The sequence below is a fragment of the Aplidium turbinatum genome, chromosome 8, assembly GCF_918807975.1.
Source record: "Aplidium turbinatum chromosome 8, kaAplTurb1.1, whole genome shotgun sequence".
Classification (NCBI taxonomy): Eukaryota; Metazoa; Chordata; class Ascidiacea; order Aplousobranchia; family Polyclinidae; genus Aplidium; species Aplidium turbinatum.
The window spans coordinates 17,737,750-17,809,838 of NC_137479.1; the positions used below are offsets into that span (position 1 = coordinate 17,737,750).

General features: G+C 38.1%; 4 protein-coding genes across 4 annotated transcripts; 2 read left to right on the forward strand and 2 right to left on the reverse strand.

Moving 5' to 3' along the window:
* Window positions 1-5,477: 5,477 nt before the first annotated feature.
* LOC145776110 (corticotropin-releasing factor receptor 2-like) lies at window positions 5,478-20,827 on the forward strand. The gene is made up of 9 exons (XM_082587514.1): window positions 5,478-5,600; window positions 5,783-5,887; window positions 7,412-7,563; window positions 10,075-10,195; window positions 13,794-13,947; window positions 14,672-14,805; window positions 14,972-15,196; window positions 16,523-16,643; window positions 20,336-20,827. The coding sequence occupies exons 1-9, from the start codon at window positions 5,478-5,480 to the stop codon at window positions 20,611-20,613; spliced, it is 1,413 nt and encodes a 470-aa protein (XP_082443640.1). The 3' UTR covers window positions 20,614-20,827.
* Window positions 20,828-22,505: 1,678 nt separating this feature from the next.
* On the reverse strand, window positions 22,506-38,771 carry LOC145775108 (isocitrate dehydrogenase [NADP] cytoplasmic-like). The gene is made up of 9 exons (XM_082586309.1): window positions 38,592-38,771; window positions 36,739-36,915; window positions 31,362-31,476; window positions 30,966-31,068; window positions 28,590-28,767; window positions 25,193-25,344; window positions 24,814-24,954; window positions 24,030-24,192; window positions 22,506-23,574 (listed from the first exon to the last, which is right to left on the reverse strand). The coding sequence occupies exons 1-9, from the start codon at window positions 38,708-38,710 to the stop codon at window positions 23,478-23,480; spliced, it is 1,245 nt and encodes a 414-aa protein (XP_082442435.1). The 5' UTR covers window positions 38,711-38,771; the 3' UTR covers window positions 22,506-23,477.
* Window positions 38,772-52,297: 13,526 nt separating this feature from the next.
* Window positions 52,298-53,848, forward strand: LOC145776354 (uncharacterized). The gene is made up of 4 exons (XM_082587750.1): window positions 52,298-52,322; window positions 52,633-52,756; window positions 52,890-53,037; window positions 53,342-53,848. Exons 2-4 carry the CDS (start codon window positions 52,644-52,646, stop codon window positions 53,654-53,656), a joined length of 576 nt encoding a protein of 191 aa, XP_082443876.1. The 5' UTR covers window positions 52,298-52,322; window positions 52,633-52,643; the 3' UTR covers window positions 53,657-53,848.
* A 9,263-nt stretch (window positions 53,849-63,111) lies between these two features.
* On the reverse strand, window positions 63,112-69,364 carry LOC145775458 (uncharacterized). The gene is made up of 5 exons (XM_082586756.1): window positions 68,680-69,364; window positions 64,764-65,048; window positions 64,146-64,356; window positions 63,495-63,657; window positions 63,112-63,339 (listed from the first exon to the last, which is right to left on the reverse strand). Exons 1-3 carry the CDS (start codon window positions 68,690-68,692, stop codon window positions 64,286-64,288), a joined length of 369 nt encoding a protein of 122 aa, XP_082442882.1. The 5' UTR covers window positions 68,693-69,364; the 3' UTR covers window positions 63,112-63,339; window positions 63,495-63,657; window positions 64,146-64,285.
* Window positions 69,365-72,089: the final 2,725 nt, after the last annotated feature.

Sequence of the window (72,089 nt, forward strand, 5' to 3'; positions counted from 1 at the left end):
AAACATACTTAGGACCAAATTAAACCGGACATAAACTTAGAAGCTAGAATCATCAAGCAAAAACGTTCATGTTTTGGCCACATAAAGAGATGCACGTCACTGGAAAGATACATCATGCTTGGTTTGGTGAGCGGAGGAAGAGGAAAGGGCGTCCCAAAACGAGATGGCTCAATGCAGTGAGGAATGACAACAGGATGGGCATTGGAAAACTGAAGGAGGTTGTGAGGAATCGAGATCTGTGGAAGGAGATGATTTGTAGAATGACCGAGAGTCAAAATCGACTGAACGGATGATGATGACAGTAAAATTAAATTTTGTTGCAAAACACAACGCTGTACTATTGTGCTTTACACTCAAACAGGTGTTAAATCAATAGGCTGTTAGCAAAGTTTTGAGAGTGAAACTAAAACATTTATTATGCGTAGATGATCGGTTTCTGTTCCAAGGAAGCGTGAATCATTTTCGTTTCACATTTAATAATATCGTGTGTTAACAAAAAGAGAACACAGATGGTTTATTCTAACGTGCTGACTGCAGGCTGCAAGGTGAAGGTAAAGAGTGAAGAGAAGAGCACAAACAGAAAACACGACGCCGAACAATTATGACGCTGTTCAAGTCTGACTCTGATGCTTTAAGTTCAGTTCAACAGTCAATATCCTTTCTTCGTGAGAAAAGTGAGCTACATTTTAAATTTGAACGAGGTGTAGCCTACAAGCAATACAATAGTACAAGAAACGCATCATCAATAGCGTACATAGTGAGAAAATCTTTCAGCGTAGGTGGTTTTCGGTTTAATTTTCTTCTTGTTGTTCAAGCTGTTGTAGCTTGCAAGACCTTTTATTTTGACTAGTTTCTGTTAGCAGTTTATAACAATACGACTAAGATTCATGAAACGTTTCATCGCAATAATTAGGGCACACATGAACTCTAATTCGTTTATAAGTAACACCATCACTTGGTATAATCAAATAGATAGGCGATGAAATATTTGTTTCATTACATTTCCGTTGAACCAGCCAGGATTATCCGTGCTTTGAGAGTACACAGACCGGTTAAAATATAAAACATTTGAATCTTTGGCATTTTTATCATAAGACTGCTCCACCCGCTTTTGACGGTTCATCCTTTTCGAAGGATCATAATTACAGTGAGTAGAATTAACATTGGGAATGATACTAGAGCGAGTTGCTCGACCTAACAAAAATTCAGTGGGTGACAATTTGTGCTTTGTTGAGGAGTAGCCTATTTCTAATATCCCAAACAGCAAAATCCGTTACTTTTACGTTGACTTAACGTCTGCAGAAGTTCCTGTCTGAGTTCAAGATATGCCAATTAACGGTTACAATTGTCGCAAATACACTATATTTGATCAAGTTTTTTACAATTTTCACAAACACTTCAGCTCTCCCATGTCTTTGTTGGTGTCCTGGAGAAGAGATGTTATGTGTGCTATACTAAGGTTACCATATGGCATATGTACCATCATCCTCGAAAAAGAGGGATAGCCATCATCATCATCTCTTTTTGAAGGATTTGCCTTCTTTTCTCTAGAAAAATAAATTTGTCCTCCGAGGACGCTCAAAAATGCCTAAATGTTTTCTTTTTTGCGTTTTGAATTCTCTTGCTTACACTTTCATCAGGATTTTGCTTTCATGTGTTTTTACAGCAACGGCTTGTGTTTGATTTGCAAAACATTACTGCTCGAATGTCACATGCTAATTCCTAGATTCTCCAAGAAATTAGTGTATAAGGCTGCCTTGTTGAGGCTATTTGTTTAGACTAGCCAGCCATATAACTTATCTATATCCCTAAGATAGCATTTGAACTTATATTCTTTGGATAAGAGAGATTCTGGTTCTTTGGAGCCGGAATTAATGAGGTCTGACTGTATGTTTAAACCATCGCAACCGGGTCCGGAAAATACTTTCATTTAGTTATTCTACTGATTTATTTAAAAAATATATAAATAAAAACATCGCAAGACAATACATAATTTTGGAAGACAATTGGAAAACAAAGCGAAAAAACAAAAGAATAACTATCATATTTTCCAACTTTCTGTTGACAGGGTTAACAGTATGGCATATTATTACGTTACACAGGAGGTCGATGCAAAGCGTTTATTGATCCACTTGGCACTTGTTTTCTTGAGACTGAGTACAATGAAACTGCCTACAACACCTGTCCAGAATATTTGGAAGACATCCCTTATTATCCAGGTAGGTCAGCAACAGCATATTGAAAAAATTGTAATATTATTAAACACTCTAGCCTAGTTGCTAGGACTAGGTGATCTCCTAATGGATCAAGCCTGGATATTTTTTTCTTTCGACGTAGATAGCCTAATGCAAACCGTTTCAGTGCACTTTCTCAATTTTTTTCTTTGATGTTGAGTTTGTGTTAGAAACAAAGGCCTCCTTGATTAGGTTGTTATCATGTCTTTACTGAATATTAAACATCCTTTTTCGGACTCAATGTCTGGCACTCTGTATTCATTTGCCTGAATCAGGATAAACTGTGGGCCGCGTCTCCACGTGATGTGACTTAAAAGCGTGCTACGGTCATTAGTAGCATTATGTTTAAACATATGCTACTTGTTACGGTGTCTCACTGTGATGACTGCAAAATTACTGTAGTACTAAAATACGTCAGGCACTGTCTTTCCCCGAAATGTAAATCAAGATAAAGCTTTTTTTTACTACAATCCTAAGCAGGATGAATTTAAACACATAGAAATCCAACCGCTGTTTTCATCGGTTGTTTGATATACGCTTTATGGAGTCTACGGAGAAACGTCAGAAGATATGTTTTGTAAAGTTGTCCGAGTTATTAACCTTGTTATGCTAAATAAGAATACAATTTGGGTAGAGAGGTAACTCTTTTAAACCATAAACAGACATATTAGCAGTTTTTGATTGAATTATCACGTCTTGTGCTGCTCGCATTTACTTTGTTTTGTGCCACTATCTCTTGTGCTCTGTCCTTCTTGCGTAATCTGTCTGAGTCCTTGTCTGAACAATCAATTAATTTTACCTCTGAAATACTTGACCCGTTGTGCTGTGTAATTTTCAGTTATCATCTTGTGTGAGCGAGGCAGTTTCTCAAATGTTTAGATTTGACCATATTTTTGCTGTGATACTATATGATTCAGTGGCGCCGGCAGAGGGGGGCAGGCGAGGCAGCTGCCCCCCAATGTTTTGGGCATCATCTTTTTAATTTTTTTTAGATTCTTACATATTGTTTTTTTTTAATATTTGGATCCCAACCTGAAGTTAACTCAAGTTGCAAGGGGGGGGGGGGGGGGGGGGGGTAAAAGCTTTCTTTTTTATTTTAAACTTACTCTTCTTGCTGCTGTTATTATTACAATTTTGTGATTCGATTCACGTATACTTTGCCTGCTGCCTGTCACGTAACAATTGTTACCGGCTGTTTAGCAGATTGGCTCTTGCTTGGTTCTTGAGTGGTGGCAGTGCATACAGCAGTGGGTCATTCCATGTTTCCAGGATATAATGTAGATTGAACTCAACGAAGTCTACTAAAGTAATACAGTGAGTAACCAGTGGTTTGATGACTATCTCTGGCTGGAGTATTCAGAAGCTAAGGATGCCACATTTTGCTTTCCCTGTCGAGTTTTCAACATAGTCCTGTTAATATTAGTTAAAGTTTATTCTATTAAACTGCAATTTTGCTCCACCGGTGTTAAATGATTTTTTATTCTTAATGTTTTTTTATCCTATCCACGAAGATTTCATGCGCAATACAATGACGATAAAGTTTAAACCACACAATGAGCGAACAATTATATTATATACGTATGAAGACGCAAAAAATGCAGTATGACGAAATAATGCAACGAAAGTCAACATGTTCCTACGTTTATTAGACGTTAAAATACGTTTCACTTGTAGTAAAATTCTTTTCTCATTCTTTTATTTCTGAGGATATTGCTTTGCTTATTACCTTTAAATTGGAAGACTTGCGTCCTCGCGTGCAACCTTGTGCATCTTTTACATCGATTCAACGCCCTACAACGTTGAATCGATGTAAAATCAACAGATTTGGCTGGCTGAGGTTGGCGTTTTAATTGATTATTTTTACTTTCAGTGAAGCATTTGTAAAAATGGTTTTTCAATCTGGAAAAAAGCAACGCAGAATTTCGCTAGCCATGGCAGTTGCAAGTCCCATACGGAATCCAACTGTGATTTATTTTGAATTTTATTTTTTTCAACAGATCAAACATGTCAAACATGTGGGACTTTTGGTAGGCTATATTGCAATAGACAATAGCAGTAAAAAACAAGAGAAATTAAATAATATATCACTGTCTTGCACCAGTGGCGTAGCCAGGGGAGGGGGGTTTGGGGGTTTCAACCTTTTAAATTGAATTTACGGATGTTAATACATTGTTTGCAAGAAAAGCTTCAGCCTATGATGTAATTTCACGTCAAACTGTGCAAGGATGCAAGCCATCTGTAACTGCTGAGATCGCTTGTTCGATCTAGATTAACGTCTAAACAGCTATTCCTTATACAAAACTTGAATATATCAGAAATAAAGTAACTTCATTGTCTCAAAATTTTTTGTTTGACACTCATCAAGATGTATGACCTCTATGACGTTACATTTTCTAAACTTCGGGTTGACTTTAAAGCATAAAAGTTAGTGACTTACAAGAATAAGATCGCTTTTTGGATCAACCTAGGAAAAAATTGATAAATAATAAAATTGTAATAATCTCGCAAAAAAAAGCAATCAACCTATGTCTCTACAACAAAGTTTGCCTAATTTTAAACGAAACTGCATTAAAAGAGCGAGTTTTGCCAATACCAAACATTCAAATATCTCAGCCTGGAATTAGCAACAAGAAAACATAGAGACTTAGCTTTATTTCCGAAAAATGCCTAAGAAAACATGATCTTATCCTTTTGCTATGCCACCGGACAGCACCATTTTACAGGAATATTCATACCCACATTTTTGTTGAAAATGCTCTCAAAATGCACTAAACTGAAAGTAATTTTTCAAAATTTTCTGGGGGAGGCCCCCCAGACCCCCCGCCGCTAAGTGTCGCCTTCGGCGAACACGCCATCGGGCTTCGCCCGCCGGCTGTCAACTACGCTTCTGTCTTGCACTGCCAATACTTTGCCCCCCATTGTTGAAGGTCTAGCGGCGCCACTGATATGATTCTTTAGCATTTCTTTTAAAAATGTATTTTTCTTATAGGCTTGATAAGGGCTATATGACTAGCCGAAAACGTTCGCTTATTGTTTTTTTGTTTTTATAAATAAGAATATTTTCAGAATTTTTACACAATTTTATGACAAAAAACTTTTGCTTAAGAAAAAGTAAACATTTTCCTGCCAAAAAGCCAAGTCAGGAAAGGTTTATGGTAAGTGTCGAAACGCCACTTTCACCGGATATTGATAAACTCACAGAGCGGTCAGAATCAATCTTTGCAAGGCCAAGAATTCGCAATAATGACTGTTAAAAGCTACTTATTGCAAATCCTGGTCGTGCGATATGCAGTAGTTGCATGGAAACAAAAGCAGTACGACGTCCTTTCTGAGCTAAAGCCGTTCTTTTCCATCATTTTTGGAGATGTGGGTGGAAGACACCACAACTGAGCACCTTACTATGGTGACACCCTAACGTTCACGAACAAAAAGATGGGTTATTGATTTTTTTGCAATTAATTATCCTCAACTATAACTTACTTTGCGCTGCAAATGTTAAAACGATTATACAAAAATACTGACGGAAGGTAACCTATCAGCCGACATAGATCAACCGTCGAAATATTGCAGATAACGTCACAAGAAAGTGCCGGTCCAGTGGAACCTGGGAAGCAAAAACCGATTATTCGGCCTGCCGTCCTATCTTAGACGAGGTAAAAACCTCTGCAGCCGGTTAAAACTTCAAAAAAATGATTGATGTATATTTTTTTAAACAAAATTGCGATTCACCTCTTAACCTTAAGCGAAAGAAATGTTATTTATTTTACTTGTCTTGTTTCATCGAAAAAGTATAAAATATTTATTTTTTAGGTATTACGAAAATTTACTTGTCATGCAGTGAGAAATTTGATATCAATATGCATGTTTTTCAAATGCACAATGTTTAATAGCCACTACTGTAGTAGTTCGTAGCGTGTGTGCATTGATGCTTGTATTTAGGGCATGATATGCAACAAGTTAAAAGCATACTTCGAATCTGGAGACAGGAATCTTGTTGAAGAGGTAAATTATGGTTGAAAGGCTTTAACAAATATCCTTTCGGTTGTGGTTTTACTTGAATAATTAATTGAGTTGACTCTTTACCCCTATCTCTTAGGAATAAATTAAAACGCCAATTTTTTCTCGAGAGACCGGGATTTTGATAAAATTTTCTAGCAGGCTATTGCAAGCTTGCTATCTTTTGCAATCTAATCTAGGCTACTACGACATTAATTATAATATTATGCTGCGGTTCATTAAACGTATATCTGTTGCCATTCTAACAAATCGGAGATTAAGCAGGTTAATATCAACAGGGGTTCATAATTATTTGATTTTTTTATATTTTGCATCAATTGCGACAACGCACAATACACTGCGAATTAAAGATTTCACACAACAGCCAGTTGAAAACAGTGAAGGGGCATACGTAGTAGGCATGCGTCAGCTGCTGCTCCAAATTATTAGGCATGCCATTACATATCATACCGAGACATATTCGTTTGTGGTGAAGCGGTGTCGAACCAACTTCCTTTCGAGCGCAGCCGCTCTCATCGCTGGACCACGAAGCTGAATTTCAACTTGGAAAATTATTTTTAAACTCGAAACAATTTTGTTCTGTGATACTCAATTAGACGTAAACTGTAAAGGCTGAGCTGGAAAACATCACACTTTGCTTATGAAATTCAACACTATAAAAAATTCTTGCAGGCAAAATCAAAAAATGGGCAACTCAACCTGAAAATGAACTTGATACAACTCTGTAAAATTGAACTCAACCCAAACCAACTTAGACTAAGTTAGTCCATTGAAACTGCATCAAATGCATATTACGCTCAACATTTCTTTCAAGTAATTGCAACACGTTTTAGGAATTTCGGTTTTGCACTGACAATTTTATAGTAGCCTAATTTAGTTGAATGCCAGCTTGATTATGTGAAATAGTTCTTGCATGTGTACTATGTAGTTCTTCAACACTACAGCTTGTATGTATTTTACAAAAATCGAGTAGTAGTCGTTTATTTGCTGTAAGACCGTAATATTTTAACTCTAGAAGTGTGAAGAGTCGAAAACAAAATCATTTTTAGGCTACGTTGCTATTTTACTAATGCGCTTGATGTTTATTGCAAGTGAATTTGTGTAGCCGATTTGTAGTAGCAACATGCAGTTCAAAGAATACTTCTCAATTTTTACTATAGACTGCTTTTGTATATACCGAAATTGTACTTTCCCAACCACAGGAAGTCTCCTGCGAGAATTATCTTGGTGCTCTGCAAATGATATCTTACATTGGAAGGGCTGTCTCTTTGGCGTCTTTAACAGTGACTTTTGTTATTTTTTGGAAATTAAGGTAGGCGTTGTATTGTATTAGAGAAGGCAAAACTATTTGTTAATTTTGTCGCCTATGCATGATATAATTTCATTTCACTTGAGTTGACTGTAAAATACACCCCATGATTGTGAACAGCCGACTTTTGTTGAGGAAAACTGTTTGTTCATTTAAAACTCAAGAATAGTTTATTGCATTGTTCACAATTATTTAGTGCCAAAACGAGAAGGATGGGAATATATAATTATCGTTGTTTACTATGCATAAATTTCAGGTGATAATACCATCAATGCTGGCTTAACATGCCGTGGGTAAACGGAAGAAATCTACATTTTTAAAAAGGAAACGCAACTTGCAAAGAAGGGCTTCATGAAAAATGCAACATACAACAGCAATTGGTTTCCAGCTTTGCTTAATTGGTGACAAGCATATGCTATAAAATGAAACATCAAACGATACTTTAAAATAGTCATAAATCGCCCAATTTTGTGATCTTGCTTCGCACCAAAGGTGGCGCCGTTGAGGTTTCAATTAATATGTCAATGTAAGCCTTTCCAACATTTCTTGGTTCACGACACTTTAGTTAAAAAGCTAAACAGATAAATTTATAAAGCATCACTAGAAAAACACACAAAAAATACTAAAATAGGTCATGGTATTGAGCCCACCAAAGCATAGGAGAAAACAATACAGTAGCTTAAGGTAGTTAACGAAGGCAGCAAAGTTTGGAAAAGGAAAAGAGCAAATTCATACTGATCAAATCCTTTTTTTCTGTAGGCTATAGCAGATTTTTTTTTTTCAGACAGAGGGTCAACTTAACTTGTAAGCTATTTAGATATACATGTAGCCTATGCCTCTTGCTGTGTTTTGGATTTATATGGTGTTTTTATGAAAATAACTTCGATCTAAATTTTCAATCACTAAACAATCAAGCTAAAATTCAGCATAAAATGAAAGCATCCTAACTAAGTGACACAATAAAAAATGCAAAATTAGTAGCCTAGATGGCAAAAACTAAGTTGTTTTTGCACTGCTGCAGTCTTCAATTTAACATAGGCTACCGTACATCAATATTTGACTCACAGGGGAAACAGCCTTAGCCCTGTTAGAAGTACTGCTGTAACCTACAGAAGCAGTAGCGTTGATAAGAGGGTCCAGAGGTAAGCTACGATCTGGGCTTGACATATTTTGGGATCTGCAAAACTTGTTTGAAGATTTCAGATGCCGTTTAGCCTAGTGGTACACATAAATACAAGGTATCTCGAAAGCAGGGAATTTTTGAGATGTTAGGTGTCTCTGTCATAGAGAAGCTAACTGATCTTCGAAAAGACCTTTTTTTTGGAGATACCTTGTTACTTTTTCAGAAGGTGTCCAAATGTACGCTTGGTGGTATCAAGGGTCGACTTGTCTTTTCAACGGTCCTGCATAGATTGGTTCAACTGGAAATTTTGGAAACATTCTTAAAATTAACAACATTAAATTAAAATAGGTTTTCCTAAACTCTTTGCATCTTAGTAGAAAGCAGGAATAGAAAGATGAGAAGATGGCAATCTCGCTACAATCTCCAAGCGATGTAGCCTACCGCAGTCTTAGACCTATGAAGTGGTTTCAAATAGCTGCTTTATACTTTCAGCATCATGATATTTAATCCAGTTTTAAAATATTTTGGCATCGGTAAGCTATGTTATAACTATCAGAGGTACCATGAGCTTTGACGTAATGCCAGGGTTGGGTCAATCTTAGTCTAGGAACTCATCTGTAGTCAAATCGCATATGGAACGTCTACGAACTTGTTTTCTTGGTTGATTCCTCGGTGCTTGCAACCCTCCACACGTCGACAATGTGTTGACCCAGGTCGTAAAATGCAGCTTTATAATTTCAAACTTGTGAGCCTGGAACAAAGATTTACTTAAACCACTAAAGGCTATTACAACTACAATAGGCTAAGCTATATTTCAACCGTGGTGAATTATTTTGTGGCTTAAGTGTTTCAAGTTCCCCAAAGCAGAACTTTGGTTTGGTTTTGAATTTTTATCCTCCGACTGACAAAGCCTTGATCATGGACTTCTAAATAGTAGCACCTGGACTGGAAACTCAGTGGGCAACATGACCAAACAGTTGGTACAACAGTTGACCAAAAGTGGGCCAACAGCCAAGTAACTAACCCTGTTGGCCCACTGTTGGCCAACTGTTGTACCAACTGTTTGGCCTCATGTTGCCCACTGAGTTTCTAGTCCAGATGCTACTATTTAGAAGTCCATGCCTTGATAGTATAAACTAAAGTTTAAAGGCTAAAGTCCAAAGGCTTTTTACTCGGGGCCGGTTACCGAGATTGGCAAAATGAAGTTTTTCCGATTGTTGAAATATTGTTGATGGAGAGTTAGTCTATCCATTAGGTACCTCTGAATGGAGAGCAGACCTTCGAATGCCTTTCTCAAGCGCACACCCCGAGAGTCAAACCAGCTCTGCTTCTTATAATAATCTACCATTACTTACGCATAAAAAAGCAATAAGAGTAAATGATATTTTTAGAAGCATTCGATGTTGGCGGAACATCATTCATTGGAATCTCGTCGCATCTTTTATAATACGGAATGTGATGTGGATTGTTTTGAACTGCACGATCGACTATAAATCAAGGCGAATGAACACGGTAAGCGTATTCCAAAAACAATTATAGCAATATTTGGTATAATAATTCGAAAAAGGGCGATGCACTATATTAGATTCACTGCAACCTAACACTCAACTCTGTAAAATGAAATGGACTCCAACAAAACAATTTTCAGGAAAAAATAAAAGCAAAAAAAAAATTATTATGCGTTGCATGTTCGCTTCAATTGCATTTAGCATACTTTCCTCGGCGTGACATTGAATTTCTTTCAACATTCAATTTTAACAACGTATTGATAGGGAAAAACTTCTTTCGATAACATCTTCATAATTTACTCAACTAAACCCTAGTTGCAATAGGAATACCATTGTTGCTAAGTATGGAGCACAAAAGGTATTTGGTCTAGCAAAAATTGTATACGCATAATGGCCAAGGTCAGTAGTTCTTTACAGTAGCGTTGACAGAGAGGTCAGAGGTCTTCCGACGTACACCGCGTATTCTGTGGACATTGTGCGTTTTTCTTAGAAGTGTCTTCATTTGGAGCCCGAGGATCTGATTGGTACCACGCCCGAAATATTCTCTCAACGACCCTGGCTCTTGACCTTTAACACTGCCGGACTATTAAAAATAAAAAAAAATTTGCGCACCGGTAACCACAGTAAGGAAGGCACGACTAGGCTATTTTAGAACAGGTGCAAGGAAATAAAAAGACAACTTATGCAAAACTATATTCAAATGCTTAGTGTGGCCAAGGCAAATATGTCAGTGTGTGCTGAGGCTAAATTTATTTAAAAATTGCTGGTATAAAATAGGTTATATAAATATCTATAAATGTTGCAGAAAATAGTCTACTATTGAGATTGAAATACAAAGTTCTGGTTTGTACGCAATAGCGGATTCAGAAAAAAAACAAACATGACAGGCTCTACAATTTAAATGACATAAAAATTTCTAGCGAAAGAAACAATGTAAATTTTGAGAACCAAAATTTTGCCTTGTTTTGTCCGCTTTCTTGTGTAGCCTATATGTAGCATACTACTCCAACATTCTGTCTTTTCGCCTAAGACTCACACTTCGTATTCGACTTATAATGCATCCAATTAAAATCCAGATTTCTATCGAAGCTGGAGCCCCAAAGTTTGCTGATTGAAATTAAGTTTCAAATCAAGTTTTTTCATTGCACATGATTTTAATAGCACACCATTGACGAAGAATATGCCTATAGTCTTGTATAATTTTTCAGGGAAGTTTTGTATATCCGTTGCAGTGTTCCCACCTTATCATAATTTAGTAGATTGGCGTACACATGGCGCATATTATTTCATACTTTTATAAACACTGAAATAAGCTAAATAAATTGTTAAATACTATACTTCGTTGAGGAATGTGTTTTACTTTGACTTTTGTAGGCTATTACTATTTCAGTTTTTGAGCGGCACAAAAGTTCACACCTTTTATATCTAGGTTACTGCTGAAAACACGCAATGTCGCTGGTTAGGTCAATGAAATGATTGAGTGAGCAAAGCGAGCGAGAAATTTTGTAAGAAAAATAACATGTTATTGCCTCGATTTTGGGTAGGAGCGTATGGCACGTGATCAAGTGTCCTCCTTAGATCCGCTACCGTTTGTATGATTAGTTGAACAACACTACTGCTAGAAATAAGATTGAAATACTTTATAAGTCTAGCTTCACAGATGAACATTACAGTAGAAATAGCATAAAATTATGCTTACATGAAGAAAATGCCGAAACAACGAGGCGAAAAGTGATTCATTGAGCAAATTGAACTAAAGCCAGCTTTTTGTTGGCGGAACCACTGGTCTAGGCTATAAGCAGTGATGTACGCGCATACAAAAAATATTGACGCCGTCAGCGTAAACGCAAACGTTCGAAAAACCATACGCCGTATGCGTCAAGGTAACTTGTAAAAAAAAGTTGGCGGCGTCAGCGCATACACTAGCGTAAACTAATTTTGTTTGCTAGGTGCCAAACATTCACACGGTATGAACCACTTGAAACAAACAAGTTTTATTTTCAATTTCCACGAAAAAACACAAGCATCTGAAAGTATTCATCTGACATTTTGCTGCGTTTTGGTTTCAATATGTCTTTGCCCATTGAAAACATTCTTTCAACTGCAGCGCTGGAAGGTATTGGCGTGTTGTAGCGAAAAAAAGACTTTAAAAAGTATGCGTTGACGCTATACGCTAAAAAACCGCGAAAACTTTCCGCCTTAGCCTCAAGCGACAACTATCCAAAAAAATGTGGCTGTAAGCTCTAGCGTAAACAAAAAGTCTACGCCGCAAGTCTACGGCGTAGAATTTGCGGCGTAAACGTACATCTCTGGCTATAAGCAACGAAAATAGCTCAACAATAAAGCATGCATGGAATTCATTGATTTGTGAACCTTTTGCAATGCAAAGTTACGGATCATAGCATCCAATAATAAAGATTTTGCAACGTTTTATTGATGCACAACATGCATAGGCTGTTCAATCGGTTTTGAGTCATGATGGAGCGCAAACGTTTTTTTCAAGTTTTAGTGTGCTAAAACCACGCTCTCCATTAGCACTTGTTTCATTTATTTTTATTGTTATAAAATTGGTGCATTTTTATTTTAGTAGTCTAGTAAAAATGGTTTCCTTTCAAAAGTGAAAACACAAAAACTATTCGTTTTTCCTTGACAATGTTATGCTAGGGGGTGAAGTTGCTCGACGTCCCCTCCTTCTCGGAGCTCCTCGAAATGAACAGAATTGTCAGAACACATCAAAACTGTATCAACTTAGACAACAGTGAAACCACAAAGGTCTATCTGCCAATGCTTGTGTGTGTCTTATTCTACAAGCATCGTACATATTTAGAAATACGAACTAAAAATAAAGACTTCGTAGATAAAATTCATAAATATTTAATTTTTTAATTGCTAAAAATATATAGAATCGTTGAATATATCAACGTGTTAAAAGAAATCTGGTTAAAATCTTGCTTGTATGCACTGTAAGCTGCATCAAGAAGCATTTAACCAAAATCTTCAACTTCGTAAAACTGAATAAAACGTGATGACTTCGGTGGTACAGAAAAGATGGCGAAAAGAAGTTCGTTCATTGCTAGTGTTTTTTGTTGATTCTCTTTCGAAATTTGTCTTCAGAACGAAGTTAACGAGAAGAGAGTCAGCGAAAAGTACTCGAGCAATGAACTACCTTGTTTTCGCCATTTTGAGTAGCTTAAAACTGGTGTCGAAAATAAAACTAGGTTAATTTGAAAAAAAAAAATAATAATAATACACTCTTCTACATTTAGCATAGCTTATTGTAGACCTACTTACAATAGCGTGGCTAGAGCTGGGAGTGTAATATTTAAAACTTTTTTTTCAGACGTATATGAGATAGTGATAATAAACAGTTCTACCTTTCATTATTGTTGATCCACTCATCTTGACGTCAAGTAAGTGTTAAGAGGGAGGTTTAAGGTTTTTAACCCTTCTCTGGCAACGCTACTGCTTATCTCTACCTCATCCTCTCCCCTGTTTATTGCAAATTAATAGAAACCATGATCAGAGAAATATTCAAACAATAACTGGGCAGCTATATGCCTATAATACTCAAAAGTAAATCTCTCTAAACCACATGTTTTTAGGTTCTTTGCAGAATTCTGGTGACCATATTCAATTATAGTCAAATGACTAATTACTTTTGGATGTTGGTCGAAGGCTTGTATCTTCATATAATGGTGGTATTAGCATATTCTTCTAAAAAAATCAAGCTCAGATATTATTTCCTGGCTGGATGGGGTGAGTCGCAGCAATGATCTGCTTTGAGCAAGCGATTCTTTTTTAGTGCATGAGTGCAGACTGTGGAGGCTACTCTATAGAATTAATAGTGTTAACAATACAAAATAAAAATAAAGCTATTAGATAATAATACAGACTTGCCAGCTAAGACCATTGTGGATCTTGGGGAACAGTAAGATAGTTAGGCCTATTGTCTAAGCTAAAAGCCGCGCTTCACTTAATACAAAAAAAAGGAAAGATGTTTCAACTTTATTGGGTGTTACAATAAGATTGTATGTTTGAAATGTTCAAAATAAGTGTGTTCGTAGCATATTGCATTTGGGTAAAATAAAGCTAAGCTTCATTTGTTAGAACACCCTTTGAAACGAAACTTTTAGTAAAAAATTAATTCGAAATAAAGGAATTTTGCCTGCAACGAAACTTTGTATCAAAAGACTCTTGTTTTGACTACTCCGAGCAAAACTTTTTTTTAGCACCTTAGAAAGCCTTATCTTAAACTTGGCCTATCTACAGTTTACAGACTCTACAGTAGCCTATGACATTTTTCAGGACAAATAGGAAATAGCTTGCAGTAGGCTATTTGCTGTAGACTGTAGCTTATATCATTTCGACGATTTTGCATGTAAGCTTAGGCTTCAGTGATCGTAAACCAATGGAAATAGCATAATATTAAATAACCAAACATTTTAATACTATAAAATTTACAATTGCGCTATTGGAATAGGTTTTCCTTTTCCATTTATGATCACTTGGGTTGTCCTAAAGGCTGTATATGAAGACACAACCTGTTGGATGCGTAGCAGTAACAAAGAAGTGGCCGATTACAGCTGGCAAATTCCAATTCTTATCATATTAGTGGTAAGAACAGTTTGGCTGAAGAAATATATTTATCATGACCGTAAAGTGCATTGTAGACTAAACCAAGTTGTTTGAAAAATCAAACTATCGACCATTGAAAAGAAATATTGATGCTCCACGTAATAATAACCACTCTGAGTTTCACAGTCAACTTTTACATCTGCAGATAAACGCGATGATTTTAGCCAATATCGTGCGGATTTTGATTACGAAGCTCCGCTCTCAGAGAATGGGGGAGGATCGACAGAGGTTCAAGAAAGCAGTTAAAGCAGCGTTTTTTCTGTTTCCACTACTTGGTGTAACTTACGTGGTGTTTCTTGTCAGCCCTGATGAGGGAACGATCGGTCAAATTGTTTTTCTATTCTTGAACACCATTTTGCAATCTTTCCAAGTAAGAAGGAAGCATCATGTTTATTTTAAATTTATGTAATTGTTAGCTTATAAGTTAACATCTTTCCACACAACATTAGGCTATACTAGTTAATCACCAATTAGGCTACCTCAAAACGTATTGATGATATATTTTTTGGATGATCGGTCAGCTTTTATTAATTGATTGTAAGAAAGACGTAGGCTGTATCTGTTCGATCCCTATTTGACACAATTCCATCAACAAGTGTAAAGGGATGCTCAAACGTTATATGACTTCACTTTCTTGCTTTTCCACACCTGCTCCATATTGTCTCAACAACGCTATACAAAAAAATTTCTGACAAATATATCGCCATGTTTTAAGACAATTTGCAAATTTAATGCAAGGTTATGTTTCAACTTCCATCCAGGAATGGTGATTTTCAATGTGAGCCCAGCACAGGATTTCAGGGGAGGGGGGAGGACTCAAATGAGAATTATTGCACACGTCGGTGGGAGGTCTAAGGGACCTTTCTCAGAAAAGTTTGAAGAAAGAGTTTTAAAATTGCGCATTCTAAGAGAACTTTCAGCTCAAATCAATAATAAAATTCTGTCCAATGATACTGCAACAGAGAGCAAAAAGTTATTTAAGTTACATAAAACCAAAACAACTGTTCTGTTTAGTTGCACAATGCGAGACCTGACAGACATTCAGTCAACCAATGGTTTATTTGCAAGAAAAGCACATGGTCGAAATATGCAAGTTGTATAATGTATATACACTGAAAAAGTGGCACAAGTTTCCATACAAGGAGACAATGAAACGACGATCAACCAACTAGTCAGTTGCCACCTTACAGATATGATAATTTGTCATTTCAGACAAAAAAAAATGTAACTGCCACTAACAGTAGCCTATACCAATATCTATTGGCCAATAAGCTAGCTTAAAACTCTGTTAGTGGGTGCATGTATGAAAATATTTTTTGGGGGGCAATTGTCCCCCTGACTACGCCTATGCACGCAAGTGTTGAAATTAACTATTTGAAGATGGCTAAAAATGTAACCTTTAACCTGTGTCATATATCCTTTCCACGAAAAAAAAACACACCAGAACTTTAACTTGCATTATGACCTGTTTATGAACCTACTTTACTTTACTGGAACTGGTTGCCAGAAACACTCACGCTACCAGCAGGTGAAAGTTTCTTTAAAGACATAGGCCATGTTTAAACGTTTTTAAATATAGCCTACGTGGCACATCTTAAATTTTGATGCCCCTAAATCTTGAGGCCTTGGGCTTCAGCCTTTTTAGTCTAATGGTAAATCCGGCACTGATCAAATCACAATACCATTAACTTTTTAGGGATTTTTGGTTTGCGCAATTTATTGCTTTGCTAACATGGAGATACAAAGTGCTATCAAAAAAGAATTACAGTCATGGATACATCACAATCGTATTCCTTGCTTTCAAAGAAAAGAAAAAAGTAAGGCGACATTTTTTCTTCTTTGATTTCTTGTGTTGTAGCCTATTTTCACAATGAAAAAAATTACTTAACTGGAAAAGATTTTAATTTCATAGTAAGGATTAGACATTGTTTGCTATACCTACATTTGTGCTTGCTCTAAGCTATATCGTGTTCTGAAGTTGTACAAAAGATCGATAATAATGACCAATTAACGGATGTCATCTTCTAAGAGTACCGTAGTACTGGTTCTCAAACTGAAATCCACGGATCCAAGAATGACATTTTGGAGTTCCACGAAAACCTTCTAACATGATATTTTCTTTGTTGTAATAATCGGTTATAGGCAAATTGTTCGTAAACAATTGTTTGTAAAACAATTGTTCGTAAACAATTGTTCGTAAAACAATTGTTCGTAAGCAGTTGTTTGTAAAATTAAATCCCTAAAACAATTCTTCGTAAATCATTTCTTGGTATACATCAATTCTTAATTGCATGCACGAAGAAATGCTTTACGAACAATTGTTTTACGAAGAATTAATTTTACGAACAATTGTTTTACGAACAACTGTTTACGAAAAAAACGTCGGACACCGTAATAATCTAGTCATATTGACCAGCAGTTTTGACAGGGGGTCCAGGGGTACTTTTGAATACGGACCCGGATCATTTTAGGGGCCAAGAAACTTTCCAGACGGCAGGAAACAAAGAAAACACTGCAGGTTTTTCGGAGACCTATCGTTTTCTTTAAATGTGTCATATTCGGAGGTCCCGGGCCTCTTATTAAAACTGGACCCAAATTATCCTTTCAACTGCCTTGATATTGACGCATCAGCCTATGTTGAGTTTTTCTCATTACTGTTACTATCTGACACAACATTCTTTTATTGATGGTGGTATCACTGTAACACAATAATTTTATTTAATCAGCTGAAGCTCAATCCTTTATGATATCCCAATGTTTGGTTTTCTTATATTGGGCCTATGATGAAATCTATTTTTTATTCGATGTTGAATGAATACGTGATACTGCTGTGAGATATATAGAGTGGGCGTGTACGTAGCCTACGCTAGATGTAGCGCAGTAGCATAACCAGAAGTGCTTTTAAGAAGTGAAATGTTGTCTTGAATAATTGTTCAGTTTTCTGAAGACTACTTGATTCAGCCAATGCGCACTCTGACAAAAGTTTTATACGTTTCTTCCTTGGTTTCTTTCCAGTAACTCATTGCTTCAATACGCCTTTACAGAATGAACTGCAGTTAAGTGGGTAGTCTTGTTGATAAGATTAATTTCACAGCAAAAGTGTGATATCGGTTTGTCATTAGAGGATCGAAAACGATCGTACATGATTGCTTCAAGCAAGAATTTTTTTTTTTCTAATAAGCCATCAAAAAAATACGGAATTGCTCGAAAGGGACGTTGCAACCCATTTGCAAGAAATCTTTTAGTTGGACCAAAGGAGCGCATTTTATGACCACAATATCTTTTTTAATATTTGCGTCGTCTGCTATTATAAATATTGGAAGCTAAATTTAGTAAAAAGCGCAACTTCTTTTGCTGTAGGGATCATAAAAAAAAACATTTTTCAATTTACAAAGATTGCATTTAAGTTGAGTTTCTGGGGAAAGTTCCTCAACAAACTTTGGATAAAGGGCCAAAAAATGTAAAGCAGTTGTAATCACCGACTTCTGCCATAGTAGCTATAGGCTTATTGTAGTCGCTTGGTAAGTTCTGTCTGCCTAGCTTCGATAGACCAACAGTGCTGATAGTGCTTGTTTGTAGGCTATTAGTTAGCCTATATGTAGCGATTGGACGCATCCATTAAATCATGCCTTGGTGTAGTGACATCTATTCTGCATTTGTACCGCAAGACCAAATTGTAGGCTACAAGCATAAACTCCACTGCACTGTATACAAACTATAATAACAATACCGGTGAATTGTTTCATTTGATGCCCATTGTGATAACATACAGTGCACTGCTATCACACATGTGCACCACAACAGGCAGCTAGAAACAGCGAAGCGACATAGCCTACTGTACAGAATCAGCTGCTCCCATTATTTCAGCACGTCATTAAGTGTCTTGCCAAGACACAGCCGCTTGCTTTGGGGAGGTGTCGAACAGGCGTTCTTTCGAACGTCGTGCAGACTTTCTCACAACTTGGCCAGGCGGTTGACAAAATCAAGAACACGACGAGTGTGTACTGAGGTTTGACCATGTTAGTCCAACTGGTCGTCCAAAGAGATTATTTTTAGTAATGCTTTGCATTTTACAACGAGCTGACTCTCAATAGTTTACCACATTTATTTTTGCGATCTATGATTGCTTTTATAATTTTGTGGGGCAGGGGTTGTGTCGAACCAGGCCCGTAGCCAGCCGGGGCCAAGGGGGCCTCTAACCTCCAAAAAAAATTTCGCCCCCCTGGCAAAATCCCAACGTTCTCAAGCAACAGCTACAATTATAATGATTTTGCTCATCTTTTCCGTTTTTTTCTTTTTTTGGCCCCCCCTAAAAAAAGTTGGCCCCCCTTGCTCTGCGGTCTGGCTACGGCCCTGTGTCGAACAATAATTCCATTTTACTGCAGATAGACTCGAAACAGACGGTCCGCTTCCTTGTTAATGTAATGAAATCGCGTGATGGCGATTTTAATCATAGATCTACTGCCTACTGGGTTTTATGTTCTCCAAGTGGTTAAGTGTTGTGAGATCAGCTTAATTTATTAGCTGTTGGCCTTTCTTTCTTTACACTCACTTTGCAAATTTGATTTAAATTTGTGATAAAATCTTAAGTTCATTCAATAAACATAACCAGGAACCACATAGCCTAAGCCTATAGGTTCACCTCAATAGCTTTGCAGAAGCCACAAGATCAAGCAGCGCTGGTTCGACTCTCGGGATGTGGGCTTGAGCAACGCATTTAGGAACTGCTCTTCATTCGGTTGCACGTAGTAGTGGATTGCATAGCTCCCAGACAACAACACTTTAACAAGCGAAAACTTCACTCTGGCAATCTCGGTAACCGGCCTTCGTCAGTGGTTCAAAAGAATCAAAGCTTCTACAAGTAGGCTATACGAAATTGCCAGGATAAAGTTCTCAAAGAAGCTTTCTCAGTCAGAGGCCATAACATTTCCAGAACTGTAGGCCTAACCTAGCTAGCATGCTCTTCGTCCTAACTTCTAACACGTGTTCGTGATTGTGCAATTTAGTAGCCTATTGCATATGCTTCTCAAAGAAGCTTTCTCAGTCAGAGGCCATAACATTTCCAGAACTGTAGGCCTAACCTAGCTAGCATGCTCTTCGTCCTAACTTCTAACACGTGTTCGTGATTGTGCAATTTAGTAGCCTATTGCATCTATGGTCTATGCATAGACCATAGGTCTAGATGCATAGCATAGCTGCATAGGTGACGGTCTATGCATCATCTATGCTACTATGGTCTTCACTACAAACAAAATTAGGAGTATTTGTACAGTACTAAGATAGGCTATTTTTATTTTTACAAATATTTTGACTTCTCACAAAGAACTGCAGTAGAAGTAGGCTACGGTAGGCTTTTTGAGATTACTTTAGGCAGCCACTAATAAAGTAGTTTGAGCAAGTTTTAAATGAAAAAATGCTCTCTCTTCGTGGTTGCACAAGGAGAAAATGCATTAAGATATGAGGCCCCAGAACAAAAAAGAATTGTTCAACAAGCAAATATGTTTTCCAGCCATGCGACGATCGAGCATATCGCTTTCGAGAACAACGTTCACTACCGGTGTTGGGAAACAAAAACACAGGAACAACGATGAAAGAAGTTCAAAGAGCAGCACACCGACGTTGAGTCCAGCTTCTCACAAACCACCTGCAATCCCTTTGATAGAAACAGCCTATGCTCCCTCAATGCCTCCGCCTTCAACAGAATGCTTTCTTGCAAAAGATAAATACAGCGACACAGACCTGTGCTTATTAGCAGATGCCACTCCAGAAAATCAATCCAAACTGTAGTCTATATAACAGCTTAATTCAAACAAAAGAGTTGTTTGCCATCTGCATATAGTCTACGCAGGCTGCTCTTTTATGTTGTCATTGTTTGTAGATGTGAGTTTTATAGCGACTTTATAGTACATCAGTGTAACCTATGTTGACAGATAAAAGAACAGTAGAAAGAACACGAAGTACACTCTGTAGGACCTATATAAATTTTCCTAAATGCTTTTCGTACCTCATTGTTTAACATTAAACTAAGTTTCAAGACTTGTCACTTGTCAGAAGACCATCAGCTTACTATTATCACAGAGAAAAACATGTTATTTGTGTATGAACCAGTGGCGTACCTTAAAAGAAAATTATAGGGGGGGCAAAAGGAACTGTTGGAGGGGCAAACGTCATTCAATATGAATTATAACGGTGTTGCAACGTTATAATAGTGTTAAAACATTTTTTGGGGGGCAAAATAAAACTTGGGGATATTTTCTCCCAAAACTACGTCCCTGGTGCGAACACGGTGTGTACACTGCTTCAACAAGCGGGTCTATTCTGAGAGCGGAAAAATGGAGAAGGCTACAATGAACGAAGTAAGGCAGTTTGAATTTCTAGCCAGCGGTCTGAAGCTAGCAGTTTGCAACAAACTCTGAAGTCTGCTATCAAACAAACTTTTGCTGACGCACGACAACGCGCACCAACACAAGAAAAATTGTCAAAACAGTTAACAAGCTGGGTCAGTGATACAAAACCTTTTCTTTCACAGTTTGGTTTTCCGGTCTACTACAATATATTTGTCCCTCCAAAGGTGGGCTAGTGAAGCAGTGCAAAGCGCACCTGATTGCAAGACTTTTGAATACGCAGCGAATTTCTTTTCAGATTGAATCCATAAGTTTATGAGTTATGAACCACTAGACACACGCATCGGTAAATATGCGAACAATATTTAATAGGCTACAACAGTATTATTGTACTGCAAGAGGGTTGCAAATTGCGGATTTTTCCATGGCACAGTGCGGAGATTTTGCGGACATGGAGGTCATTCTTTTGAAATTTTATGAAGACATCTGTTATTGACAACCTACAAGTAGGCTAAATGAAGTTAGTCAAAGTTTATTCTTTTGGTCTTCTAGGTGCAAGGTGCATAGTAGACTGCTAATGTCAAGCGGAGGTTTAAAACCAGGTTGAGATTTGGCTTGCATGATCGAACATCTTTTTAATTTTTACATTTCGTACAAGGCAATAGCTCTCAAACAACACTTGAAAACAGTGTCCTGCATTCGAGTGCTGATCATGTTTGTTAAGCGGTCTGTTGGGGATTCGCTTTTTGTCTGCTGCCATCGCCGCACTGCCAGCCCGTGGTCTCCAGTCCATTTCTGACCATCATAACAAAAATCAAACATTGCAGACGCAGAGGTCAAAAAACAGAAAAGCGACAAAACGCGAACGCTGAGACGTGCTCACCAACGAAGGTTTAGACAGCTTTAGGCGAAAAGATTTAACACAGTCGTACCACCTTTTCAGCGAGGCTGCCTTGTAAAAAAATACAATTATACCTCATCGTTTCAGTTGGTACAACTTGCGTTCATGCACATTATAACGTTAGCGTTTTGTCGCTTCTATCTTTTTATAGATCTCTGCTATGTTTGGCATGTATTGTTTTTGTTGTGATAGTCAGAAATAAAAACAAACTGAACTAATACCACATTTGATCTGAACTGTAACATCTGAATTGTTTCAACGCATCCCGTCAAGTTATGCCGCCGTCATTTTTTGAGTAATCGAAGCCATGAAAACATACGGTCGTTAAAAATCCTGTATTTCCTTTCATAGAGCTTGAAACATCCTAATTCTTAGTTGTAAACACTGACAAAATATTCAACCTTTGGAGAACTATCATCTCGAAATCAAGCAAATGCATAGTGAATTTATTTCTTCTTTTTTTTTCGGTATAATGCCAGAGAATATATCCTATCAATAAACCGATAACAATCTAATCGAAACACAAAGTTTATCTGATAGTAGGCAGCCATTGCTGTAGAATACACATGAGAAAAGTTAATTCGTGTCATCAGGCACATGTGCAAATAAAGCGTAAAATTACAAGATTTTAAATGTCAAGCACAGGTTCCATTGAGGCAATTGTACGAAACACATCTGGTCATTTATCTTCGGTTTTTAAAGACAAAATGTTGTTTCAATGCTAAAATTTCAAGTACATTACATTTATGTTGCACGCGAATATTTTGCATAGCACCGGGGCTGCAAGAAACTACTTCTGCACCAACATAAAACGTATCTCTCCACACAAATATTGTTAATAGCTGAATATGCACTACATGTTGATCCTTACTGCCATCCACAAAACGAAGCTTCGGGATATGCAGACAGTAGCTTCAGGTTAGCGGCCGTGTGAGTGCTAAGCCTTGGAAATTATATGCAGAAACAGATAGTTTTTTTTTTTACAATAATCTTTCATTGCACGTCTTATTCATAATTTAGGAATATTTCAGCATTTTCAGAATGAACTCAGATACTTCCGTGGTGAACAAAATCAGCAGTGAGTTTCAAGGTACCGCTACTGAAAAAGCTTTTTATAATTTTATTATTTCGACGAAAGATTTTTATGAAATGTTTCATTTATGCCAACTGGAATTTCATTGCAAACTTTAAGAAAAAAAAAAAAAAACTTATCCAAGAATATTTAAAACTTAACATGAAGCAAAAGCGTGAATACACATTTTTTTCATTCAGTGCTGCATCAAATTGTTATCTCAGAAAAACACTAAATTTATAATCTATGTAATTTTTATTGCACGTGCGGTATATATCATTATTGTGAAATTACAAACTCTTAAAGCCGTTTAAAGTTTTCTTTTGGCTTTGATTTAAAGTTGGGCCTTGCCCGCCTTTAGCTTGGTTGCTAAGTTGTCTGCCAACTTGTCCATGAACTCGTTCGTGTTGAGATAATCTGATCGTCCAACGCTGAAAGTAGAATTCGAAGTGAATGGTTTTAAACACAACGCAACAAGCATTACCTGTGCCTTAAATATTGACTTTTGCTCGTGAAAGAAATTTTTGCGACTGGCAGCATATAAAGGCTTACTGGGTGATATCACGTCTTTCAGGTATTCTAAAGATTTTCGGAATAAACTGGAAAGTTTTACAGACTTGGAAATTAGATTGAAAAATTGTGGAAAACAAAAGTATCCAGTATACATCTGCTGAAGACTATACACGTGCGCAAAGTCATCACAATCTTAAGCACATACATTAAAATTGTAGCGATATAAAACAAAAAAACTGATTGATGGAGTTCGTAAAACTTCACTTTCAACATTTTGTCAGTACGTCAAAACCATGTATAAGCTGGTCGTGTTAGTTTTCCAACAAAAGCAAAATTAACTGCTAAACAGTCAAACATTAAATTGAGCACATACTTGGCCATTCCTTTAATGCAAATAGCAAGATCTTTTGTCATAAATCCAGCTTCTATTGTCTCAATGCAGACTGCTTCCAACGCCTCGGAAAAGGTTTTAAGATCTTCGTTCGAATCAAGCTTGGCTCGATGAAGCAAACCACGTGTCCAGGCAAATATCGAAGCTGTTGAAATAGAAACTTTAACAAGAAACAAAACGTACATTGCTTTACCAGCAGCCATTTCAACATTGTAGATGAAACGTCACAAACCACAGTGAGTAAACCGGTTCTGAGGCGTTCGCGGCAAAGTATCGTATTAAACCACAACAAACAACATATGTGCACACACAAAACATAGCACAAACAAGCAGATAAAACCAAGCGACAACACATGATTCAATTTATTTTTATCCAAATACAAAATCAAGAACCACAAGTAACTCGAACATTTTCGACTAGTGAGGGCCCCTCGGCAGGAAATTGAGATATACAATCGATATTATCACGTAGATATACTGTTGCTTGCGTAGTGCAATAGTGCATACTGTATTTACATTTCCCAATGAGAGCTCCATTCATGGAGGCCAAATTATTTTAAGTGACTTCCTAGTATTACATTGCTTGTGTTGGAATAACACAAACAACAAACATACAGACTAGTGGTACAGCAAAGTGAACTCTTTGCCAAAGCTCTAGCCTACACTATAGCACTCAATGCGTTGCACAAGTTTGAATAACTTCAATTATCTTAATTAATCTTGTTTCGAAGTAAAGTGACAGTGAAGCGGAAAGATGTGTACTTGCCAATGGGATTCGTAGAAGTTTCTTTCCCTTGTTGGTGCTGCCTGTAGTGCCTTGTCACCGTGCCATGAGCTGCTTCCGCTTCTACGGTTCGGCCGTCAGGACAAATGAGCACACTGGTCATCATGCCCAGAGATCCATAACCTTAAAAATATTTTGAATAAAATATTCGTTAAAACAGCTGCCACATAACATGAACATCGTATTTAGACAGATTTAGAGCTCATCAAATTTACTAAATTTATACTGACTTCTTTAGATATAAAACCAATAAACAAATGTACTTCCCACCCAGAAATTCAATCACTTTTTACATTGATTCAACGTCCGCATATGTCAAATCAATGCAACAAATGACTGATGTGCTGGCGCAAAGTCTCACCTTGAGCGACAGAGTCAGATTGCACATCGCCGTCATAGTTTTTGCAAGCCCACACAAAACCACCTTCGGACTTGAGAGCGTATGCAACCATATCGTCAATAAGTCGGTGCTCGTACCATAAACCTGCTGCTTCATACTTGCTTTTGTACTCTCTGTATTGTAAAAAAGCATGCGTAGTAATAAAGCACACACTGGCAACCAATTGTGTAAAGCAACATGACCAAATAAAGAATAAAATTCAACTATTCAACTCCATCTTGAAGGTGGGGGGGGAGTTATTTAGCTTTTTTTCCAAATCCAACTTTGGCTTTGATTTTAGGATACAACAGTACAGTATTGAATCGTGATAAAGTGGTGGACGCAATGGGGCAAATGAAACTGCATAAAGCAGCCGGTCCATCAGAAGTGAGCGTAGAGATGATAAAAGCAAGTGGAGAGTTGGGAATTGAAGCAATGCTACAACTTAGCCAAAGGGTATTAGATGGAGAGGGAATGCCGGAGGAGTAGAAGCATAGTACTGTTGTTCCACTGTTCAAGAGAAAAGGGGATGTGAGAAGTTGCAGTGCATATAGGAGGTGTAAAACTACTAGAGCATGGAATGAAAATTGTGGAGCGAATACTAGAAAAGAGGTTGAGAACATTGGTGAAATTAAATGATATGCAGTTTGGATTTAGGCCAGGAAAAGGTACAGTGGATGCTCTGTTTATATTGAGAAGAATGCAGGAGGAATACCGAGAGAAGCAGAGAAAACTATATATATGTGTTTCGCCGACTTAGAAAAGGCATTTGACAGAGTACCAAGGAAAGTGATGGAGTGGGCAATGAGGAAATCAAACGAGTTTTTTGTGAAGGTTGGTGTACACCAAGGATCAGTTTTGTCACCTCTGATATTTGCTATTGTGGTTGACGTTGTAACTGAAGGAGTGAGGGAGGGCTTATTGAGTGAAATTTTGTATGCAGACGACCTGGTCTTGACAAGTAATAGTATGGAGGGACTGGAGAGAAAGTTTGAGAAATGGAAAGAAGCATTTGAAACCAAGGGTATGAAGGTGAATCTTGAAAAAACAAAAGTGATGGTGAGTGGAGCAGAAGGAACAGTTGTTAAGAACAAAGTAGATCCCTGTGGAATATGTGGCAAGAGAGTGATGAGAAATTCAATGCAATGCAAGGAATGTGGAAAGTGGGTACATGCAAGATGTGCTAATGTCAAGAGAGGCGCAACAAGACTGGCGAAGTGTTTTGTTTGTGGGAAATGCAGTAAAGGAAGGAATGAAGTGGAAGGCCATGATGATGAGTTCTGCCATGGCATCGAAACAGTGACAGACTTCTGTTATCTGGGTGATCGGATAAATGGAAGTGGTGGATGTGAAGTAGCGGTGACAACAAGGACAAGATTGGGCTGGGCAAAGTTCAGGGAATGCGGGGAAATGCTGCATGGCAGAAAATTTTCACTAAGGATGAAAGGAAAAGTATATCGGAGCTGTGTGCGGCCTGCAATGCTATATGGTAGCGAGACATGGATATTGAGAGAGAGTGAACTGGCAATCCTGAGAAGAACGGAAAGGTCAATGGTGAGAGCAATGTGTGGGGTGAAAACGAGAAGGGAAAAAAGAACTGAAGAATTGTTGGATATGCTAGAGATGAGAGAGACCATAGACCAACTGGCAAGGGCAAATAGAGTAAGATGGTATGAACATGTGATAAGGAGGGAGGAAGGAAGTTTTCTTAGAAAGGCACTAGATCTAAAAGTGGATGGGAAGAGGAAACGCGGTCGTCCAAGAAGAACGTGGAAACAACAAGTGAAGGATGAATTTAAAAAAGTCGGACTGAAGGAGGAAGATGCAAGGGACAGGGTGAAATGGAGAAAAGGGATTAAAACAATTGCTGTGCGGAAACAATCGGCCACCCCCACTAGTGGGGAACAAACCGACAATGGATTATGATGATGAGTATATTCCAAGAGCTTTGGTAAACATATTTTTGAAATTTCTATTCAAATCACCTCTACTTCGAAAACTATTTTTTTTAAGGTTGGGTAGGGGAATACTTTTAATTTCAACGTTAGTTCTGATCTTAGGATACAACAGAAACTTCTGGTATAATTTTTAATTTCCATCCAAATCTCCCAGTCCCTACCCCAAAAATTACTTAATTAGTAGAAGAAGAGGTAAGTTGGTCTGTTTTTCACATTCACAGCTTGTGCTATTGTGGCAACGAAAGGAAGGTAAATCTCACTCACGCCACACTGTAGCACCAATTTGTGCCTAGTGGCAAGCATAACTAAATGGATCTGCCAATTGGTCAAATTTGGTGAAAAGCCCTATTCTGACGTAATAAACCGGTACAAGCGAAGATGGACCATTTACAGATTTCACTTAAAACTATCCGTAGGGAACTATACGTCACGTCTCCGCCCTCCGTGCGTGCAATCCATTCTACTTTCGTGAAATATGCCGATGAGGCGCGATGTCTCGACCACGTGCGTGATTGGTGGCAGATAGGGTGCAAAGTCCGAAGTCCAGACTTCGCTGTGCAAATAAAACCATACTGTACGTTTCAGGCATGTATTCTAAGCGTCGGCACAGGCACGAGCCAACTAATCCAACTAAGAAAAGTGCTATTGTCCGACGTAGAAGCGATGTAAACAAACAGGGCTTCACTGAGTTGGAAATGAGCAACACAATTAGGTATATAGATCAAATAACAAGCAAGATTACATTCTCTGGTAATTTTATTAAACTTTTACCTTTATTAGAAATTGGCTAAATCAAAGCATTCAATAACTGTGCAGAGATGTGCTAAACTGGTACTTTGTAACAGCTCTAGCAAACACGAAACTATGATTTTCTTATCTGTTAATATTAGTTCAAAACATGATCTGTTACTTTTCAACATTCAGTTATTTTCTCACAACTCTAGAAACTACCTGATAATTTACATAAAATTTAAATGTAATTGTGAATAGAACATACAGCACAGTGCACAAAACTTCGACCACTTAACTTGCAAATCATGCTAACAAAAGAGTACTCCTTTCAGAATGCAGTTGTTGGATTTCAATACTGTCAATTATGTGATGTCACCATCATAGTTCATAGAAACACTTTTAATTGTGTAGGTTGATCGATCTTTATGTTTTAAACAACACAAAAAACTTCAACATGTCAGAAAACTGAACACTGCTAACCGAAATTTCTTGCCCAATAGAAATTTGTTTAGAGGAGTAATATGGTGGTTTATAAGTCATCCATTGATGAAGGAATGAAATAACAATTTACACAAGTCACATTGGTCATTCAATTCGAAGTTGCCTTCGAATTGAATGATCTTGCTTTGCAACATATGTGAAGTTAAAATATAGCAATCAATGAAGAAGGTTTCACAGCTTAGACTTACTTGTCATAAATTTCTTGGAAAATGTCTTTAAACCTTCCATCGTATTTCTTTAGAATAGTGTTTTTTGTGCTGAGATACAATGGCCAGCCTTTTTGCAAGGAATATCCAAGACACGAATGGGCAAAATCAGTGATCGACTTGTCAGTGTTGTACATTGCCATCGCAACGCCACCGCCATCTGTATTTGAAAAGTAGGATAGTAATTGCATAAATATATACTGTATTGCCAAGCTAATTACAAAAACAAGCCAACGCTTTATATACAAATTGAGCTGAACACTTCCTTTGTAATGTATACAGAATAGTAAGCTTTCAGTCAAGTTTTAGGTACGCGTCACTAACTGCACTCAAGATCATGGTTCTCTGGATATGTCACAAATATGAAGTAACATTTTTCAACTAAAAGTATGGAAAAAAGACAAATCAACTGTTAAACCATCATTCTGTCAAAGTTAAATTAATGTATAAAATTTCGTTTTCCGAGTCTATAACTTGGAGTCTTGGGATTTTTCTGATTGACAACATGTAATCTATTCACAATGTCCAAAACGTGTCGCGCATGAAACCTTTCCTTCCCTAACTTAGCAGTTTGTTTGATAAATGAGACGAATTACATCTCAGCAATACATATCGCATGGAAAAGAAATTAGCTCATATTTAAATAGGAATGGGGAGTAGGTCAAAACAAATTAAAACAGATAACAAATGGAAGAGGGGTATGGAAAAAAGTAACAATGGAGAAAATGGAAAAATACCAAAGATAATATGTAAAGAAACTTAAAAATTCTCACAAAAGTAAGAAATGGAGGAGTTTCTGTAGACCAGGTGTTTTTAACTTGGGGGTCACGACCCCTGTGGGGGTCGGGGCGTCTCACCACACCTGAAAATCCAATGTATCGTTCTCATTTTTTTTGCCAGAACGAATTCATTCATAGCTTGTCACACCAGTGTCAAAGCCAGACAAGAGCATTTTCTGTGATGTTTTTGTTCGATTATTGCTGTCACAGGAAGAGCAGAGGGGGAAGTTGATGAGGATGTGCTTCATCGTCTGATTGTCTAAGCTACAATCACACATCGGGTCGGGAGTCATCTTCCATCAAAACAGATTGGTATTGGTTATATTTTTGCTAACTCCGCAGCGGGCTACATTCAAGCAACACCACTCTCTTCTCTCAAGGAAGGGAGCTTGTTGGAGGTTTTCGAAAGGACTCAGGATAGCAGGATGTTGCGTGCCATCAAACTCGGATGACCATTGTTTTAATCGTGCATTAAAACTGTTTATTTGCAATCGACCATTTCTCGACCTGAGGTTATTCTATTGTTTAAGCTTTCGGATTTTGCTAAGGCATTGACAATAGAAAAGCGTTCAATATTTTCACCTAGTTCTTGTGGGTTGCTTAGTGCGAACTAAAGTTAACCAGTAACCACGCATGGCAAAAAAGCAAAATTATTTGGAATCCTATGTCCAATATGGATTTGTCAGTATCGTTTCCAGTGGCATTGAAAAAAAATCGGTGTGTAGGCTATTTTGTTTAAAATTTCTTTCAACAACAGTTCCACGTATCTCACTGCAATTGATTGCAATAAATTCAACCGGTGAAAATGCAAAAATGTAGCTTATTCTCATTATTTTTACTCCTATATACCGTAATCTAACCAAACTTGATAGAAAATGGAAAGAACAATTGAAGAAAATGTAATAAAAACCGTAATAACATCATGAAAAGACGTTTTCGGTTTTCAGAAGTTTGCTTAGAACAGTGAAACGAGAACTGGATGTCGTCGTAAATCAAATTTGGTTAAATTTTGCATTAAACGTGCATATTTTAAACCAAAGGTCTCAAACCCAATTTGTTCAGAGGGCCAAATGAGCACGTGTAAATTAACCCGAGGGCCGTAATACACAATAAGTCAATAAACAAAATAACACAGTTAAAACGTAATAAAAAAAGGTGGTAAGAACGTTAGATGGCAAGAAAAAGTAGTAAGAACAAGAAGATGAAAAAACACTGTACAAACGCAAACGAAAAACAAATTTTTTTTTAGCAATTTTAGAGTGAATTTTATCTTTCTAAATCTATAGAAAAAATATGTAGTATGCACTGTAATTGTTAATTATTTCAAAGTTTAAAAATCTATTGCAGGCTGCACCAAAAGTCCTCACATACCGCGCATGCAGCTCGCTTGTTTGAGACCCTTGTTTTAAACGATGTAAAAAGGAAACTCTACTGGTTGGGATATTTGTAAAATAGCTAGTCAATATTTTATTTGCTAAGGAATCCAAGCCAAGACTGAAGCAGAAAGATTCGAAACAAGACAAAAACTTTTTACAAACACAAAATGTAAACTACTCAATTGGAGAATTCAAATTACAACCTTTGAATGAAAAAACTGGATATTCTTGTACTTCCCCACTCTCCGATGTAAACTTGATTGTGAGTTCTCCGTTGCCTGGCACGACAAAGTCTGTTGCCTTGTACTATGGTGAAGAATATTAGAAGTTTAAAAAGAAAACATTACTGGTTGACAATATGTACACTAAAAACAACATAAAACTTGATTAAAGGTTATGAGGTCTTCACAGATTGTGTCATTATTCAATTAACTTTGCAAGCATTTCCCTTTTTTTATGCTTTTGAACAGTACTCAATACTCATCTCATGAGTCATAAGTAAGTAATGACAAGAAGATAAGTCGTTCAAAATATACATGTATAATTACACCTTCATTACTGTGGAAGCAACCTCAGTCGTAAGTTGCGCATGTATATACCTGATCTGCATGAGCATGTCTTCCAATAACAATAGATTTCTTCCATGTTGTGACAAGTCTAGGGATATTTTTACAAATGATGGCTTCACGAAACACAGTTCCACCAAGTATGTTCCTTTAAAATAAATATGAGTGAGTAACATAAAAACATGGATGGCTTTGATAAATTGATTAAAAAAATGCATGCACAGCTTTTGAAGATTTGTGAATGAAATACTATAGAGTACAATAAAGAGGAAAGGTATATAGCAAAAAGTATGCTGTATACAAAAATTCTAAAAGGTTATGATACCAGTGTATAAAGCCAACTTGTTGATCAATATGTCTATAGTTCAGGCCTCGAAACAACTTTTTTCCGGCGGCCAAACGTGTCCAACTGAAGGAAGCTGTTCGGCGGCCAATCACAACACGTGGCGGCCATCTTAGCCTTTTCCTGCCTGGCGCTCAGAAGCTAAACAGATTTTTCTGTATTGTATTCGATTTGTTTGTTGACGCTCTTGCTGTTAAACTGCTACAGTGCTAGTCTCAAGCAAAACTTTGATTCACTATCACTGATCTTACCTAAGGAACTGGTAATTTTTTCTGTTTTAAAACCTCCCTTTGATGGTATTGGTTGATCGATGATCGTTATTCACTCTGACTCAGCGTTGCCAGATTCTCAAATAGGTTTGTCACCAGAAACCTCATTAAATTTCACCAGATGCCACAAAATTACACCAGACTTTCCAATCTTATAAAACATAGCTAGAAACCTGATCTAACACATTATTATGTCATCAATGATAATTTCAGTGAAAATGTCAGGCATTAACACATGCTTTCATGACATAAGAAATCATTGTTCAGGCATTTGCCAGGCACAACGGTAAGTTAAAAAAAATATATATATATATATATGGCAAAAACTTTATATTGTCAACATAAAAGATGCGGTTGGATTTGTTTTCAGTTTTATTTTCAAAGCGGCTATTTTTACACACTTGTTGCCATGGTTGCTTGTGAAAGGTGTTGCCATAGTTGGGATTAACTTTTCTCAAATTAGGGCAGTATTCCATATCTGGCAACGCTATTACGTGTTGCCTGGCAACGCAAAATATAGCCACAGCCTTTTTTTATTTTTAGACTTTTTTGTAATAAATTTTCAGACTTTTGTATCAAATTGTGTAATTTGGTGCAAATAATAGGTTTCACCAGATTTTTGTAGATACCAGATCCAGGTTTTTGTATTCCAGATTTTTGTATTTCACCAGTAAGTAAACCAGATTTTTGTATTCACCAGATTTCTCCAGATAAGGTTTCACCAGATTTTTGTCTGGTTCCAAGCTTATTTTTGTCGGCACCAAATTATTTCAAACTACACTAGATTACAGCAGACTTTTGTCTGGTTTCAGGCATATTTTTATCGGTACCAAATCATTTCAAATTTGACCAGGTTTTCAAAATTTGGTGGCCAAATTTTTACACCATCTGGCACCTCTGCTCCCACTGGCTTTTACTCCTTTCTGTTCTGATTTATCGCATCAATAAAGTGTATTGTGATGTCACTTGCATCCTGCTTATGGTTAGGCATCAGCTGCTTGGTCAATCAATAATGTTAACAATTCAAGCATAGACATATTAGACAGTGTGTATTGTGATTTATCGGGTGCTTTGACAGCTTTCTAATCCTTTGTGATTCATCATCATCATCATAATCCATCGTCGGTTTGTTCCCCACTAGTGGGGGTGGCCGATTGTTTCCGCGCAGCAATTGTTTTAATCTCTTTTCTCCATTTCACCCTGTCTCTTGCATCTTCCTCCTTCAGTCCGACTTTTTTAAATTCATCCTTCACTTGTTGTTTCCACGTTCTTCTTGGACGACCGCATTTCCTCTTCCCATCCACCTTTAGATCTAGTGCCTTTCTAAGAAAACTTCCTTCCTCCTTCCTTATCACATGTCCATACCATCTTACTCTATTTGCCCTTGCCAGTTGGTCTATGGTCTCTCTCATCTCTAGCATATCCAACAATTCTTCAGTCCTGTTTTCCCTTCTCGTTTTCACCCCACACATTGCTCTCACCATTGACCTTTCCGTTCTTCTCAGGATTGCCAGTTCACTCTCTCTCAATATCCATGTCTCGCTACCATATAGCATTGCAGGCCGCACACAGCTCCGATATACTTTCCCTTTCATCCTTAGTGAGAATTTTCTGCCATACAACATTTCCCCACATTCCCTGAACTTTGCCCAGCCCAATCTTGCCCTTGTTGTCACCGCTGCTTCACATCCACCACTTCCATTTATCCGATCACCCAGATAACAGAAGTCTGTCACTGTTTCGATGCCATGGCAGAACTCATCATCATGGCCTTCCACTTCATTCCTTCCTTTACTGCATTTCCCACAAACAAAACACTCCGCCAATCTTGTTGCGGCTCTCTTGACATTAGCACATCTTGCATGTACCCACTTTCCACATTCCTTGCATTGCATTGAATTTCTCATCACTCTCTTGCCACATATTCCACAGGGATCTACTTTGCTCTCAACAACTGTTCCTTCTGCTCCACTCACCATCACTTTTGTTTTTTCAAGATTCACCTTCATACCCTTGGTTTCAAATGCTTCTTTCCATTTCTCAAACTTTCTCTCCAGTCCCTCCATACTATTACTTGTCAAGACCAGGTCGTCTGCATACAAAATTTCACTCAATAAGCCCTCCCTCACTCCTTCAGTTACAACGTCAACCACAATAGCAAATATCAGAGGTGACAAAACTGATCCTTGGTGTACACCAACCTTCACAAAAAACTCGTTTGAATAATTTGATCCAACTCTCACTTTTGTTCTTGCATCCTCATACATAGACATCACAGCTCTCACTAATACCTCCGGTATACCTCTTTTCCTCATTGCCCACTCCATCACTTTCCTTGGTACTCTGTCAAATGCCTTTTCTAAGTCGACGAAACACATATATAGTTTTCTCTGCTTCTCTCGGTATTCCTCCTGCATTCTTCTCAATATAAACAGAGCATCCACTGTACCTTTTCCTGGCATAAATCCAAACTGCATATCATTTAATTTCACCAATGTTCTCAACCTCTTTTCTAGTATTTGCTCCACAATTTTCATTCCATGCTCTAGTAGTTTTACACCTCTATATGCACTGCAACTTCTCACATCCCCTTTTCTCTTGAACAATGGAACAAGAGTACTATGCTTCCACTCCTCCGGCATTCCCTCTCCATCTAATACCCTTTGGCTAAGTTGTAGCATTACTTCAATTCCCAACTCTCCACTTGCTTTTATCATCTCTACGCTCACTTCTGATGGACCGGCTGCTTTATGCAGTTTCATTTGCCCCATTGCCTCCACCACTTCATCACGAGTAACTTTTCCCACTGGACCCTCCACCAGATCAACCTCTGTCATATGATCCCATACATTCTCCTTATTCATAACATTTTCCATGTGTTCCTTCCACACTTCTCCTCTGCTTTCCGGGCTGAAATGCAACTTCCCATCTCCACTCCTTATACATCTTCCCCCTACAATATCATTCCCATCCTTTTTCATTTGCTTTATGAGTCTGAATACTTTGTTTTGGCTTTCCCCCATTTTATTAAGTTCCTCCTCAGCACCATTCTTCATAGCTCTTGCAACAACCCTCTTTGCCTTCTTTTTCATACTCTTATACTTCTTTTTATTCTCTTCTGACCCATTTTGATTACAAGTGGCAAAGTACTTTATTCACAAGGCTGCTTGCATAAAATTTTCTCGGAACTTCATGGTGGACAAATACGGCCGACGAAGGGCGAGACCCGGCAGACAAAGTTTTGGTTTGTGTAGGTTAATCGCGACAATGGCCCTGATGGCCGCCTTCAGTTTTGAGGCCTGTAGTTACACAAGAACATTTTAATCTAAAATTGTAATATACAGTAGTATAAATAATTTCAAAAAAAATATGTAAAGTATGTCCAACAATTAAATACAAACCACAACAGCAATGGCTAGCAATACAATACATCAAAAAGATGATAAAATAAAAATGCAAAATGTATGTAGCTTAATTTTTCACTTTTTACAGACTATTGTTTACAGAGTGAAGTTTTTTAAATCACATTGATCTCCCCTTTCAACAGGCTTTCCAGACTATTACAGTTGTTGTTATGTGTATTATTAAAGGACAGTAAAAATGACAAAACGATATATATTAGGCAGTGGCTATTTGACCGGTTCTGGTCTTTTAATCTGAAACACTATTTGACCGGTGGTCATGACGTATTCTTTTTCTCTTTCAAAGCAAAAGACAAGAGGAGAAGAAAAAAGTGCCTATGTAACTTCTAAATTCAACAATTTTATTCAACTGAGTCAGTGGCGCGTACTATATTGCTCCGGCTGGTGTTCCCGAGGGAATGAGTTTGATACTACCCGGAAGCGTTTTTTTTTTTAAACTAACTTTTTGACCTGAAGTGACTCAATCGTTAGGCTGCTGTATTTTTGTGGTCAATTTTGAATTCGAGTAGCTTTTTTATTTCTTTTCAAATATAAGTAATAAAGTTAGAGTATTTTTAATTTGCTGGAAATTGAGAATTTCTCTGGGTAAGTTTCCATTCATCATAAGAGGATGTGACCAACTGACCATGTTTGCCAAACGACGCATTAAATTTTTGCTCTCAACAAGTTAGTTTGGTGGCTGTAAAAAGTGACATAACTTCTTTTAAAAAATGGTTTCATCAATGTTCAGTTAACTTTTAGGCAGTGTTTTTTAGCAGGCAATTTTAGTTTAAAATGAAATGCTTCTGGGTAGTATCAAACTCATACCCTTGGGGATACCAGCCCGAGAAAGATCGCACGCGCAGCTGACTCAGTTGAATAAAACAATTGAATTTAGATGTTATATAGGCACTTTTTTCTTCTCTCGTTTTTTGCTTTGAAAGAGAAAAAGAATACGTCCTGACCGGTCAAATAGTGTTTCAGATTAAAAGACTGGAGCCGGTCAATTAGCCATTGCCTATATATCATTTACAAAGTTGCAATTATATGTTTGGCTGTATAAGGCGTGCTGGGGCGTGTTGTCACAATTTTTTTTACAAAAATTTGATTTTCTTGAAATCCTTTTGCGATTAAAAAGTTTAACTAGTGTCAAAAGGAAGTGTAAGTGGACAGCGTACGAATGATATAACCAAATCACTTGCATTGTATATAGCAAAAGCACAAATCGAAAAACCCCAAACCTGTGACAACACGCCCCGGTTTACCTTATAGCAAAATATACAAAACATGAAAAATCAATCTATGTCCCTTGATGTCTCAGGTAAGTGGGTAACCATGATACTGCCATGCTATATGTACATTATATATATATATATATTTGCAATTCACAATTTTACCGAATTGTGCCATTGGGGGATTTCCACATCTTTTTTAATTTGAATTCTTCTACACGTTTTTCATCTGGTGTGATGGTAGCACATTTAATCCCGACATTGTATTTCTTAACAGCTTCAGCTGCTTCTACAGTAACTTTGTCTTCGGTTTTATCTCGGTATTCGACCGACAAGTCAAAGCTGCAAAGAAGGTACAAAAAAGCATAAGTTATGGTGGTAAATTCTTATGCCATTGAGACAATGTTGACTTGAGTAATGTGCAATTCTCACATTTTTCACAAGAATCTGCCTTTTAGAAAAATTAGTCAGGCCTTTAGGCCTATAGCCTGAAATACTCTCAGTGTAATTGCAACATTGGATGCATTCATTAGGAAGCACAAGTTGCAAATGCGGACAAAAGCAAATGATGCAATATCTACTCGCATGCCTATTGCCTAGTCCTAAAAGCAAAATGATTTGCACAAGATTTGGCCAAGTTCAACAATAGAGCAAGAGCATGTGCATTGTGCAATGATCTGGGCTACGTCCATATGAGACATGAAGAAAAAATAGCTTAACTGGGTTCATCAGAAGGTTTTTATTACCGGATGCAACCTAATTCGTACCATGAACAATTCGTACCGTCAGTTCGTACCTTGAAAAGATCGAGAGAAAAAATAAAAAAAAGCCAAAGTCGCTGATTGCAGTTTCCGCAAACATTTAAAAATTTTCCCCCTGGAAAGATCGAGAGAAAAAATAGCACAAAGCCGAAGTCGCTGATCGCAGTTTCCGCAAACAAACAAACAAACCGAAAAGATCAAGAAAAAAAATTAAAAAAGCCGAAGTCGCTGATCGGAGTTTCCGCAAATAAACAAACTGAAAAGATTGAGAGAAAAAAATTGAACAAAGCCGAAGTCGCTGATTGCAGTTTCCGTTTTTCCGCAAACATTTTAAAATTTCCGATAATGATCCTAAGAGCTTGCCGAAGTCGCTGATTGCAGTTTCCGCAAACAAAAAAAGTCGGACTGAAGGAGGAAGATGCAAGGGACAGAGTGAAATGGAGAAAAGGGATTAAAACAATTGCTGCGCGGAAACAATCGGCCACCCCCACTAGTGGGGAACAAACCGACGATGGATTATGATGATGATGAAACAAAAACTCTTAGGATCATTACCGGAAATTTTAAAATGTTTGCTGAACTCCGATCAACCCTAACCCTTTTAAAATGTTCGCGGAAACTGCGATCAGTGATTTCGGCAAACTCTTAGTGATCATTACCAGAAATTTAAAAATCTTTGCGAAAAAACGGAAACCGCAATCAGCGACTTCGGGAGCTGGTATACAAGTCCCCCCCACCCCCTTGGTAACTCATGACAAAGAGGAATTGACCAAAACATGTGGATTGAAGTGTGTGAACAGTAAAGCAAAGGTAAAGTAGTTTCACCCTATATGTTTGGTCGAGTCCTGTCTTTGTCATGAGTTACCAAGGGGGGGAGGGGGGACTTGTATACCAGCTCCCGGCTTTGTTCTATAACTTTTAGGATCATTACCGGAAATTTTAAAATGTTTGCGGAAAAACAGAAACTGTGATCAGCGACTTCGACTTTGTTCAATTTTTTTCTCTCGATCTTTTCAGTTTGTTTGTTTATGGAAACTCCGATCAGCGACTTCAACTTTTTTAAATTTTTTCTGTCGATCTTTTCAAGGTACGAACTGACGATACGAATTGTTCATGGTACGAATTACGTTGCACTCCTTATTACTGATTTACAAAGCTAAATATCTTTACTATATTTTTATTAGTACGGTACTGTATGTGATGCTCATTTCTACTGTAGGCTAATTATTATAATTACGACAAATTCCACAAACGTACCACTTAATGTCCAATTTTACATAGGGAAAAATTAATTTATCTTTAATTATCTCCCAGATAATCCTCGTCATTTCATCCCCTTTGATTTCCACAACTGTTCCACCATTAATCTTACCCATTTTAAAGATTAAATTCAACTAGGTACTTCAATGAAAATATTTCAAAACAATTAGGCCTACCTTGTCTAAATAACATAAAAAATAATATTATATAGGTACAGTAAATTATGATAAATATGACACAGTCATATACAGTATATACTGCTGTAGTACCGTTAGGGATGCACAATACAGAATATCGAATCTTAGAGATTCGAATCTCAATGTATTCGAATCGCATTTGCAGTTTCTTTTCGGATATCAGGATTCGAAAATAAATCTGTTAAATGAATAGTGTGCTACGTTAAACAAATGTAAAGTTGATATTTTCCGTCTTGCGCGCCGACTTTTTTCTTTATGGACTGTTTGTTCCAAGCGACTTTTTTCTTCCTTCATAGGGTTAGCAGTTAGCGCGCAGTTATCAGAACTGCAGACACGCAGTGCGTTTCCGTGTGACCGTATGATGATGCTTGACAGTGGCGTAGCCAAGGGGGGGTTTTGGGGGTTACAGCCCCCCCTTTGGCACGCGTGTGACGTCACGATATTGAGAATGATGCTTTCGGTAAAAAAAAATTGACTAATTTTAAACAAAATTGCATTAAAAGAGCGACTTTTGCCAATACCAAACATTCAAACATCTCAGCCAGGAATTAGCAACAAGAAAACATAAAGACTTAGCTTTATTTCCGAAAAATGCCGAAGAAAACCTGATTTTATCCTTTTGCTATGCCACCGGACAGCACTATTTTACAAGAATATTCATAACCACATTTTTGTTGAAAATGCTCTCAGAATGCACCAAATTCAAAGTAATTTTTCAAAATTTTCTGGGGGAGGTCCCCCAGACCCCCCGCCGCTGGGTCATCAAAACCCCCCCCTTTCAAAATTCCTGGCTACGCTACTGATGCTTGATGATGCATCGTATGATGCTTGATTTATCATATGTTGTACTCTGTTTGACATGTGACACTAATACAATTCAAAATAAAGTACAAATATTTTTGCTTTTTGTTCGATATTATTTGGAAAAAATTGCTGTGTAATTTCAGAATAGATTCAAAATTCTAGATTCGAAATTAAGTACGGTATTCTACAACATTCTAGAATAGCCAGGTATTCTGTATTGTGCATCCCTAAGTACTGTACCATATATGAATATACGAATGAAGCAGTTTTTATCATGGGTCTTATAGACTTCAAGTATAATAATCTGAGACACAGCCTTCAGTTCTCCAAAGCTGCATTGCTGCAACATGGTGAGAAAGCTTAAAACCATAGTGACCTACATAAAAATAGACTACAGTAACTTGCCAACTTGAAAAGCTAATTTAAATATTTTTTTTTCTTTGAAGTGATGGCTGTAGAAAACAAATTGTTAAAGTCAAGTGTGTTCCTTGAATTTCAAATCACTGCAAGATATGATACCATAGCCAAAAGGTTTTATTCATGGTTGCCCGAGCTCATAGGCGTCATTTCAGGGGTGCGAAGGGTGCTTGAGCACCCCAAAATGAAAATCTGAGGTAACAACATAAATGCGAGAGCACCCCTGGGCCTGGTTTGCATACAAAATACACCGATTCAAATGGAAATTTGCATTGCTAAATAACATTTTTTTTTCTTGAAAGTCGTTTCACCAAAGCAATATTTTCAGTGTTTTACATTTGTGTGTGGCACGCAGCGCCACACATATCAAAGGCAGACATGATTATACTATTGCGTAACAATTAAGCACAAACACGGGCACTGCGTCAAGAAGTGCCGTTCAAGAGTAAACAAAATTGCTGTTTTCTACTCAAACGTCTACAAAATCATTCTGCAAACGGCGTCAGATGCAATCGTTAGCCGTTTCCCTTCTTTATCATACCGAATGGCAGACTTGCTACGAGAGCTGCTAGAGAATCCCACAATGAAAGAAGCCGATGTTACGAAAGTAAGCAAATTTTATGATGGTGACTGGGAACGCAAGGATTTGCTGCATGAACGCAAACAGTGGTTCGCTTTTTGCAAACGTGACGGTGATGTTGTGACAGTGAATACGCTACGTCAGAAATTCATTGCACAGCCGTCAATGGTTGATATAATGCCAAATATATATGCAGCTTTGGTAACTTACATTGTTATGCCGACTTCTTCCTGTGAAGCCAAACGTTCCTAAGTGTCGTTATAACGACGCTTGAAGACCGACCTTCGCAGCACTCAAACGCAACAACGACTGAACAATTTGGCCGTTATAGGTAGTCTAGGTAGTCATCGCGAATTGGCGGAGAAATTAAACATGGAAGAACTTGTCACGGAGTTTGTTTCCAAGACAACGACCCGCAGAAGCAAATTTGGATGTGATTAATTTATAGCAAGCCGCATTATAAGGCAGACGTAAACAAATTAAAGTCGAATATATTTCAATATTCAATGTAAGATCACTTTCGCCTCGCATGTAATACTTGTTTTCATTTCTATCTGATCGTTTGACATACCGCTGCAGTCTGTTCGATTACACATACGACAAAATTATCTTCTTTTATGTTGATTCGACGTTTCATGACGTAGGCTAAACACAGGGATACCAAAACAGTACGGGATGCGCAACTACGCCCCTAGTGATCATTTTTGACGCCAACTGACGGTACACTCACACATGGCAGTGATGAGTGATCAGTGATGGCCAAGGATGCCAGACCTTGGTTTTTCCACCTAGATCTGGGTTTTTTTGACCACATCTGGGTTTTAAGTTTTTTTATTTCAAATTTAGGTAAATCTAGGTTTTTTTGGTTTTTAACTTTGTACAGAGCTTGCACGGTATTAAGGCACTGGGATCTTCGATAAATGGTCCACACTGCAACACAAAAATGATAAGGTAGCCTACTGGTAATGTTTTTTTGCATCAGCTACTGCAGTCAGTGAGGTAGCCTACAGGATGCTAAAGAAATGATCCAACTTTATGAAAATGTGGATGACTAAAAATTGGAGTAGTACAACTATTTGTGTTACTGAACATTTACTTATTGTGAATTTGAGTTATTCTTTTCAACATTATGTTCAAATGAAAAAGGCTAAGCAGGGTTTATTGCTAAGTACCAAGTTATCGTAGTTGTACACCAAGCAGTAAGCAGGCATGATGATTCTCCTCAGCCGCAGTCTACAACTCACACAGCAAAAAGTTTAGTTCAAAAGTCAAAACTAACCTTATTGGTTTTGTCTAGTCAGTTTTAGAAATTTTGGTTAAACACGCACTGAACCTTGCTAGCTAGACGCTTTACCATAAAGGTAATTTTGAACCAAAATCTTTGCTGTGAGCCCATATAGGCCTACCAAGCTCTTGTTTTTGTATATAGTTATATTACATATATATTAACTACCATACCAACATAAGCATGTATATTGTATAATTAAATCAAATATAGTTATTAATTACTATATTTGATTTAATTTGCTCTGCTTTGCTTTTTTGCTTAGCATTGAGCACTTTTTTGTAGTATTGATAGTTTTCATTGTTTTTTTTATTGTATAATTATATATATATAGGCTACGTGTTACTATTTGTAGCTTTCTGAGGCTTCTGTGTAATGATTTAAAAATGGTGCTGAAAGCGCACGCAGGTTTTTTTAACCGCTTTACTACATATTTTCTGGACCTGGGTTTTTTTTGCCTCATCTGGGTTTTTTTTAGCACACAATCTAAGTTTATTGGAAATTTGTCGCTGGCATCCTTGGTGATGGCACATTTGCACAGTACTCAGCACTCAGCACTAGCAGTCAGTGACCACAGGAAATCAATAGTCTACGGTTATCGGTGATTAACCTGATCTGTGGGCTACTGTATATTTTAGTTAAATTGTAAGGCCAATTTACAGAGACATTGCAGCCCGTGAGTAGAAATATATTTTAATGTTACAATTGGTTTATAACTAAGGGTGTTCACTGTGTGGTTAGTGTTAAAATCAGTAATATTCAAGAAGGAGTAGATTACCTGACTCTAACTGACTATTTTATGCATGAAGCCTAACCCTTTCTAAAAGTTACTGATAAGTGGCACATGAAAACAGATGTGTAGTGGTGTCAGGCCTAACTGTCCAATTTTGCAAAGAGACATTGAGGTTAATCTGGTATTAAAAAATGATTGCCTACTGTATTTTAATCATTATGTAATACTGTAGGCCTATATACTATAGCCTAACTAACCAAATATAGAGCTTTGCAAAAGGGTGCAACCTATTTCGTCCCTTGAACACTTCGTACCCCGATTTCAGAGGACGAAATCAGAGTACGAATTGTTCAGGGACGAAATAGGTTGCATTCTTTGCAAAACACATTTATGTTATGTGCTGTAGAATAGAAATTATTAATGCTATTTATTAACCAAAACATACAATTTTGCAACATTACAATTTTGCTTACCCTATTGTACGGTACGGTAACTCCCTAAAACAGTAATTCTGTTTATTTATAGCTTTTCTACTTGTACAATATTACAGTTCAAGGTGAAATTCTGCTCCAGTATTATAAGATTTTTTATGCAATATGGGATACTATTGTTGTGCTCCAGGGTGCAAAGTTGGTAATCGTGCGTTTAAAAGAACTGGGGAAAAAGTTTCAATGTTTCGATTTCCAGCAGATCCTGAATTGCGTAAGGCTTGGATTAGAGCTATATCCAGGGAAAATTTAACTGTGACACCACACACAAGAATTTGTTGTAAGCATTTCTACGGAGATGATTTTGAAACAACATCAATCGATAGCCACTTAGATCGCCAACAACGCAGAGAGTCTGCGAAACTTAATCAGCCACGGTTGAAGCCATCAGCTGTGCCTCGCATTTTTGCTGGCCTGCCTCACTATCTGACAAAACCGGCTCCAGTAAAGCGCTCAACTTCTGCTGCAACTGCCACAGAAAGACTGAAAAAAGACAAAGCTAAACTTCAAGATCAAAATGAAGAATTTCTGTTGCAAGACTCTTGTTGTGATTTGGGTTCTTTAAAAGATAAACTCAATGAAGTGGTTATTCCTTCTGGATATATCAAATTGTTAAAAGAATCTTCTTTGGAATTCCACTTTATAACATATAACAATGGCAGCCACATTTCTCCTCAGTTAATGGCATCTTTGGTGGTAGGGGAAACTTTAGATGTGCATGCATTTGTATGTTCTATTTCTGTGCCACAAGAAACATTTCAGCATCTGATGAGCTCCGATTCATTAAGCAAAGTATCAGAGCTTTGCAATATTCTGGCATTCTGCAAAAACCTTATAGAATCACCAAGTGGTAACAATAGTAAGACTTTTGCCAAGTCGGCTGTTGCAGCCCTTGAGCAATGCAAAGCAAACCTGGAAGAAAACGAAAGCCAAGATGAAGGTTTACCCCTAATTCAATTTGTGTCCGAGCAACTTCAGTTGTTGTACATAGATAAAAATGGCCGACGGTATTCACCCAGGTTACTAACCATGTCGTTTCTGTGGCAGCTCACTAGCAACTCACTATACAAAAAGCTTAGTGAGTTTTTTATACTGCCATCAGTCAGAAGACTTCAGCAAGTTTCGAGTGATTGTAATGTAGAGACTAAATCTATAGATTTGCAATACCTGAAGCAACGAACTGTCGACTTATCTGAAGGAGAAAAAATGGTAACCTGGCTTATTGATGAGGTATACACTGCACAAAGGGTTGAATATTGCAATGGCGCTTTCATTGGATTAACAGAGGAAGGCCAACGAGCGAAAACCGTGTTGACATTTATGGTGCAATCAGTATGTAAAAAATATAAAGATGTTGTGTGCCTGGTGCCAATTGAAAAGATAAGTACACAGCTGCTTCGAACCTTCTTTAACAAAGTGATGCAATCTCTAGATGAAATTTTCTTTGTTGTTGCTATATCTGTTGACAATCATGTGTGCAATAGGTAAGCTTATAATATGCTTGATGACAACTATCTATAGCAAATTTAATAGGATTACAGGGTGTTTCAAAAATTTAACACCATTAACCTTTAATATGTATTAAAATCAAGGTTGTGAAAAATCCTATGTTTATGGTTTTTTTTACAACAATGATTTCAATACATTTCAAAGGTAAATGGTGTCAGATTTTTTTAAACACCCTGTCACGTATTATATTTTAATCCTATTTCAATATTGTTTTTCACAACCCGTCCATAAAACAGAATTTTTAAAAATGTGAAAATAGAAGAAATGCTGTTCAGAATTGTTGTTAAACCTTGATTATCATTTTATAATAACATGCTAAAGCATTAGGCTATTGTTTTCACATTCAATCAAAGTCCAACCGGTTTTATGATATCTGAAAATTTTTTGCAAAAAAATTGGACTGCAAATGGTTAAAATGTAATAGTTTTTATACAAACAATTTCTGCACTAAAGTCCCAATATGGAGAAAAGTTACAAGTTTATTGCAAACTGTTTTTCGCCAGTTTTTTTTTTTGGCTGACAAAACTGAAACAACCTCGATTGAAAGAAGTGGTGTCACGTTTTTTGAAACATCTTGTCTATTGAATGAAACTGGTTTAATATTACATGCTAAAATTTATGTGTGATTTATAATGGGTTATGCATTTTCAGGAAGTTGTTTATGGATTTATGTGGAAGCAATAAGCTCTCAAACAGCATTGCACACCCTTCAAGGAATGGAGAGCGTTTATTTCTCTTGTTTGACTTCACCCACAACTTTAAAAACATTTTTAACAATTTTGTGAATAAGAAGCGATTCCACATTCCTCATATTTCTGGTGCTGAACATATTTTGGGAGAGCAATGCACAGCTGAATTTGCACATATAAAGCGCTTGTACACTCTTGAAGAGCATAAACCTCTGAAAGTAGCATTTGCACTGAAGAAGGCATCACTTAACCCAAGCAATATTGCCCGCACCTCACCTCTACACGCTTTAAGTAAGTACAGTAGCTTTTGTAAGCAGGGCTCAAATGAAGATCCTCCCCGGTCCTTTGGAGTGATGATGATCGCCCCTACAAAGGTTGACTCAAACTTAACTTCCCTCTCCCCCAGAAAATGGTCACGGGATCTTCAGTTGATCCTTCAACCCTATGCAGGCTACATTTTCACATTATTTAGTCATCTAACTTGTTTTAGTTTGTATAAGAAAATTACATTATATATTTATTGTATCATAAAACAATGAAAACTATTAATACTACAAAAAGTGCTCAATGCCAAGCAAAAAGGCAAAGCAGAGCGAATTAAATCAAATATAGTTATTATTATTTGAAGCCTTTACAAATTGTTTCACCTATCGGATCATCAGAAGGTCTTATTCAAATAGATTCTATTTGAATAAGACCTTCTGATGATCCGATAGGTGAAACAATTTGTAAAGGCTTCAAATAATAATAACTATATTTGATTTATTGTATCATATATATATAATCCAGAAATTGATTGCAGCAGTTGCAATTCATATATATATATAATTTTGGTTTTTCACTTGCAGGTGTGTTTAGTGAATCCACCGTAAATGGACTTCTTATGTATGCTGACACCAATCCGGGCTTTAAGGAAACTGCCAAATTTCTCCAATTCATCTGCAATGTTTGGAAGGTGATGTCTGTCAAAACACCATTCAAAGGTATATTTTCCAAGTGTGATTAATATTTTTAAATATAGCCAGTCGTTACGGCACGTCGGCACAGGTTACTAGTTTTCTCTGGGCATATTTTCTGTACAGTTTATGCACAACTTTTTAGAAAGCTGCACAAAGATTTTTTGCAATTGAAGTAAAACATTTGGATTTTTTCCTAGAATTTTATTACTTTTTTGTACAAATGACCTAGTTGTTACTTACAGAGTAAGTTTAGAAGCTCATTGAAAAATCAATCTGATTATGTTTTGAATTTTGAGACTAAAAGATGCAAAAATGCACACGGCCTTGCACTTGGTATACAGGGAACCTTTACTTTAGAACTCTAACCAGCCTTCACTATTTTTAACAACTTTTATATATATATTTCAGGCATGGCAAAAAATGATGAGATGTGCATGCCAATGAAGTTCACTTCAACGGAAGAAGAAAAACCTGCAAATTTACGCTTTCTTAAGTCAGCAAAGGATATTTTAGTGAAATGGCAGCAATCCGGCACTTCTGGGCTTACAGACCAAACATTCCTAGCATGCATTCAAACCATGTCTGCAATGCCTGAACTTGCTCAATACTTGCACGACAAGATTGGATTGAAGTATGTGTTACCGGGAAAATTTACCTCTGATCCAATCGAAGGCCGTTTCGGGTGTTACCGCCAGGTTAGTGGAGGAAACTTTTTTTATGTCCATAAAGCAACTGCTTGAGGCAGAAAAGAAAATACGCAAGTTGAGTTTGCTTCAACAACATGGCATACTGGCTGCATCCAAATTATGTTCGCTTGACTCTATTTCTCTGAGAAGCGGAAAGCTTATTAATGCAGACAGCTCCATTGTTTCTTGGCTCGAAAGGTTTTTCTCAGAGGTAACACTTGATGATTTGTCGGAGACAGATGCAAATGTGGCATATTTTGTGAGTGGCTACATTGCAAGAAGTATATCCCGAAGACGACGGTGTTCGCCCTGTAAAGTTCTGTTGGTAAAAAGTGATGACTGCCCAGCCCCAACATGTGAATCTGAAGAGCATGTGAAATTGTTTGAAATTGCCAATCGAGGTGGTCTGTCTGTCCCAACAGAATTTTGTTTTTCTGCAACAACATTGGCTGTTCACTATTACAGTGCAGTGATATCTGATTATAATGCAAAAGAGAAGTTGTGGACTGCACCAAACCAGCGCTCCGTGTTTATACGAGCCCTGAAAAAGATAGTGGAGGCGTCGAACGTTTACAGAGGTGCATTCAAACAGATGTGTTCTGCAGGCCACTCAAATTTCGAACTTATTCTTCAAACAGCATTTAATTGTTTTGCTAAAAATGAGTTGAAACGTTTTAATGCACCTGGACGTGAGGAACCAGAGAAAACGGCCCGGAAAGTACGAAAACTTACCAGTGGCAGTGGTACAAAAACTGCATCATGACTTACATTAATTAGAAATTTAGGAAAGCCACGGACCCTTTAGCCCCCCTGCTACGTCTATGGTTATTTTACCGGTACTAGTTGTAATGTATTGGAACCGCACCGTTGCACTCTTAATTTTGTGTGGGAATTCGCCCTTGCCAGTGTCCCGCGTTTTGCTTTACGCGCTTTTCATGAGAGCAAGTCTTTTAGGCGCAGACAGTTAGGCGCCAGTCAAATAGGCGCGCACACTGTGGTCTGTGGCGTCTGGATATTTAGGTGCGGAGCACTGTGGCGCCCGTTCATTTAGGTGCTATTCCTAGTAAAGTCTGCAGATTGTATCAGCTTGGCATGTAGGGCAATGCTTTTCACACAAAATGTTGTATTGAACAGAAAAACATAATGTTTTTTAATGCGCGTGTTCGGCACTTATTTGTTGTTAGTCCAGGTTTGCGGCGGCGAAAGCTTTATCAATAAATTATTCAAGTTTGCGAACATAACTGAGTTCACTTTTAGTGAGTCAAATAATAACTACCGGTACACTAAACATCAGTAAAAAATATACCGTAGTCTATATTCAAGCGGGTGGTAGGCTTGAGTGAAGAGTAGCCTAACTTAGTTTTCCATCAAAACCCCGACTAGGTTTAATAACGAGCAAAGTCGCACCATTATGCTTGCAACTTGTAGGCAGGGTTCATAATGCTCTATGGAAATGTATTATTATTCATGTTGTAAAGCGTTGTCTCATACGTAGCCTACTCGCAATACGACCAGTCGACCAATCCATCCCGAGTAAAAGTAATTGCGAAAGATAACAGATTAAGTAAAGTTCCATCTGGCTGCAACCTGTGTTCAGGATGCATTGCAAATGTCCTGTGGAGATGTGCTAACACCAAGAGTAGTAGAGCGTTGTCTGGCACCTCATCTCCACACGCGCATTAACAAAACAACATATGTTTCTAACCAATGTAACATTATATGTGAAAAGCATTGCCCTACATGCCAAGCTGATACAATCTGCAAACTTTACTAGGAATAGCACCTAAATGAACGGGCGCCACAGTGCTCCGCACCTAAATATCCAGACGCCTAACTGTCTGCGCCTAAAAGACGTGGACCCCTTTTCATGACGTCATAATTGGTCGCCTTTAGGCTTTCTTGACAGTGTTGTGCTATTTCTTCTTACATTCTGACATTTATTACATTATTACAATTATAAGTTCAATCGACTTAGTGTCGGAGTCATGTTGTAGTTGTCGAAGTCTGTGCAACATTACATGGTGTCAGAGATGGATTCGATGCAAGCAACAAAGTCAGAGATGAATTTCCAACAAGGAAATGTTGCAGATAATTTTAAAAAGTGGAGGCAGATGGTCGAGTTAACGTTCAAATTTGCGAATTTTTGTGATAGTAGGAAAACTAATCACCGAACGTCTAGGCCATTATACCCGCAGTCAAATCTAGAAGAATGCAGCTACTTGTTGCTGCTGATGAAAACGCTATTGCTGATGAAAGCGTTGCTGCTGATAAAAATGTTATTGCTGATAAAAGCGTTGCTGCTGATGAAAACGTTATTGCTGAATGCTGATGAAAACGTTGCTGTAGATGATTTTAACGACGAGCCCAATGTGCCATGTAAAAATAATATGCCAGCACCGTGTACTACCCGTTCTGGCGGGATAGTGAAGCCGCCTGATAGATATGGTGTTTGTGTAACTTGAATCGTTTTGTATGTATAGTGATACGTGGAGATTTCGTGTTGTGCATCATGCATACAATGTAGACTTGTGCTGTTATCGGAGTTTGCACAACGAGAGTATACGAACTATAAGTTTAATGCTTGCTGTTCACTTTGAGTCACTGGAAAATTGTGTAGTAAACGTGACATCGTTATTGCATCTGCAGTTAATAGTGTACTCCACTCCATAATTTTAATCTGTTTGTGTATCGATAGATAGTTCCTTTCTTTCTTCAGACAAAGGGGAATGTAATGTATTGGAACCGCACCGTTGCACTCATAATTGTGTGTGGGAATTCGCCCTTACCAGTGTCTCGCATTTTACTTTGCGCGCTTTTCATGACGTCATAATTGGTCGCCTTTAGGCTTCCTTGACAGTGTTGCACCATTCTTTTTACATTCTGACATTTATTACGTTATTATAATTATAAGTTCAATCGACTTAGTGTCGGAGTCATGTTGTAGTTGTCGAAGTCTGTGTAACATTACACTAGCAAGCTCCTACTTATTCCTTGTTGTTTGCAATTAATTTTGACAAAGTACTTGAAAAGATAGAAATCGTTTGAATTTGCATAACGTTAGAAATAACTAATTTATTTGGTCGATATGCGTTGTATTTAATGTGCTGGCGTTATTTTATCATAGAACTTTACATATTTCTTGATTTTACAATTGTTTTTTAACAACGTAACTGAAGATGCAAGTCGTTTACACATGCGAAACGTTGGAAATAAAACAGAGAAGATGTCAGTCACTTGTATATTGCAAAACGTTAATCATCATTGTGCTTATATGGTAACTGCAGGCTTTGCAAATAGCTTAGAAAAGCAATGGCTTTTATTGCGACAACGTCGTACCTTCAGTTGGCGCCTCGTATTTGTAGTTTCGCATCCCTGAATGTTTAGGTATCCCTGGCTAAACATGGTTGAATTTACTATTAGATTGAGTCATTTGTTTTAACATTTTCCATCGGTCAGGTTTTCAATTGATTAGCCTATATTGACAATTTTCATAAGATAACTTAAAGCACCCCTAATTTCGTCAAATTTTTTAAAAAAATTACGCCAATGCCCGAGCTTACAAATTTAAGCTTGTTATGTTATGGATGAAAATGCAACAATACTTAAAATATAACAGACTCAAAGGATCCCAAAAATCCGCCACACGCTGAAACGCAAAATAAAACGCCAGCCAATATCAACAGAACTTACAGAAGGCCAACTTAGCGGAAAAACTTGGAGCTCAACCTGGCAACTTCGGAGTTCGGTTTAATTCTGATCTTTTTTTCTTTTGAATATTTTCTTTTTTTTCAGTGTTGCCAAACCCTTTAAAGATTTTCAGCACAAATGGCAAATCCAGTTTAATATTTGTAGTCTGAGCGTAAAATGCGAAAATATAGGGCAGCCTGGAATAAATTGCGACCTTAACAAATTTGGTATCGTTGGAAAGCTTAATTCCTCTAGTTTAGGATTATCACTCTCCTCCAACCAGGGACCCTTGGCAAAAAAAGTTGTGGCCGTTTTTTAAGCAACACCTTGCGCCGCTAGTGGCGCAGCTAATCTAGCTATGTTTTCAGCGGAAACAGCAAGCCGTTTAAAATTCTGGCAGTCGAAGTTGCTCCGGTGACCACTGACCAGCTTATTAGCCATGTAGTGGTATCCATCTTGAACTCTGAGCGTTGCGCAAAAAGAAAAAAAAAATAGCCATGAGGTTTGTAAGTAACTAGGCAGTACTGAGTAGGTTTGGGACAGCAAAGATTCTTGATCTACCACTCTGCACTGGCTGCAGTACTAGCCTAAATATCACAGAACTGAGTACCGTACCAAGCAAGCCTACCGTAGTTTAATTTGTTTTGGGAACTGTTTGCAAGAACATCATTATCGGTACCGTAAGTAATGTCAGGTTATTCGGTTTGCAACAGAAGTCAAAACGTTAGATAGGGTACCGGGCAGCAGGCGATACACATTACACAGGTGCACTAGGCCTATAACAGTGTACACACTGTACAGTACGGTATGCTGGGCTATGATGAAAGTTAAAGGAAACAGGTCTAAATGTTTTTTACATGCAGCATGTCTTATCATCTCTAGCTTATGTTACATTTTTGAATTTTCTGTTGTTCTTTTAGTTGAGTTCTCTTTCATTTAACATCTTGGATTTTAAATGGCATTGCATGCAGGTGTGAAGTATTTGTACCAATGAATGCAGTAGCCTATGGTAGTAGTAGTGGGCCACTGTTACCAGTGCACTGGTGCACAAACTGACAAAGGAAGGGTGTTTATTGAGACCTGGTAGCTTCTAGTGATATCCATGCAACAATACGTTTTCTGGTAATTGCACACACTATCAGTTAAATAAGGAGGCCAGCCTACCAGTAGGAGCTATGGTTCTTGTTACTTCTGAGACCACCTGTAAAGGCTATAACATATTCAGATATAGATTAAGTTTGAAAGAGCAAATGTTCTGTGTGGCCATTTTTTTCCTAGGTCTGATGTTAGTTTTCTCTCTTTACAGCTTTAAAGATTTTTATGAAATACTGGTAATGATTTATAAGTTGTATAGCTTAGTTTATTAAACAGTTAGAATTGATAGACTAGTTTTCAGATGTTATGGAGATAATTGAATAATGGAAAATCAGAATCAAGCTTTTTATAATGAAAGTTTATGCATCAAATGCCAATCTCATAATTTATCAAAGCTACAAGAAGTGAAACGAGGTGGACTGAAGACATTAATCAGCTATGCACAAAACATTGGTGACAGTCATCTTTATCAATATCTAAAAGAAAAAGAAGAGAGCGAAAGTAGTTGTAAGGTGCATGAGGTGTGTCAAAAATTACTTGCTGTTTGCTCATGCTTGGAGTGGATGTGATACAACTTCTGCAATATATATATCAACAAGGTACCAATATAATTAATCAGCTTTGGTAGCAGTACATTTTAATCTTGCTTTCAGTGTTTTATATACTTAGTGTTTGTTACAGTGTTTTATATATTTCTGAACTGCTTACCATGCTTGTCTGAAAGTACATTTTTACCATTTTCTGATCAGCTTTTAAAAGATATGCAAGAATTCAGATGGCAGTCATTACCAAATCCACTCAATATTATTCTAATATTGTAATACTTTTATTTGAAATGCCAATGTATGGAGTGTATGCACACATTATTTGGTGACAATGATTACTTATGTCATCTGTCTTGTTGCTTAGGAAAGCTAAAGATGTTCAATTACCTGAAGAAGGAAGAATTTCAACAATCTGCTGATGTATTTGGGAGATTAGATTCTACACGTGAGCAAATAGCTGATGCTAGAAGAGATTTGTTATTGAAAAGGTTAGTTACTGGGACTGTATTGGTGCACAGTTAATTAAATAAGAAGAAATGAAAATGTTGCTGAGTACTGAGTAGCCTACCAGTCTGAATGAGATTCACCGATAGTAATGCTATATTTTGTTGATCCATCAAGCTTTAGTGCAAAACCTGCCGATTCACTTGGCCAACTACGGTACGTCAAGTACATGCAGATGGTTGCAACAGCTTCCACTGTTCATCCTGAAAGATTGCCACCCACCGAAGCTGCAATTCGTTTTCATTCCTTCAGAGTACATTTGCAGGTGAAATAATAGTGCGTAGCCTAATGGTATTGTAACACAATACCCGTAATCATTTAGTATAAAAGCGTCTTTGCTCTATAGATTATACCACTTGAAGATATTTTTCAAGAATTGTTTATTGTCGGTAACTTCAAAATATTACAGAAAATTGCGCTATTAAACTGCGGTAAGGAAAAGATGCAAGTTATAGCAAAACAAGTTGCGTTATAATATGACTAGCATAAACATGTGGTGTACTACAAATCAAAAATTTTATGGCAGCAAGACTTGATTTATCTAAGTTGATATAAAACTGTTGCTTCAGGTATGTCAGTGGAAGCATCTTGACACTGAAATCTTGGATCTCGCACAATGTGGATGGAAAGCTGACGCAGCAGGTGCAGTTATGCCAATAAAGGCCAATTTAGATCCGGCACCAGAATGGCTATTGAACGTTGTACGATGCAAATGCAAAGAAGGAACAAAAAATCAATGTGGTACAATGTCTTGCAGCTGCAGAAAACATGGCTTAAAGTGCGTAACAGCATGTGGAGAGTGTCGTGGGGAAACTTGTTGCAATCTCAGTTGTGTACAAGAAGACTGCCCTGAGGATTGCGACGGTTTCACCATGTTTCAATAAATGATCTGTTCTGCCAACAAATTAAAATCAAAATTTTACAAGTGCTCCAGTGATATTAAAAATGTTCTATTCCGTTCATATTGTACTCCAATGTATGCATGTCATCTGTGGGAAAATTATCATCAACGTAACATTAATCGCCTGCGTGTTGCCTTCAATAATGCATTTAGAATTATACACAATTTGCCTAAACATTATAGCGTACTGTTACGGCCAATCTCTGTACAAATCAAACGTCATATAAAACCGTTCAAGTCTACTGAATATTACGTCATGGAAGTTGCTAGAAAATGTGCCAAAATTGCACCATCGTTCATAGACTTGTGTCAAACTTGTTTGGACTTGTTTGGGCCTGTTTAAACAGGAAATATTACATCAGCTTTAAACACCTGTTGGAATGACTTCATAATTGTCTTTCATTTATTGCGTCACAGTTACTTTCTACGTGAATTTGAGATATTGATATCTATTCTGGTCATTCGTAAAATGATTGTTTGAAAGTTGGCCGCACATTTAACTGTTGGCTTAGTGCTTGCTAGCTGGACAAAAGTTCCGTCTTTTATCCAAGTAATCTGTTGTGTAGTGACAGTTTAAGTGGTGTAGGCGTTGCACCCCCTCGTTTTCGGTAGCCTCGGGCTAATTTTACAGGAATACACTGTTTGAAAAGAAGTTCAAGTGTGTGTTTCTTCGGTCATTATATACAGACGAACGGATTAGGGAACTTTATGTTAAAATTTTCCCAAGAAGAGATTATGGTTTACCGCTGTGACCATAAAAAATAAAAGACGATTCTCTGTCTAGTGTTTGGCACAGAAGCACTTAGAAGCAAAAAAATAAAAGACGAAGTTTGTAGTTGGTAGGCTAAGAAGCACTTAGAAGCAAAGAAATAATAAAAGAAGATCTTATTGGTTGGTAGTCTAAAGAAGCAAAGAAAATTAAACACATTTCTTCTCGGTAGGCAACTGAAGAACTTTAAGCTAAAAAGTAAAGACATTTCTTCTCAGTTTGGTACAGAAGAAAAATAACTTTGACATTTATTGGCAAGAAAGAAGATTAAAGGCAATCCATCTGTGCTTGAAGATTCAAGTGGAAGAATCCAAGCAAGTTTTGTGGACGTTTGGACTTCACATACTCGTACAGCTACGGTATCGTGCATTTAAATTCTTTTTTGTATTTTTTACGGTCTTTGCAGTTAAGTTTTTTATAACTACTGTAATTTTGTGTGTTTGTGTAACTTAATTTTTTAATTGTTAAAGTTAGCCTTAACATTTAATATGTCTACACTCGGTGGTGACAGGGACTCGACCGCCGTCGACTCGACTGAGTTTAAGCCTAATGATGTTCTTTACGGTCGGGCAGGCCATTCTGGGGAGGGACCCATTAACGATGAGGCTAAGTCAGTTCGAGAGGCCCGGCATCTTAGACGGGATATTTTGACTCAAATTGGGAAACTTTCTGTGGCCCTAGGTTCTTTGAGTGATAAGCAGGAACTGTTAATTTTTAGATCTAAGTTATCTACTTTAGAAGAGGAATTAAGGCATTTCCATGCTCTTTTGAGTAAAATTGTTAACTCTGCAATCTTGGCAGAACTTCGTGATAGGGTAGATCCCGAATTTAACTCGTTAAAAAATAACTTCGAACAAAAAGAAAGTGATTTCTCAGATAGGTTAGATGCTGACATACATCCTGAGGATAGCGCCTCAAATGTAAGCACTAGGATGTCTGAGAGCTCGTCACGGATAGTTGCACAAATTAACCTACAGCTAAGACGAGAGGAGCTCCAGATTCAAGCCGAGGCCGAAGCAAGAGCTGCTGAGGCTGCCGCGAGAGCTGAGACCATACGAGTTGAGGCCGAAGCGAGAGCTGCTGAGGCCGCCGCGAGAGCTGAGACCATACGAGTTGAGGCCGAAGCGAGAGCTGCTGAGGCCGCCGCGAGAGCTGAGGCCGTACGAGCTGAGGCTGCCGCGAAAGCCGAAGCGAGAGCTGCTGAGTTCGCACTCAAAGACGCACAGTTGAGGGCTGAACAACGTAAGGAGGTAGCTTTAGCTGAATATCGTTCTGAGTTGGGCTCCCGGCGTAGCTCTAGGAAGGGCTCTTCTAGGCATTCCAGAAGTGAACATCAATCGCAGTTTAATTTACCTAACCTTTTCCAGACGCCTGTTCAATCTGTAAGTGGACCTGTACAATCCACATGTTTTCCAGCTGTTTCAGGAGGTCTCGGGGCCGCGGCTAAGGGTCTTCCGAAGGCTGTAGAGCCAAGGTCTGCAAATTACAACCGAACTCCTCCCCCAGAGCGTACAGGTCACGGGGCCGCCATTAGCAGTAATGCTTTGCCCCCTTCAAAGTTTTCTGCGCCGCTAGTTGCTGATCGCCCAGCTACACGTAATTTGGGTGGTTGTGAGAGGCGTATCGTGTCTCCTGATTTTAACGTGTTTGAGGATCGTGATCGGGCTGTGCATGTGACTGAGCCCACTCAGCCCCTTAAGGGATATAGCTTGTCTTCTCCCGCTAAATCGAGTTCTCAACAGCAGGATTGCTTTTTTGAATACCAAAATAGTAGGACGTTCTTCGATAAGGCGGCCTTGATTGGTTACGATGGTAATAATATGCCATTTGTCTTCTTTAAAAATCGTGTTATGGCCTTGATGGCAGCTTCGCCCTTTAAGGGAACTCGTTTGACTTTGTTGCAAGCAGCTTGTGTTAGAACAGCTGCACAAACGATTGCTAATTTGGTTTCCGACACTCCTGGCTTGTCAGAGGAAGACAGGATAGAAATGTCGTTATCTCGCTTGTCCCAACATTTTGGAGTTCGTGGAGGTCTTTTCGCAGAACCAGAAATTAGAAAGTATCGCTATGGTAGCAAATTGACTTCTATCTCTTCCAGTGATTTGAAAGAGTTTAAAGATGAATTGTCGCAGTGTTTGCTTTACGCGAAAGCTTATGGTCAGCGTGATAAATTAGAAGGACGTTTTGTTTTGGATTTGGCTAAACGACTCCCGTTTGACGCTAAGCAGCGTTATCTTGACTTTTTAGGTGATCAGTATGGTAGCACTGAGGAACCTACTTTTCAGAGTTTGTTTGATTTTGTAGTACGGGAGGAAACGCGCAAGTCGACTGATTTTAGCATTATGCTAATGGGCGATTCTGGTGAGTCGCAGCATTTTAAAAAGTTTGGCAAAGGAAAATTGCCTTCATGTCCGGTTAGGCAGACGTCGGTAAAACCCCATGATAATGTGATTTCAGGGAGTTCGCAGTACTCGACTGCTGTTGGCGCACCGCGAGGCGGTGTGGCCAGACATAGTGACATACCGGCGTGTTTTTGTTGTTCGTCACGTGGTCAAGTTGAATATCATTTTTTGTCTAATTGTAAAGAATTTTTGCGCTTGACACCTAAAGGTCGGAGAGATGTCATTGTGAAAGCTGGAAAATGCTTGAACTGTTTGCGCCAGCATATGGTTAAGGACTGTAATCATGCAAACAACTGTCGTAAGTGTGGGCCTAACAACGATAGGAAACACTATTTTCTTCTGCATGATTTTTATGTGACGTCACGTGATTCTCTGGATTCGGTCGGTAAAGATGATGCTGGTGCCAGAGTTCCTGTGCGTAATGTTAAGATTGGAAATGTTAAAGCAGCCTTTAACCGCGTTACTGCTGCTCGTGTTTTGAATCCAATGACTGGCAAATCGAAGTTGGTGTATTGTCAGCATGATCCTGGTTCGCAGTTGACCTTTGTTTCGAGTGACTTGGTGTGCGAACTTGGTCTTAAACCGTATGATAAAGCGTTGTTTAAAATGGATACTCTGGCTGGTCAGAAACCTACTTGTGCTGACCTTGTTAAACTCAACATCCAGTCGTTAGAGACTGATGAACTGTTTTGTGATATAACCTCGGTGGTTAACCCAGCTTGGGCTGACGATGTTAAAACTTTACCCCATAAACAAGATTTAAGTGGTTTCCGTCATTTTCATGACGTGAATATGTTTCATTTGAATGATTGTAGTACTGTAGATGTACTGATTGGCAACGACAACGCTTATTTGATGTGTGCAAAAGAAGAGCGTGTTGGTGACAATCGTAGTGAACCGCATGCTTTGCTCACTCCTCTCGGTTGGTTGGCTTGTGGTGGTAAGTCACCCTTAGTTGAAAGCGTTGCTAAAGTGTGCAGAGTGCAGACGTCTTCAGAGTCGGATGTCATCTCTGGCTTTCAGCGTAAAATTCAGTCTCGCGATATGGAAATAGCAGACCTGAATAAAGTCATTCAGGATTTGACTTTGCAAAATGAAACCTGTGAATTGTCTCGCAATGATATTTTGGCTAGAGAACTTGTCGAACCGAATATTGAGTTGAAAGATGGTCGATTTGAGATACCTGTTCCGTTGAAGGAAGATATTGATCTACCTAACAATTTTGTGTTGGCGTCAGATAGAGCTGCTGCTTTAAGAAAGAAAGCTTTAAAACAACCTGAACTTCGTGATTTCCTTACTGACACCATGAAAGATCTTAAATCTAATGGCTATATTGAGCGTGCGGGTGAAGCAGGAAATGTCAAGGGATTTGAATGGTATTTACCATACTTTGTGACGTCACAATTAAAAAAGCGCATTGTTTACGATGGCAAGTCTGAATTTCGAGGAACTTGTGTTAATGATGTAATGTTTTCGGGTCCTGACTTGTTAAACCCTCTGGTAGATGTCTTGGCTAGATTTCGGCTTGGTAGATTTGGTCTCATGGCTGATGTGACTAAATGCTTCTTTCAAATAATGTTACCTGAGTCGCAAAGGGATTTGTTTCGTATATTGTGGTTTGAAGATGATGACCTTGAAAATGGTAGGATGGTACCATTTCGTTTTTGTGTACACCCTTGGGGAATAAAGAGTAGCCCGTATATCGCTTGCTTGGCTATAAAGAAAATGATCGAGCAGAATCCCAGCAGTGCTGGTGAATTGACTCTCTGCAATATTGCAAATAATATGTACATGGATGATTTTATATTTTCGGCTGATAGCTTAGAGCAGCGTTTCTTAACCGGGGGTGCTAGCACCCCTTGGGGGTGCTGGAATAGATTGTAGGGGGTGCTAAATGCATGCAGTATAATATTAAAAAATGCCATTTTAATTTTCTGTATTTTTTTGTTATTCTGCCAGTATCAGCAGTTGTCATATCAATGATTGCTGTTTCGAAGTAGCCTACATGATTTGCTGTCATTGTAGTCATCTCCCAGTCAAATACTCAAATTGATCCTGAGTAGATTGTGCGAACTTATCTGGTGGGTGTTTTGTTGTAATATTGTTGCTCACCTCTCGCTTCTAGAAACCACCATGGCAAAGTATCCAGAGTGGATACAGCAGCCTTCTTGGCAGACATGAGTGATCATAGGCTATTAGACTAAAGGAGGAGCTATGATTGACATGCAGGTGAATCAGAGTTGTGGGACAAACTTTCGTCCTTCCGCTTGCTGATTTCTGGTGTGACCAGTTGACAGCACATCCTGCATTGGCACGAGCAGCAATGGAATTGATCGTCCCATTTCCGACTAACTACCTGTGTGAAAAGGCGTTCTCCACCATGCTCCAAATGAAAACAATTGGCCGGAGCCGCCTTCAACATGGGTTGCTCCACGATATGAGAGTGGCTTTGACAAACACGAAGCCTCGAATAGAGAAATTGGTCACACATAAGCAACAACAGAAATCACATTGATACATGTGTAACTAGATACCCAGCTGGGTAACTTAAATATGCTTAAGTTTGTCCATGTTCTTTTACTATTCTCGGGTTTTCCTATTTCTTTTATCACCAATGACGACAGTAGTTTTAAAGAATAAACAAAATGATCAATTTGTACTTCGCTTTCCTTTCAATAGTGCAGACCAAAGTTTAATGGCGGCGTCGAAATTTTGACATGCTATTTGATTACTGGCGGTATATTTTGTATATTTTGTCGCCTAACAAACGGTGCTGTTGTTTTAAGAGAGTTGATTCACTTACATATGGTTATAATTGAATTTCTGTTGGTGAATGAAAGCCAAATACCAAATCCTGATTCAACTTCGTTAAAACAACTGCTCAGTTTGTTAAACAACAAGAGACTTCATCACAAAATATATCTCCAGCGATCTGAAGGCATGTTAAAATTTCGGCCTGTACTGAACTTTTGGTCGGTACTGTAGTAGTCTTATGTCAATAATAGTTAGGGGGTGCTAGACTGGTCAGGCCTGTTTACAGGGGTGCTAAAGTCAGAAAAGGTTAAGAAACGCTGGCTTAGAGGAAGCTCAGCAAATCACTCATGAATCAATTGCTTTGTTTGATAGCCGTGGGTTTAAACTTGTTAAGTGGAGTGCTAACAAGGAGGCTATGATTGTCTTGTCAAATTTGGATAATGAGATGCTTTCACCTTTGATTCGTGACATTGACTTTCAGACTGAAAATATGACTTTGCCATCAGCGAAGACATTGGGTTGTGTGTGGCAAACCGAGTCTGACGAGATGCGTATCGCATGTTCCTTAAAGCCCTTAGCTAAACACACGCGCCGAAGTATGCTCAGTCAGCTTGGACAAAATTTTGATCCGCTAGGCTTTGGAGCGCCATTTTTTCTAAAAGCACGCCTTATACTTCAGCAATTGGCGATAGACAAGTTTGATTGGGACACCGAGGTCCCTGATAGCTTTGTTAAAGAGTGGGAGTCGTGGCTTCGCTCTTTGGACCTGCTTAAGGATTTTTCGTTACCGAGATGGTATTTTGCAAACTCTGGTGTGTGCAGTCCGGATGATATTGTTTCATATCAATTGCATGGGTTTAGTGATGCTTCGAATCAAGCTTTCTCTTCTGTTGTTTACTTACGTAGACTGGTTAACGGAGTTCCGAGTGTGTCTTTCGTTCTGGGTAAATCTACCATTGTTGTAAAAAATCAGTTTTCTTGGCCGATAGCTAGGAAAGAGCTTGTTGCCGCTTTGAATACAGCAAGACTCGTGAAGCAGGCCTACGAGGCATTGAAGATGCCCGACTGCAGTAAGTATTTTTGGTGTGATTCTCGGACTGTGTTGCAGTGGGTTAAAAACCCTGATTTACGTTTGAATAAGTTTATTACGCGTCGAGTTGAGCATATTTTATTGTTGTCTGGAGCCCAGGATTGGCGTTTTTGCCCTACCGATATGAACCCAGCTGATGTTGGCACAAGGCCAAATCTTATTACAAAGAAAGAGTTTCGAGAGTTGTGGTTAAATGGTTCTAGTCTTCTCTATCAGTGTGAAGAAATTCCATCTGTAGAAAACCCCACTCCAGTACCTGTCCATAGCCTATATCTTCGTGACGAAGAGGGGTCGCTTGACGTTGGACAGGGTGGCCTTCACAGATTGATCGAGGCCGCACCTTCTTTGTATGTTATGAAAAAGAGAATTGCTTATTTGGTTGCTTTTGTTGAATTTTTGTGCTGTAAAACGAGAAAGCGTAGCTTTATGAAGCCAAAACTGGACGCCTCTTATCTTAATAGAGCCTTAGACTTAACTGTGAAGTTTGTTCAGAAAAGCGTGTATGGCGATGTGTTACATTTAATGACCAAACGATCGCCGGATGCACTTGAGGAAGTGATAAAGCGGGGTAGTGTTGGCGCTTCGCAACGTGAGAAGGAACGCTTGAAAGGATTGCGTTCACTTAAAAAGTACAGACCTTGTGTAGATGATGCTGGTGTAATCCGCATTGAAGGGCGCTTAAGTAATTCTCCCGAGATTTCTCTAGAAGCAAAGCATCCGATTGTTTTGCCTTCGAAGCACCCCTTCACTAGGCTTGTTGTACTGTCGCATCATAATCGAAATGCGCACTGTGGAGTACAGCACACTTTGTTGTCTACGCGACAGAAGTTTTGGATCGCTAATGGTAATGCTTCCGTGAAGAGGTATCTTAATGATTGTGGTGTATGTGCGATTGAGAAAGCTCGGCCTATAAGGCAGCTCATGTCTGATTTACCTTTGTCTCGCACAACTGCCCATAGGAAACCCTTTTTTGATTGCGGCTTAGACTATCTTGGACCATTGACCTTTGTTGAAGGTAGGAGTCACAAAAAAGCTTGGGGACTCTTATTCACATGTATGGCATCTCGCGCTATTCATGTTGAGCTGGTCACGTCATTGTCGCTGAGTGATTTTTTACTTGCCTTTACAAGGTTTACAGATTTACGTGGGCAGGTTAATGCTATCTATTCCGACAATGGAAGTACCTTTCAGGCAGCATCTAAGAAGTTACCCGAGTTGATAGAATCAGCTGAATTTCACAACGCCCTGAGACAGAGAGAGATAAACTGGGAATTTATACCTCCGTATGCTCCGGCGCAAGGTGGCGCCTGGGAGGCAATGGTAAAACAATTTAAAATCGCATTTTTTCACATTTTGGACTCTTCAATTCGTAAGCCCAATTTTATTGAACTGCTTACGTACACAGGCAGTGCCGTTCGGATCGTGAACGAACGCCCTTTGGTACCTTTGAGTGACGACCCTAGGGATTTTACTGTCATCACCCCTGCCTCACTTTTGACCCCATACTTAGACCCATACTGTGCTGTTGGGCAACCACATGATCGTGACCAATTAAGAAGGGATTATCGGTTCAATTTGTCACTTTCTCAGCAGTTTTGGAATAAATGGATCGATTTTTACTTGCCAGGTCTTCAGGGCCGGAAAAAATGGCTAAAAATGGCCGAGAATTTGGAGCCTGGTCAACTTGTAGTGGTAGGTTCTCTCCAAGACATTGGTAAACGTGGGAAGTATCAACTTGGGAGGGTGCATGAGGTAGTTCCACAAATTAGGAAAGGGAAGCCTGTGGTTCGTAGAGCCAAAGTTGCCGTCTGCAACTATGATGAGAGTACGGGGAAAGTAAAAGTAGACTACGTGTTGAGGGATATTTCGTGCCTCGCCCCCGTAAAGAACACCTAAGTGTTAGGGTTTGAGCCTGGTTTTGTCTGCGGTGGCCGACCCTTGTCTGAGCCCGGAACAGTCGGTTATTATCGCAACTATCCCCATAAACATTGGCTCGTGAAAAACACGAGAAAGATACGTGTTTTTTTACCCCAGTTTCTCGTGTAAAACCCGTGATGTGCACCCGTGTATTACACGGGTGTTTGCACAAACGCAACCCGTGTTTTTCACGACTTCTAAACCCGTGTTTTACACGTCATCTAACCCGTGTTTTACACGACTTCTAAACCCGTGTTTTACACGACTTCTAACCCGTGTTTTACACGACTTCTAAACCCGTGTTTTACACGGCATCTAACCCGTGTTTTACACGACTTCTAAACCCGTGTTTTACGCGGCATCTAACCCGTGTTTTACACGACTTCTAAACCCGTGTTTTACACGGGTGTTTGCACAAACGCAACCCGTGTTTTTACACGACTTCTAACCCGTGTTTTACACGACTTCTAAACCCGTGTTTTACACATCAAACCCGTGTTTAATATGGCAATTTATTTGGTACCAAAATCACACATGCCAAAAAACACAGATATAACTGAAGACAGTACAGCTGTTTCACACATCATCAGTTGGGCGAAACGTGCTGGATGAAGATGTCCTTGCAACTAACTGTCTTCTTATTTTCTTTTCAGCTGATTTGAGGAATTCTTGCACAACAGCTTTAACATCGCCCATGATTGTGTCTTTTGTGTAACTGTATGTTCGAACTGATGCTGTAAGCAAAAAAGAGTTAGTGCTTAGTCACAAAAGCAATAGGCTAGCAATAGATATACAGAATTCTTCACGGATCAAATATATTAAAAATAGATTGCAACATACGTTCATTAAGCAGGGTATACGTGCAAAATCTAAAGTTTAGGCTACGCACCATAAATTACAAAAATAAATTAGCAATCTTTAATTGGGCGCTTGGAACCGCGTTGACCCATCCAATTAAACTTCGTCATAAGCTTATCCGTAAATACTCCAGAAAGAAGTTGCTTTACGCTCTTTTTGTAGTCCGTCGAAAAATACCGACTCAAATAAGAAATCTGCAAAACAACATTTATCATATAAAATTTAGACTTCACGGTTATGTTCCATAGAATAAAAGTAGAGCGCACTCATACTGCAAGCTGTTAAATTTCATTGTTAACAGTCAGGGCCGTGGAGTCAGAGCCGTAACAATGTTTATTGTTTAGCCAAAGGAGTCGGAGTTTTAAAAATTGCACTGACTCCGACCCCTATATAAAATTGAGGAATGCTCTACATTGCGAGGAATTTTAAAATTATCCATTGTCAGAGTGTCAAAAACTTTGGGAAATGTATAATTTGTTGTTTTGCTGCAAATCAATGAATCGTTGTTTTGCTGCAGTCAATGCTGGTTGAAAGTTTCAAGAAATTTGCAGCAGTACGACATTGCAAAACTGTTTTAAAGAGGGTGAAAATAACCAGTATTTCTTGTATGTCTATTCTATGAGGAGAGTCGGAGTTGTGATACCGATTCCACAGCCATGTTAACAGTAAAAAAAAAAATTACCAGTTTATTTTGAACAGTGCTGTTTCCCAGGTTGTGTTCAAGCTGATCAAAATCCTCCAGGCTGTTGATGGGAAAAGATGGAATGTCCGAAGGGGGTTCCTCTATTTGTTGAGCTGGGGCGCTTCTTTCGTTTGTCATTATTATATCCAATTATTCGTTGACAGAATTAAAATTCCCATAATTTCCAGTTGAGCAATTCGAATTCGTCGAACTGTGTGAAAAATAAATAGTTGCTTTAACATGATTTGGTGTTAGCAAAGGTGCTTTGCTTTGACAATACAAAAAGAATAGCTCCCAGGCTAGGGCAGTTGTGATTTAAGCAGCTGCCAAACAAGAAAAGCGAGTGGTAAATAATACTGCCAATTAAGAACAATGCTCTTGTAGGGGCGCTCACGTGAGAGACTCAACAGATCTTCCAAAATTCGAGAAACTGAATTTTCAAAATGCGCTGCTTGTGAGTAAAGATGGGAGTTACGAAGGATAAAAAAGAGAGTAAACATAAATAAACGACGTGAAGAATTATAGCTAAAACTATATCATCACACCGATGCAGCTGAGCAATTGTTGAGCGAAGTAAATCGAACAAGTTTCAAGATTTTAATTTAACCAGGTGCAAACCTTCACTTTGCAGCGCAACAAATTCGTCACAAGATATGTTCTTGGTCACTTCAGGCGTAGTGTCGATTGCAACATTCAACTGATTGTCATCCAAGTGAAAATCAAGGACTGATTGTTCACGCTCTGGACTTGATTGCTGTGGTGCCCTCACAGAGGAAGACCGCTTTCTTCTTTTCGATTTAGGTTGTCTACTATCATTTACTTCTTCTTCACTAGCTGCTGTTGAAGCCAAATCAGAAGTATTTTCAGCATGTTGTAACTTTATCAGTGCTTTGGCCAAATCATCTGTTGCAAAATATTAACAGGTCATCTTCCGATAACAGTGATCAAGATTAGGAAAAACAATACACTGGAGAATAAGATCTCATGCATATTGCATATGGAATAATAACAATCTGCTAAAGCGGTTAAATGGAAATTACACACCTTTTTACAGTAATATTCATACCCAAATTTTTGTTGAACATGCTCAAAGAATGCCCCAAATTCAACGTAATTTTTCAAAGTTTTCTGGGGGAGGACTCCCAGATCCCCCGCCGCTGGGTGTCGCCTTCGGCAATTACGCTGCCAGGCTTCGCCCGCCGACCGTCAAACCACCCCTCTTCCCCTTTCAAAATACCTAGCTACGCTACTGAATTGGATCATTGTCATTGGGGCCCGCAAAGCATATTTCGCACAGGGCCCGAAATACCCTAAGGCTGGCACTGTACTGGGGCGTTTCTTTCGTTTGTCATCATTATAGTGATTCCCCCAACCGCGAATTTTTGGTAAAATTACCCCGATCACGAATTTCAAAATAAACAGGCTAATATTTGTTCAAACTCAAAAACTGAAATGGCACAGGCAAGAAGATTGCTATCCCTATTTCTGCACTAAAAATTAGACCAAAACCGCTTTTCAGATTTTAGCAATCAGCAAATGTTTGGCCTAGTCCCAAAACCCTTTCCCTAAAAAAATTAAAACTTTCTGACCGTCTGCACTAACTTTGCTGTTAAATCTCTTCTAGTGAACCTACAATGACCATTGAAAGATTAATGAAATCAGAAAAGAATACTCTACCACCTTGCGGCAAATAAAGTTCGAAACAGCAACCACTACATAGCGATAGCAAGAAGCGCGGTTAGAGCAATTTTACCACTGCGCAATAGCGACCATGCTTTTTTCCAGGGATGCCAGGTTGGCATTTGTAATGCCAAATTTCATAAATTTGAAATTTTTTTATGTTGTTTGGCATGAAAAAAATCCTGTTAGGCATTTTTTCAAAATTGTTTTTCTGAAGAATACGGTACTCTCAAGAATGAAGATAGCTAGGTTGTGCAATAGCAGCAAGTGTAGGCTGAGCTTTTTTGCAGTTTTACCCATTTTTTACCAATTCCATTATTTATTAATGAAGAAACCTTTGATTTTGCTCCGATTTGCCTATTTGGCATTTTTTTTAGGTCATTTGGCATTTTTTGTTTAGTTGTTTGGCATTTTTTCCATAAGTGGACCTGGCAACCCTGCTTTTGTCATATCCGTTTTCTTCTTCGTCGTATGAGCTGTTCTTCCTGACTATATAAATATATCCGTTTTGATCAGGTCATAGAAAAAGTGAGGAAGTTGCATGCATGCACGAATAAATGCTTTGGGAAGAATTGTTTTACAAAGAATTAACTTTACGAAGAATTGTTTACGAAGAAAACGTCGGACACCGTTTTTGATTGATTGCTTGATTTTGATTGATTGTTTTTGATTGATTGATTTTGATTGATTGTTTTTCTTATGCTGTGTTGTTCATTTTAATTTCTTTAATAAATTTCTTTTTTCCACTGTTGCGTTGTGTAGTGGCGTCCGCCCGATAGCTCTGTTGGTTAGCGCGTGACTTCTGGAACGAAGAAGCTTCAAGATCAAGCGGTGCTGGTTCGACTCTCGGGATGTGCGCTTGAGCAACGCACGTCGCACGTTCACGACTTCTCTCCATTCAGCGGCAACTACTGGATGGAATAATTCCCAGCAATTAAGCTCTGCAAGGATTAAGGTCTGCAAGGATTAAGGATTAAGGTCTGCAAGGATTAAGCAAGGATTAAGGTCTGCCCAGGATTAAGCTCTGCAAGAAGCTTTCCCAGTCCGAGGATAAACATTCAATCAATCAATTGATGAGTAATGTTAACTCTGCTATTGTGTTCTCAAGTCTTTAAAATCTTTGGATTGATATTTTTTCACTAAATAAATAAAAATTAGGAAAATTGCGGATCCGAGGAAATTTATGCATATTTTCCTACCGACCAACATCGTTTTCGGGATCCATTACGCCAAGGTTTGTTCTTTTTTTCAAATGAAACTATGTGAAAATAATCAGTAGGTATGCAGGAGCTAACCATGTCAAATGGAAGCAAATTTATTACGAAATAAACGTGCAATTGAAAGATTTGTTGTATCCACGAATTTCCCCAACTGCGCATTTGCGCATTAGGGATTTTTCCCCTTCCTCGAAAATGCTTCCCCCATGTGACGCTTTTGTTCCGTCTATCCGAAGTTGATAGAGTTTTCGCCTGAAATAAATTGTTTTGTAAGGTAGACGCAACTAGCTAGAAGTGGATTACCACCAAAATAATATATCTTCAGAATTAAAGAGTGGGTGATGAAAAACATTTCGTGCTTCAAAAAAAAAATGCGCGGTTGGGGGAATCACCATACTGCATAAGCGTAGCCAGGGGGGCAAAAGGGGCCATGCCCCCCCAAATTTTCAAAGTTTGGATTCCGAAGTTGAACCCTTTGTTGAAAATATAATATAATTTGTATAAATTTAAATCGTTTTCCAAGACATCTGGCTATTAACACCCCCAGGATTTGTTTTAGACACACAGAAAGACACCAATAAATTTTGCAAATCGTAAATCGCGCAAAGTTGATGCGATTTACGCTTCTTTAAACTAATCTGTGGAAGCAATTTCAGAATCGCTTATTCTGTTGGGTTTTTGTGTAGCTGAGTTTTTTGTGTTCTCTAATTTTAGCCGCAATTTTTGCCCATTCGTGTGTAACAGCTACCTTTAATAAGTTAATAGCTGTTTATCTGCCTACAAATTTCATACAATTACTACCCTGAAAGTGTTTCCAGAAAGCGCTATAATGCATAATTTGAGTGTAATTTTGCAAATTTTTTACGGGGGAGCATGCCCCCGGACTCCCCTAAAATATGCGTGCTTTTGGCACGCTCTAACCCCCCGCCAGCCTTATTGCTTCCCTTGCTTAAACGAAATATATTTAGTGATATGCTTGGCTCACTCTACACCTACAAGTGTCGCACACAAAAACAAACTGACGACTATGTTATTCTGGACTGTCCAATGTATCGCGCTCCAACTGGGGCACATGCTGGTCTCGAAGTATTTTCAGCATGTTGTAACTTTATCAGTGCTTTAGCCAAATTATGTGTTGCAAAATGTTAACATGTCATCTTCCCATAACAGTGATCAAGCTTAGTAAAAACGATACACTGAAGAATAAGATCTCATGCATATTGCATATAGAATAATACCTAACAACCTGCTAAAGCGGTTAAATGGAAATTACATATCAAAAAATTGACAGCTAATTAAGACAAGCAGCTGTGCTGCAACAGAAACAACAGAGCAAACATAAATTTTGTTGCACAAAACTCCATATATTGGAAAACATATTATATACATATAGGTACATGTTGATTGTTGAATGAAACAACCTTGACACTTGGCAATGTAAATTAGTAAGAGAGAATCATAAGGCCAGTGAATTCCAACTCTTAACTCTTAAGTCACCATAATTATATATATGTATAATATAGCCGGCCATTGGGTACTCTACTGGCAAAACCCTACCTCTGATTGTTTCCAACTTTTATTTAGGTGCCGTATGTATTATAACTTAATGGGTAGTATAAATTAATATTAATGTTTACCTGTTTTGTACATAATTCGTACATGATACTTTTTCCAATTTGGATTGACATCTGAATTTTGTAGGCATAACTGGCGAACCTTGTAACCGGAAGCTCAGGCCAATAACATTCCAAAACATCATTATCATGAAATATCCATTTCTCTAGGACAAGATCAACTTCACCTCTTGATATAAAGTCTACGACTGAAAATGCTCTCAGTCATAGTCTTCATATATTTAATCTACAGAAGCACAAAATAGACTGGACTTACTTAACACAGACAGTAAAGCATTTTCAATCAGTGTTGTTTCTCAAGACTGCACATTAAATGATAGGCCAATCGAGTAAAACTATTCATACAATAGAAATAAATGCACTGTCTACACTCTACAGCAAGCCCTGTAGCCTGTAGGTAGGTACCATACTTCGATAGATGACAAAAAACAGGCACAGCTTTTCGCTACCTTTTTGAACAGCACTGCACCATTTCGGTATGTTCATCGCGATTCGTGCACAATCTTTTGGTAAAAAGAAAGATTGAACCTTTTATCTTCAGGCGCTTTTCGGTAGATTTAAATCAGTTAATGATTTCTAAATATAAATGGAAGATTAATTAACACAAACCTTGTAGCCTACTTAACAGTCACTCTAAAAAGTCCTCTCCTAAGCTGATAAGCAAATACTTAGTGAAATTCTGTGCCATTTTTTTATGTCACAGACTCACAGGGATATTTAATCAGGTGACCGCTGGTAACCGCGATATAAGGTTTACGAAAAATAAAGGGGAGAAATTCGGTTTTAATGAAAATTACATAATACTGTATTCCTGAGTTGCACAATTCCTATTGTAAAGATATTAACATAAAACACAACAAATAGCCTAATAGAGTTGAAAATTTATTTTAAACGAGAGAAACAAGGTGAAACAAACTTGCTACTAGCGTGAAAAAAACACGTGTATAACACGTTAAAAACACGTGAGTATACAAAAGAAGTGAATATGCAACTGCCGAATTTTTTTAAAGATATTAACATAAAACACATCAAATAGCCTACTAGAGTTGAAATATTACTTTAAACGAGAAAAACAAGATAAAAAAACTTGGTACTGGCGTGTAAAAACACGTGTATAACACGTTAAAAACACGTGAGTATACAAAAAAAAGTGAATATGCAATTGCAGAGATTTTTTAAAGATATTAACATAAAACGCATCAAATAGGAAATAGCCTACTAGAGTTTAAAAATTACTTTAAACGAGAAAAACAAGATGAAACGAACTTGCTACTGGCGTGTAAAAAACACGTGTATAACACGTTAAAAACACGTGAGTATGCAGAAAAAAATGAATACGCAATTGGAGAATTTTTTTAAACATATTAACATAAAACGTATCAAAAAGCCTACTAGAGTTGAAAAATTATTTTAAACGAGAGAAACAAGATGAAACAAACTTGGTACTGGCGTGTAAAAAACACGTGTATAACACGTTAAAAACACGTGAGTATGCAGAAAAAAATGGATACGCAATTGGAGAAGTTTTTTAAAAGTATTAACATAAAACGTATCAAATAGCTTACTAGAGTAGAAAAATTATTTTAAACGAGAAAAACAAGATGAAACAAACTTGGTACTGGCGTGTAAAAAACACGTGTATAACACGTTAAAAACACGTGAGTATGCAGAAAAAAATGAGCATGCAATTGGAGAAATTTTTTAAAGATATTAACATAATACGTATCAAATAGCCTACTAGAGTTGAAAAATTATTTTAAACGAGAAAAACAAGATGAAACAAACTTGGTACTGGCGTGTAAAAAACACGTGTATAACACGTTAAAAACACGTGAGTATGCAGAAACAAGTGAATATGCAACTGCAGAAATTTTTCAAAGATATTAACATAAAACGTATCAATTGATATTCTAGAGTTGAAAAACTTACTTCAAATATGATATAAAGCATTATTGCAATTGATGGCATGTGTAAAAAATCTCGTGTTAATCACGTGTTAAAGAGGTGTAAAAAAAACGTACCCCAGTATTACACGAGTTCCCCCAGAATTTCACGTGTTTTTCACGAGCCAATGTTTATGGGGATTGTATATAGCGTCATTTTAGCGTGTACCTATGGTACCAATTTCATGTATCGTCGTGTATTATTCCGTATTGTTGTTCATTCTTTGCATGCCCTTTGTATTTGCGTATTAACTTAAACGTGAGTGATTCAAAAAATTTGTGTATCGTGTGTTTTATTCATTGGCTCACGATTGTCCTTCAATTCTTTTTTAGTTATGCCATGTTAGACTGTCATAACTAGGGGCCGCTATGTTACGGCCAATCTCTGTACAAATCAAACGTCATATAAAACCGTTCAAGTCTACTGAATATTACGTCATGGAAGTTGCTAGAAAATGTGCCAAAATTGCACCATCGTTCATAGACTTGTGTCAAACTTGTTTGGACTTGTTTGGGCCTGTTTAAACAGGAAATATTACATCAGCTTTAAACACCTGTTGGAATGACTTCATAATTGTCTTTCATTTATTGCGTCACAGTTACTTTCTACGTGAATTTGAGATATTGATATCTATTCTGGTCATTCGTAAAATGATTGTTTGAAAGTTGGCCGCACATTTAACTGTTGGCTTAGTGCTTGCTAGCTGGACAAAAGTTCCGTCTTTTATCCAAGTAATCTGTTGTGTAGTGACAGTTTAAGTGGTGTAGGCGTTGCACCCCCTCGTTTTCGGTAGCCTCGGGCTAATTTTACAGGAATACACTGTTTGAAAAGAAGTTCAAGTGTGTGTTTCTTCGGTCATTATATACAGACGAACGGATTAGGGAACTTTATGTTAAAATTTTCCCAAGAAGAGATTATGGTTTACCGCTGTGACCACGTACGTGAACATCAAGTCTTGTGCAACATTATAACATTTGATGCATTACTTCGGAAATATGTTTTTTCTTTTGTTGGAAGATGCGAAGTATCCGTGTGGTTAGCGCGTTGGGCTCGCATTCGAGAGCCTGCATGTTCGACTCCAGCCACCCGCACTTGCTGTTGTTTCTCTGGGCAAGAAACTTTACGATAATTGCCTCTACCCAGTGATCGATTTCGAGTAATGGGTAGTACCAAATTTAAGTCATAAGTAGAGTAGACAACCGGAAACAAACATTGCCGTCGGCTGCAGCGTGGGTCAGGTGTATGTCGGAAGGCGTACACCGATGCATAGCGCTCAAGTCCGCTTTCCCGCAATGCAGGATAAAGATAAACAAACAAACAAACTCTATTGTTGCCTCCCTGATGAGGTCCGATTGCCATCGTATATCAAATTATCGTCTTCATTATAATAATTCTATGTATGCTGATATCTAGTTTTGATGGCTGCCATGTCATCTGATTGTTTTTATCGTTCTGAATACTTTCAGTTC

Excerpts from the sequence above, each read along its gene's own strand:
- LOC145775458 (XM_082586756.1), bottom strand. Across the intron at positions 64,357-64,763 it reads TGTTGCGCTGCAAAGTGAAG|TTCGACGAATTCGAATTGCT; the intron begins GTTTGCACCTGG and ends TTTTTCACACAG.
- LOC145776354 (XM_082587750.1), top strand. The coding sequence starts at position 52,644 with ATGTTCAATTACCTGAAGAAGGAAGAATTTCAACAATCTGCTGATGTA. Across the intron at positions 52,757-52,889 it reads AGAGATTTGTTATTGAAAAG|CTTTAGTGCAAAACCTGCCG; the intron begins GTTAGTTACTGG and ends TGATCCATCAAG. Across the intron at positions 53,038-53,341 it reads CCTTCAGAGTACATTTGCAG|GTATGTCAGTGGAAGCATCT; the intron begins GTGAAATAATAG and ends CTGTTGCTTCAG.
- LOC145776110 (XM_082587514.1), top strand. The coding sequence starts at position 5,478 with ATGACTGTTAAAAGCTACTTATTGCAAATCCTGGTCGTGCGATATGCA. Across the intron at positions 5,601-5,782 it reads TTTCCATCATTTTTGGAGAT|ATCAACCGTCGAAATATTGC; the intron begins GTGGGTGGAAGA and ends CAGCCGACATAG. Across the intron at positions 15,197-16,522 it reads CCATTTTGCAATCTTTCCAA|GGATTTTTGGTTTGCGCAAT; the intron begins GTAAGAAGGAAG and ends TTAACTTTTTAG.
- LOC145775108 (XM_082586309.1), bottom strand. The coding sequence starts at position 38,710 with ATGGGTAAGATTAATGGTGGAACAGTTGTGGAAATCAAAGGGGATGAA. Across the intron at positions 31,477-36,738 it reads TCCCCCAATGGCACAATTCG|GAACATACTTGGTGGAACTG; the intron begins GTAAAATTGTGA and ends TTTATTTTAAAG. Across the intron at positions 24,955-25,192 it reads ATCTGACTCTGTCGCTCAAG|GTTATGGATCTCTGGGCATG; the intron begins GTGAGACTTTGC and ends AATATTTTTAAG.